Source organism: Osmerus mordax, chromosome 24 (assembly GCF_038355195.1).
Source record: "Osmerus mordax isolate fOsmMor3 chromosome 24, fOsmMor3.pri, whole genome shotgun sequence".
NCBI classification, from domain to species: domain Eukaryota; kingdom Metazoa; phylum Chordata; class Actinopteri; order Osmeriformes; family Osmeridae; genus Osmerus; species Osmerus mordax.
Genome location: NC_090073.1, coordinates 10392014 through 10460232, shown reverse-complemented (window position 1 = coordinate 10460232; position 68219 = coordinate 10392014). Strand labels below are relative to the sequence as shown.

Genomic DNA, 68219 nt, shown 5'->3' with positions numbered 1-68219 from the left:
ACCTGTGTGAGATCGGTAATGACTGCTGTAAGAAAATAGCTTTCACATCGACGCCTACCAACTTCTGGTAATACGAAGGCCTTTGTGTATTTTCTAGCTTCTTGTTCAGTTCCTTTAAAAGTCCTTTTATTCTAACAACACAAAGAGAACCGAACAAAATAAAACGAAAGAGCAGTGTGCTCGGGCGTGGGTCAAGATGTTGATGGAAAACGTAACCTTTGAAGACCGCATTTCACCATGTCTGGCCTGAAGAACTTTGTTAGATGTCATTCCTTTGTTGGCAGCATGTGAGCTGCAGTGTACACAGGCTGGATCGCAGCAGACAGGCCCTGGGAAGAGTCAACAAACAGCCGAACAGCCGAATGTACACAGGAGAGGACAAGCATGAATAGGGGATGTCGTTCAAACAGTTCCTGTTACAGGTTCACCATCATCCTCCTTTGGGTGTCCTGAACTTTACTCAGTGACACGCTGGGAAGGGTTTGTTAGGAAGCGGTCTCCTGCAGCAGCACTGGAACATTGAAATCAAATAAATAAAATTAACTGAAAAGAATGGAAAACTAAATTGGTCTACAAATAAAACTCTGGAAATCAAAATATCACACGGACACTAACTTGAAATGTAATATTGACTCAGAATTTGAAACACCTTCAGCTCAAATAGCTCCAGTAGCGTGACAGCGTGTTGTTAAATGACACTTCGTGTAAGAGGGTTTCGCTTGCTTGGTTGAGCTCCGTGAGGGCAGAGATGTTTCCCCAGAAGCTGGTACGATCATGTGACATGGGGGTCACACAAACAACAGGATATCTTACCAGGAAATCTGACCCAAACAAGTGAAGTTTAATTCAAGGTCTCGAACATTCAGACAAAATGTGAATCAACCAAAGGTACTGGTTCTTAACTGGCATGGTTGATAGACTGTTGCAATATGTCTTATCTTAGGTGTGTATTTTGTATTTCTCAACGGGAGATCGTCATATCTCCTGTCTGAACCTGGCTCTTCTTGGATTTGTTGCATCATTTGAAGTCAGCTTGTTTTCACAGTTTCCCTGCAATGTTATATTTTTGTTGGAATTTAGTCAGGAAGGCTAACTAGGCCTCACTCGTATTTGGAAGTTTGGTGCTTTGATGTGGTTTGATTGAGTTCCTGGACTTGTAAGAGAGTAAAGAAATTTTTGTATAATTTCCGCTGTAGTTAATTGTTTAACCTGTTGTATGGCTACTGTTGCACTTCTGATCCAAACAACAGGTTGGATTTAAGCAAGGAATAAACAAAATAATTCAGAACACATGAACCAAGTCAAACAAATGATATCCGTCAGTACATTATGCAGCTAAAAAGTGTTGCCTTTTGCTGATGTTCAACTAAGAACAGAGCTTTTACACCCACATGTTTTGGAGTCCTTGTGGGAAGTTGTTTGATAGTCTCTTCACTACTACCATTAAACTTTTCTGACAGTTTTTTGAATATTTTTCAGTGGAAACTGATCTTTAACAGTTCACTAGATTTCTCTTGCGTTTGACTGCGTGCGGCTGCTTGATTGAAAGCCAGTTGTGTCTTGTACAGTCTGTTTGTCATCAATGTCTCCATATTGTGACCCACAGTACAGTATTACATAAATCATACCACAAAAAAAAAAAAAATCCTTTCCCATTGTTTATCAGTGTTCCAGGAAGTTCTTGAGAGTGACACTGTTATTAACGTCATCAAGCCACCACAGCCTCTGACCTGCTTGGATCATTACAAAGCAAGTCTGCCTTCCCAGGTCAAACCCCTTGTCAGTAGTTGCGCAAGATCGTTTCCCCACCTCTCCCCTGGTCTGATTGGTGAATCCCTCGATGACTGCAGCGTTGTCATCGATGACAGTTTTTCCCCGGCTACATGAATGACTGAGGTGCACTTCTCTTCACTTTTGAGTCACTGAAAATCAACACGTTATCATGGACTATTATGTATTAAGTCTGGTGATTAGGTCAACAGACTTAATGTTGAACAAAGGAGTCTAGTGTGGGAGACCAACTGAAGACTTGCCTTTGCACTTCATACTGAACAAAATGTTGTAGTTCATGTGTGTGACCCTTATCACCTTGTTTTCATTTGGCAAAGCTCTCATCTTCATCTCTGTCACTACAAGCTGGTGGCTCTTGAGAGATGGGCGTCCACACAGGTTTATATTGGCTCGTAAACATGTCGGCCTAGACCCAACCAGCGCCCGTGTCACTGGGACAAGCCTCCCATATATCACCGCTAATTTTTTTAGTCATGCCCCCGTTGTGAGAGGAATGCACCCAGAGACGGACACCAGGGCGCAATGTCTACCAGGGCTCCTGTTTCCTGTTTTGAAAATATTTAACACATAGAGAGCGCATATTTGCAGCCTGGCTGGTTGACTGGTTGGCCTGTTTCGCGGCAGACGCCCCCCTGCGGAGGTTTTCCTCTCCTCATCAGTGAGCCACATCACATCTCCACCAGCCTCATTTGGCCAGCATTCCTCCAGCCTTTTAAAAGGAGACCAGGGCAGCACAGAGGCATGGCCGACTCACAGGGACAGGTTAATAAGACCCAGAGTTCTCCTGGAGATGGAGGGCTGCTGTGGGGTTAGCGACACCGGGGAACCTGCCCTCTGTGTCCTCCAGTCAAGGTCACACGCCGAAATACATGCAAGCCTTAAGACAACATACCTTTACATCTGGAAAAGTTCTTGATTCAAAGTAGTTAAGCTTAAAAATGTCACTTGAAATGAAGATGATATTGATACAAATGAATGCTCTACAAGTAAAACCCAATTACTTTGGAACATTTGGAAAATGCCACAATCGTCAGTGAACACTGAACCTTTTTTAGGAGGTCTTTTTTATAGTGAAATATCAGACTGATTCAATCCACCATCAATGGTTTAAAGTGACAGAGCTGGCTGTGGACCCTCTAAAGTCCTGTCCTCCTTCCACAGAAGAATGGTCAGAGGTATTCTCAAAGTTTACCGTAGACCAAATAAAAAAGGGGGAGAATTCAACCTCATAAAAGTAATGATTTTCGGAACAAAATAATAACACGCTACTGAGTTGTTACTCCAAATTGTGCTTTAGACATTCCTCTAAACTTCCTTTCACCTCCTCAGCGCAGACACAGACACAGCCCTGAGGGAACACATTAAAAAAGCACTTCACGTCATTAGGGGTTAATTTCAGTCCAAAATATTCCATTTATTAACCATAAAAAAATGGAAACGTTAACTGTAGAACAACATTTTAAATTAGGTTTGTGACTTAATTAGCGAAGTGGTGCAAGCCCTCAGGATAGTATCTCCCAGGAGTGACTCCTGGCCCAATCTGGAGTCTAGGGAAGCAGGAAGGTGATCGCAGTAGCGGTTCTTGGGTTCACTTTTAACTGAAGTTGCACTTCGGCACCCAGGACAACTTCACCACGCTGTGCCGCATATCTTAAAGCCTGGCTGGAACTGATCGTACATCTTTCTCTCAGTACGTCAGTTAAACTGACGTGGGTCGGCGTTTGCATTTACATTACATTTAGTCATTTAGCAGACGCTCTTATCCAGAGCGACTTACAGTAAGTACAGGGACATTCCCCCGAGGCAAGTAGGGTGAAGTGCCTTGCCCAAGGACACAACGTCAGTTGGCATGACCGGGAATCGAGCTGGCAACCTTCGGATTACTAGCCCGATTCCCTCACCGCTCAGCCACCTGACTCCCTGGTCAGGTTTGCACAGGCCAGAGCAGGGGGTCGTCTCTTTTCTGGAAGTGTGTCGGCAGAAACCCACTTCAGCCTGAGGAAGACTTGGTCTGTGTTTGCCTTCAGACAGACAGTGGACTGAGTTCACCTGGTTGTTTAGAAATCCCACCGCTAACAGACGAGACTCCGACACGTCACAGGCTGCTATGCAGCCGCCATCGGCTGAGGAATCCATGAGGCCACATCTTGAACACTAGCAGATAGCGTCTTGACCCACTGAGAGAGAGGGAGAGAGAGAGACACAGGGAGAGAGAGGGAGAGAGGCAGAGAGAGAGGGACAGAGAGAGAGGGACAGGGAGAGAGAGGGACAGGGAGAGAGGGACGGAAAGAGGGGAGAGAGAGAGATGTGCTGATCGCTGTTCAAACATCCTCCTCACGGTCCTGGGTCTTAGTTGTCTGTAGAGAAACACAGTGTTGACTCAGTGTGTGTGGCACGGCCATCCGTACGTCAGAGATTTCCTGCTTCTTTTTTTAGGTCGCAAATCCTGGTTTGTTTGAACGTTGTGTCACTGCCCACCATTGTCGAGGTTTCATTTCATGCTCGTAAGCCGAAGCTCTAATAGTGTTGTTGGTCTGTACGAAAGAGAGGGTCAACGTATCAATATTGCTCCTGAGCCATTGAAAATACTTCATTGTTGTTTTATACCAGTTTTTTGGCACCGGCTGTTGTTCAGGACCCTAATAATACAATAGATGTGAAATCGGAATACCGGGTTGAAGGTTTTCCTATAGACTTTTAAACTGTAAGCCTTTTTTAAGGTTTTAGTATTACTAGGAGTGCACTAATTGCATGTGTTTGTGATGATTGCAATCTATTCGTTTAATGTGTTCTTTGCATTTGAACTCTCCAATCAAAATGTGCTGATAAAATCCCATTAATTTTACATCAGTAAAACATAACAGGTGGTCAAGTGTGGATCTTGGGGGTCATTATTTATTCAGAATGCTGCAAAATGCAAAAGATGAGAACATTTGTTGCTACATTAGATAAACAGGGAAACACAAGTTAAAATCGGGGGTAATTTACATTTTTTTACATTTTAGTCATTTAATAACCACAGTGATCACCGCTGGGCAGCAACTTGTCATGTTATTTTAAAGATAGTTTTTCACCGGGAGACGTCATTGGGAAAACCTCTTACCGCTGCGCAGTTCATCCCAGGGAAATATCACCATGAGTGTATAATGACTGCCCTATTCCAAAATGTATCTTTTTCCATTAATCAGTAGTTTCCCTAGAAACTGCATGGAGTCCAGCAGAGAAGGACTGGAGCGAACAAAGAATGTACTTTCCGAGTGCTTAGCCAATTTTCACCAACAATTAGGTGACTGATAGCAAACTGTATGTGCTGAAATGCAACCTGAGAGATGCTGTGTGTGCAGGCATGTTTAAACACGCTTCAACGGCACCTTCGATGAAGACTAATACCTGCCTCCTCCCACTTGTAATTCATTTCTGCGATGATGATTGAAGTTAGCCTATAGACCGCGTTATCAGGACACACTGGTTCTGTCACGCGCAGCAGGAGTGAGATCACTCTCCCGTTACCACAAGGCCTTCTCCTACTCTACGGACCACGGCACGATTGAAATGACTCTTATTTACAGCTCCTTGCCTGCTTTAATGATGTCCTTGGGCTTGGGATGCCTGGTATCATGGCAGCCTTTGGCCTGTTAGGCGGGAAGGCATGCGTGGCTCGCTGCATAATGACTTCACGAATACGCGATTCATTGCTAAGTGTTCACTGAAAAATGCGTGATGAAAAAAAGTCGGTTCCCTCAGCCGTTTCTGGCAGGCCAGCACCGTACTGTCCTACTGTGCAACCAGCAGAGCCAGCAAGTCAGAGGGAAATCTGGTTTACTAAGCCGATAACCCCCAGAGACCCGCCAACAGTTACACTTCTCCTAGACGCTTCAACACTTTTCCGGGGATTACAAAAACAACCCGTCTCCTCAGAGGGGGAAGTTGGAGACAATGGGGGTCTAAATGGGATTTAGAGGGTGATTCAAGTCCTCGGTTGAGAAACACAGGGAGAATGGATGTGCGGCTGTGTGAATTTGAGTGTTCGTCAGTGCAAGGAAGCCCTCTCACTGTGAATGATAGCTATTCAGAAGATGGAAGGGGACCCAAGTGTGCATGTTAGTTTGGCAGGCGTATCGCCCTGGGTATGGAGGATTTTGTGGGGGTTTGTGTGTATTGGGGTTGAGGGGCTGGCGGGTGTCCCCCCCCCAGGTGCCCTGGTGAGGGGAGGCTTGGCCCGGGGCCTGGAAGGGGCATCGGGGCCAAAACCCCAGACTGCACCAGCTCGGTGTGTCCCAGCTGTGTGTTAGCGTTTGTGTTTGGAATGGGGAGTCAACTTGTGGTATCAACAAGCCCACCGCATTCCAATCTACACAGGCTGTGGCCACGGAAACGTCCACAGGAGCGTGGGGGGGGCCTTGGGGAGAAGTGGGGAGAGAAGAAGACAGGTTTCCAGGGAGACAGAGAAAGACGGTATGGAGAGTGACACAGAGGCTGAAGGATTGGTCCTACACCTTTTTATAATATATATATATTGGGCTTTATTTTAAACAAAGACAATTGGAAAGAGACATGACAGCAGTGAGAGAGAGGAAGACATGCAGGAAATGGCCCAAGGTGAATCTAACCCAAGCCCCAGCGCTACAGGCGTATACGTGCCCAGTGAGCCACTAGGACACCACAGTCCAACACCTTTCTCTTATCGGTTTCCTAACCACTTTGACTCAGTGCCATCGCTCTCCTGTTTGAGAGAACCAGCTGACAACGTAGGGTTCCTGACGAAGAACAGTTCTGTCCGGGTTCTGGGTGTATATATTCACATTTACTCATTTAGCAGAAGCTCTTATCCAGAGCGACTTACAGTAAGTACAGGGACATTCCCCCCGAGGCAAGTAGGGTGAAGTGCCTTGCCCAAGGACACAACGTCAATAGCACAGCCGGGAATCAAACCGGTAACCTTCAGATTACTAGCCCGACTCCCTAACCGCTCAGCCACCTGACTCCCTGTACATATATATGATACATCATTGGGTAATAGTTTGTTTCAGTAATGTCTCTTGGAAGTCGCTTTGGATAAAAGCGTCTGCTAAATGAAATGAATAAATGTAATGTTTAAGTAAAGTGTGTACTGTAAATGTACAGTGTAGCCTACATGTACTGGTGTGCACTGAGGTGAAATGTTTTCAAATTATTTTGTTAAAGAAACTAGAATTAATTTGTAACAGTCACAGAATGTGCCATTACAGTAGGTACAGAAGCAACACCAGAGTATGACGTGAATTCAGATAGGTCTAATCCTCCGGGTGTAAAACGTTCTGTAGTTGCAGTACAAGCTGTTTAATGCTGATGAAGGAAGTGGCAAAAAAAGATTGACACAGACTGCTTGGATTTAGGAGGAGAGTTGTAGTTCCACATGCTGACCGGCTGTGGGATGTCACTGACCTTTGAGGTATAGTATGACGTAGGTAGCTGTGAACGTGTCAGGAACGGTGTTAGTTGATATGATCGGTGTGGTCAAGCTTAGCCAATCACACAAAAAGCCTCCGGTTTAGGTGACACTGGAATTTTACGGATCAGTGTGGCTCCCGATGCATGTTAAGAACTTCTTGACACAGTAAAATTCCAAACTCATCATTGAAAACATATATTTATTTTTGGGGGGCCAAGACAGGCCAGTTTGAAGCCCGTGTAATATTGCTTTTGCAAGCGCCATCGCCTTAAGTTTGAGTCTATCTTGCCCGTGGTTATTTGAATCTGGTCAAATAACCAGATTCCTGGTTTTGTTCTATCTCAGCTTTTATTGCTGTTACACTTATCTGACCTCAAGAATCTCGTTTTTTTCTGTTGCTAAAGTGGTATTACATAGTATAGTGAGAAATACGTTGCAGTCTTGAACAATGAACGTTAAGCTTAAATAATTGAATTCCCTGACATTCTTTTGACACGTATAATCGGATAATGCTGTTATTCCAGGCCGGGTTTTAAAGAAAAGCTTTTCGTTTTTCTAACGACTTCGTTGACGAGCCAAATATAAATGATTCCATCGCTCGCTGCAAAGCAGGAGTGATTTCTAGGTTGTAAACTTTTAGATATAATTTGTCCGTCACTATGATAATAAAAGCTCCAGCGGCAGGAAATAACCAGTGGGGCCTGCCAATACAATCTCCGTCATAAACAAGAAACTTAAGGAGCTCCATAATCAATATGCACTTCACATCTCAATGGAGGACCGAATTCCTTCCTGGAAACGGGATCCTTTATATTAGCCACCGCCGCGTAAAACAACAGAGACCAGAGACATCAATCAAATCAGAGACAGTTTTTTAACACCTCACCCCAACCCCCAACCCACTTTCTATTCATCTGTCTGAGGGCCTCGAAATGTCAAGTTTTGACAGAAACAATAAGAGATGACCTGCCCATTCCTGAGGCAGGTTCACATGTCTGGAAAACAAAAATGTGAAACGAGGTTTGAGGTAGTAAACATCGACACAGGAATCCTGAGGGCTCAAGTGACAAGAGCTGCAGCGGTTCCAGCAACCACAACCCGCTGATGTTCAGGGGCGCGACTGACGGCCTTGTTTCAGAGCTTTCTAATGGAAGCAGATGTAAATGGTGGGTGCTTTTTCAGCATCGCAGGCGTGGGTGACCTACGGTATTACAGTACATCCATCCAGCCTCTCTCTCTCACTCTGGCTTTCCCTTCTTTTTTTTGTTCCAGAATACACTTTGCATGTCTAGATCCATCATAAAACCATTAAAGTGTAACGTTTTTCTTTTTGGAGTGAGAAATGCCGCCACGCTTCCTGAGAGCTCACCAGCTCACTCTGGGCTGGGTCTGTTCTCTTTCCCAGGTGCAGGTTGCACGGGCACTCAAACCACTTCCAGAGACTAGGGAGTCTCCCCTTTTAAGACGATGAATTTAAAGGGACACGCTTTGCGTGTGTAACAGAAAACATCTCCTTTTCATTACAGCACACTCCCATTTAACATTTTCTAATGTCCATCCTTTCATCGGCAACAGCGATTCCACAGATGTTGAGGGTGGGAATTTTTCTCCTCCTGTTATTAGCCGAATATAATGATTGAGGCTAAATGACAACCTATGGCATGGGTTTCTCTGAGTAGCAAAAACTAGGGTTGTAACTTTTGTTCTCTGCATGCTCATCACGAGCCTGTATACATTAAGGGGTAGGAGAAAGTAACAACCGTCAATGTAGGGCAGTCTGTATACACTGACCAAAACAAACCACATGTGAGCATAGATCATCAACAATAATAATGTATATGTTGATGTTTTATGGCTGGCATTATCTGGGTTCTTGATTGTGAGCTACACCAAGAAAGCCTTGTGTTATTGACAATTGTCCCTCCTTTCAATGCTCATAAAGAATACCTGTTTTTTGGGGTAAACTTGCTTCTTATATACAACATGTTTTCCAAATTCAAGTCTTGGTTTAGCCCTGAATGGACTAATAGTGACATCAGCGGAGGGCTTTTTTTGTCAACTACTGCCATCTTGTGAGCAGTCCGTCTTGTGAGCAGTCCGTCTTGTTTAAAGCTACATTGACCAGAACTGAATTTCTCAAAAAATTGTCATTGTAGAACTAAGGATGTTTCAACAGTTATATTTGTTTGTCATATTGAGCTTGCATGTATGCTCTTCAAAACTGAAGTTTCATGTACTATAGAGCTGCAAAACAACCTCTATATCAATATTACAATATTTTTTATTATGTTTTTGTAGGTTTGGGAAATATACTTATGTTTGACTTGCTTCATGGAATCGATGTTAGATGTTACCATGGCCTACTATGACATGTATATCAAACCAGATCGGAAAAGCAAGAGAAATCCACAAAGACGCACACTTAAATTAAGAGGCTTAGTAGCCTTTATTGTGCTATTCAATACAAAGTACACTTCAGCACTCTTCATAACATAACTATACCCACCAGCAACAGACACACAGCACCCACTCATACACACTTTGATAGATCAAAAACAACACAAACGTCACAGCACATGCAGGAAAGACTATTTGGGACATAACTGCATCTGGCTAGTTAAAAAAGAAATCAGTCGTTTACAAAACCTTTTTCTGCCAAATGTAAAAGTTGGCGGCAAACAACTAAAATCACTAGGCAAGCTCATGTTTTCTGGCACCGCGAGGGTGTTATATTCTCTTTACCGCATCATCGATCTCAGAGATCTGGTCCTTCAGCTGGCTCCACTGTTCTGGGTTCAAGGAAATACCTTAAAGAGGCAAGAGACAAGAGTTAACAAATGTAGCGTAATTTTCTGTGGACTGAACCTTCTAAGTGTAGTGTTTTCAATTGTTATTTCGCATCTGAAATGTTCCATTCATTTACTCTGAAAATCTATTTCTAAAGGAAACAAGGGGAAATGACAGTGGGAGTGTTTTCCAGCAGAGAGATTACCTTTCTTGCCTGGCTTCATCTCACCATCTTGGTTCATCCAGTATTCTCGGATGTCGATCAGCACTTTGCCTTTGAAGTCTCTCACACTGACGTATCTCATTTTACCAATCTGAAACGACAACCAAACATCAATCACAGGAAGATCTTATTTTTATTTTTTCAAGGCGCAATATATAATATGTTGGCCTATATACACATTTTATAGTCTCGGTTAAAATAAATAACTTTAACCTAAGAATATCAACCATGTTATGAATGAATGTAACAGTACATGTAAGATGTGAGGATGCTGTGTAGGAACATGAACCCTGACTTGACTCGCACCTGGAACATGTTGTCTTCCTGGTTGGAATCCCCCTTGGCGTTGGCAGAACCACCGGGCCGCGAGCTCTCTCCACTCTTCTGCTTCTTGGCCGGCTTCTCAGGTATGCTGGGCTTCTTCCTCTTGGCCTGCGAGGACAGGTGGGTGGAGGGACGGTTTCAAATGTGGGCGGGATAGATTTCTTAAATAACAGAGGATGCGAGGATATATTTTTCTTTGTAAAAGTGTGTTTTTTGTTGGGCAGATAAAAAAAAAAAGAGGGTGACCTACACCCCTGCTGAATTGGAAGGTGGTGTATCCCAGCCATGTAAAGGCACCATATGGGTAAAAACAACTGTCAGACCAGGGGGCTGAGTGTGGTGTTATTACAGTAAACAGAGGCGATGGGGAAACTAATGTTTATTTTTGAATGTTTGAATTTGAGTCATGTTAAGCTTGACTTCTGAGTTCCGTCTCATGCTTGGAATGATCATCTCTGAAAGATTATAACTAAAAAGGTAACCAAGAGCCTCCAATACATTTTTATTCCTGCAACGTTTATGTTTCAATTCAAGGTTTTTGAAGGACATGAGGGTATATGGGATGTGGCCAAAGAGGAACATACCTTGGTCTCCACCTCGCTGTCAGAGTCACTACCAGAAGTAGAAGACAACACTTCCTTTGACTTGGGCATTCTGCAGATGTGAACAGATACAGTTTACGCAGGGAAACACTGCCACCAACAGGCCACTCAGTACAGTGCAGATTCAACTCAAATGCTCATGCATTGCAATATTTCTAATTGATTATTTCTAAGATGGATGGTTAAAACATATTAGTCAAAATACAGGACCAAAAATCTAAACAAACGTAGACGTATCCATTCATACTCAATCTTGATTGTCATACTGAACCATTAGGAATCTATTTTAGATAAGCTTTCAAGAGCCATTACCAATATTAATATATATTTTGCTTGAATTTAAAAATTGGCTTAATTCATTGACAAGTTTGCAGTGAGACTTAAAGCATTGCTATGGTGATAGCTGACCAGCTACTATGTTGGCAAGGTGTATATTCCATTTGACACATGCATCTAAAAATAACAATCACCGTTGTTGACCTATTAAATTCCCAAATGGATTACCACCTGCCTTCGTTCTCCATCCTTGGTCCACATGTTAAGATGCCTGTTGGCACAGCCACTGAATAACAGTCAGAGGGACTGCCCTGCCCCCGATAGCTAACCGTAACATGCGAGTTTACCTCCCGCTGCCCAGACGAAGGCCACAAATCTTTGTGGGCGCCAAGGCCTAGAGTGTAAGGACCATTTTCTCTGCTGTGACTGAAGGTGCTCTTGCTACACGCATCCGTTATTGAAAACCCTTGTCCAGCTTGGTAAACACGGATGCTCGACAAAGATCGAAAACAATAACATGAAATCCAGTACCACTGCAGCGGTAGCGAGCTTGCAGGTACAAACTCATAACTTGATAAGAAGCAAGCAGTGTCACTAGATAGTATTGGTTAGAGGTATATTTAATTTATACTCCTTCATTAATTATAGACTAGCAGCTAGGCAAACGACAGGTAATAGCAAGCTAAAATGACATATTTCGTTGGAATACAGCAGCCAAACGTACTCTGAACTCCAACATGTAAAGTGTAAAGCTAACTAGCTAGCTAGCTCTAGCTAGTAAGCAATAAATAATAAACCAGGAAGATGGGATGCTATATTGCTATCGATACCGAGTAGAGCTAGAATGTTTAGCCACTCTCTGGCTGCCACCTGGTTTGCAGAGACTAGATGGGATGTCTACAAACTACAGCAATATGCCAGGTTTTGCGTTTCATTTAATGAAGAATTGATTCTAGTCAAACAAATGCGTACATAAATGTTTTTCATTAAAGTAGGCTTACATGGCTGATGACTGAAAAAAGATCCGGCGGTTGCAATGGGAAGAAAGCGTAGTTGAGATGCGTTTGGTGTTTGAAAAACTGCTGAAGGGCCGCACTATGGGCCGCACCAGCTTTTGTGTTCAGGGCAATATAGTTTGGGAAATGTAGTTTTTAGACTCTAGCGTTACGCTTCGCCTACACACATGGAAACACATTCATTATGAATAAGTATAATAGTCTACTTATTTCAGGGACCGTGGATCCGGTAGTAGTACCTGACCAATTTGAAACTTTTACTTAAAATTGTATGGTACACATATGTCAGGAATAAAGGAAGTTGAATGGCATAGGCATTTATTTTATTAATGTGCAATCGGTTGTCACCAGTAATTTTTTTGGAAGACTTAGAAATGAGCCAGTAGCTTGAACGTTCTTTAAATATTTGACGATAGGCTATCTAAAGCCTTTGGAAATAAATAAAATAATTTAGACGGAATAAGGTCTACCATCTTCTTATGATAAACTTGTTGATAACTGATACATGTGTTGAAGAAACTATCAGTTGACAAGTTAGTAGAAATTGTGAATACTGATTTAGTGTAAGTAAGTCATTATGTTAACCTGTTTATCTAAAATGTATCGTTTTAGTTCGACCTTGAATTGTATCACTCATGTTTGAACTACAATACCCATGTGTCTCTTAGAGACAGCCCTGTAAATGTAGTGTCACTTCCTGTTTCGACCTTCTCATATAAATACTCTGGTTTATGAGTCAGTGTTCGTCAGAAAAAAAAGGAACCCAATGATTCCCATATGCCCAGTGGTGTCTTTCACTTATGGTGAGTAATTGTTTAAAAGCATTTTAATATACTACGATGGATATTAAACACGTTTAGATTGTTATTCATAACATTTGTATGAGAGGATAGGTTTGGTAAACATGTCCCCGGAGTTCTCGTTAGCCTGTTTTTGTGCATCTTGGCTATGCGGGGGTCTTCATCGTAGCTAGCACCAGCGCTAGCATACCGTTTACCCTCGATGTGTCTGTCCCCTGCAGTGCCCAGCCGGCTTGGTGAAGATGCCAAAATGGCTACCGGCAACTATTTTGGTTTTACCCACGGTGCTGCGGCGCAGTACAGGTAAGATGATCCCCCAGATATTTACACAAATTTGGCATATTCTCTTCCATCATCACTCGTTCCTGTTTTGTTGGATAGTGTTACTAAACATTATTACATCTGTGGTTTGCCATTGTTCGAGGTTGGGGGAGGGGACGGTGAGAAGGTGATGTTGGAACACTATTCCGCAGAAGACAGTGGCTAGCTAATGATAAATAGAAGCGCCGAGTTACTAAGTCTAAGATCAGATCCGAGAGGCATTTCTGTCTACTTATTTACTTGTCCCTCCCACGGGGATGGCTTAATTCTCAGCATCAGCCTCGTTTGCCCCTCGCAGGACTAAAAATTTAAGATGTTTTCACGTTGACTGCATCACTGACAGCTGTCAATTTACAAGCAAGCAATCGTCAGTTACATGCTAACAAGCTATTTGGTGGTGATTAGAAAGAGATTAGTTTTACACATGCTCATGTCCCTGGTCTAGTCCTCACAGTTGACTTCAAACTTTCAAACGGTCAACTAACCAGTGCAGTCTCCTGCTACAACAAAGTGACAGCAAGTTGCTTTTCAAGAACTCCCAGAACGTCACCAGGCTTAAACAAATCATTCTCATAGAGATGACATCAACAGAGAAACGGATTATCAGTCTTACATTTGCTGCATTTCAAAATGTTTGTGTAATTATTATTACACAGGGGGACCTGGTCTTCAGATACAGCTACTTACCCGGCTGCTTATTCAGTAGAATTATTTTGTCGGCTATATTGACTCAAATTTTGGCATAACCTTCAACATTTCTAACTACAATATTTTGCAGTTGCATAAAAGCACACTGGGAAAATACATTAGGCCCTTTGTTGTAACTTAATTGTAGGGACAACATAATGCCCAGCCTAATATGTACTCAAAACAACCAGTATTTATGGCTAGTTTGTTTATAACATCCACCTGAACAAATGGAGTGACAAGGACTTCTAGTTGTTCTATGAAGACTGTTGGTTTTCAGTCGCCTGTTTGTCAGTTTATTTTAGAAAAACCTTTTTTTTTTTTTATTGTGATTCATGTGGAGCGCACTTCCCCCAGCTCGACGCTCATTCATGGAAAGCCAAGGCTATTCTTCATGGCTTTAACAGTCCCTGGTGCAGCTTTATCTGCACAGTCAGCTGGAAGGCCTCTGGACAAAACAGCTTCAGTCACCCCACCACCCCTCCCTAATCAACTCACATTCACCAGATACAGTGCAGTTGGAAAACCTTCACACTTCTATATGTTGTGTGGTACACTTTTTACTATAGTGGATGACATCCTGTCAATTGTGTTCAAAATATGTTACAAGTTTAAAGATTTTCAGTCATGCTTTGAAAGCCTGGAAGTGCTGTCTCAGACATCGTGCAGTCGATGTTGAAATGCTCTTCAGTTAAAATGTGATCGTGTCTGAGATTTGTTTAACTAGTTCACTTTTTGATGCAATTCTGTTTACAAAGACAGAGTAATCTATTGGTCAGTAAAATTATATTTTAAGATTGCTACATTAATCTTGATATAAAAATGTAATCCCACAATAAACAGTAGGAATCTGAAGAGTGAAAAGTTGATAAAAAGAAAAAGCTTGCTAAAAAAAGAGCTGTTAGGAAAAGGGACGGCTATCCTAATATCATGGCTTAGTGTTTTGCGGTTCATATCTGTACGGGCTGTACGTGTTCATGTTGTTCCCTCAGGTATAGTACATATCACTGCATGCCTTATACATCTTGACTAAACCTGACATACAACAGTATCCAAACAATATGGAGGCACTTGTTCTTTCACTGCACCGTCACCAGTTACTTTCTGAATATGCAGTAGACCTCATTTAGATGGGGTATCCAGTAGAACACATTTAGATGGGTTATCCAGTAAAACGCATTTAGATGGGGTAGTCTGTGCCAGTCCAACTCCAGTTGACTGACAGCTCCACTCGACTGCTGGATGGCAGGAACCATGGCAACAGCTTGTGTGGATTTGAAACATACTGAGATACTTAGAAAGCGCTGAATGAATAACTGGGTCATTAAGACAATGCCCAAGATGAACGACCTCCCTGTGGCCTTGCCTATATTTAGCTGCACACCTTAAAATGAAGCTCATCAAAGTAGAAGCAGGCCTATTAAACGGATGTAATTTAACTAAATCCCTTGTTGATCAGTTAGTGTAGCTCGTGTTTGCAATTTTCCAGAACACATGTAAACTGCACATTTCAGATACAGACATATAAGAATTATTCCATGGGATCCTTCCTCAATACATTATAGATTTTCTGTCATCCTAGCTGGTATTGTCTTTATAATATTGTGCCAATGGAATCTTTCCATTGTTTTCAGTTATAACTTAGCCTGTGCAGTTAGCCAAGTGTTTTGAAAACACGGACCTGATGTTTTTGACTTAAGACCTGCTCCTCAGTGATAAATCACGCCTTGGAATTCCTTTGACTCTGTTCTCTGGCCCCAGAGAGACTAAGGGACTTAAATCCAGAATCTATACATGAAAACAAAATATGGCACATGAAATATCGAGGGCATCTGAAATATTTAGATAAATAATCCAAATAGTTGTATTTTTTGTACCCCCCCCCCCTCAAATTTAGGTATTAAAAAGTAATAGAATTGATTGTCAATGATACAAATAATTGGTAGTACTAGTGCAATGCCTGTTCTGAACAAAATACTTGGCAAACAGAGTGGTTCTGCATCCTGGAGGAGAAACATCTCTTATTGCATGTCAGTATGGTTGAAAACATGTTTATACTCTCGCAAACAGCTTCTACAAACATCTGAACACTGCAGCTCCCTGAGGCCTGAGCCTGCTGCCTTACAGAGCCCTGTTCTGGGGAGAGTCCAGACGCACACACTGTTCTGCTGTCATGGTCGGATACAGTGTCTGAGGCAGTTTGGCCCCTTTCTGAGGGCATGACTGTCTTTCTTTGCTGCTGCTGGGACACAGCTGGGAGATGAAAACAGCCCTGAATCTCAAATAGTCCTCTCCTGCAACAAGCATGGTTATGGTTATTTAATTTCTTGTTTATTCAAATCTGTATTGATTTCACCCATCTGTGCCAGGATTGTTTCTGCTCGTGTTCTGCTAGCAGTGATGTGATGACATTTCTTAAGCTTTTCACATATTTTCATCAAATTACACTGTGGGAAGCGCGTTTGGGGAGTCCTAAGAATTACAACATTCCGTTGTTGCTCAATAACAACTATCTGCAGTCCTGTAGAGATATATCTCCAGGAAACACCGTGGGCACTTGTTGACCTCCAGGCGTGGCTTTTAAAGCACGTCATTGTCGCCTGTATTCGTCCTCCTCATCCCCTGACACATTTACATTTAGTCATATAGCAGACGCTCTTATCCAGAGCGACTTACAGTAAGTACAGGGACATTCCCCCCGAGGCAAGTAGGGTGAAGTGCCTTACCCAAGGACACAACATCAGTTGGCATGACCGGGAATCGAACTGGCAACCTTCGGATTACTAGCCCGATTCCCTCACCGCTCAGCCACCTGACTCCGACACCCAAGTGTCCCCATCTGACAAGATGACCTGTGCCTCCCCCTCCCAGCCAGCAGCCTGCGGCCGGGGTAGCCTACACTCACCCCACCACGGTGGCCAGCTACACGGTGCACCAGGCTCCGGTGGCAGCGCACACCGTGGCTGCGGCTTACGCCCCCACCGTTCCCACGGTCGCTGTCGCCAGGCCGGCGCCTGTCGCCGTGGCAGCCGCCGCCACGGCAGCAGCGTACGGGGGCTACCAGCCGGCCCACACGGCCGCCGACTACGGCTACGCCCAGCGCCAGCAGGAGGTCCCTCCTCCACCCCCCCCGGTCACCTCCCAGAACTACCAGGTAAGGAGCCTCGTAGGAGGAGCAGGGGGGTCATGTGGTGTTGTTTGCTTCTGAGTGTTAAAGGGGCATGATGCCGTTCTGGAAGGACAGTTAAGGGCACGTTTCAAGGCGTGTGACCGTCCAGATTTTTATGATATTATTTTTATACTGAAGTGTCACAGTTGATTTAAGATTTTTTTTTTTTTTTTTTTTTTTTTTTAATCAAATTGGATAAGTATGCTGGATCTCTCGACTGTTTTCCATTTCTTTTCCCTATGGGACCCAGATGTTAGTTTGTTTTATCACAATATCTGTTAGATTTCTAGCATGAACTGTTTCTCTCTGTTTCAAGACCACTGATGTGTAAGAATGAAATGCAAAGATGACGCCTAGAGTACATTCAAAACGTGTACAGTATATATAGCCTTGCAGTAAAAATGTTTTAAATTCATGTTTTCACTGATCAACCTGCGCACACACAAATACAAAAACTATTACAACTGAATATATCTCCATCCCACCTGATGTATTACCTTTTGCAACAGGTTACTTGTAATGGTCCCGTTTTCACTGGCAGAGACTTGCCAATATTCCAGGTACTGCCAGCCCCGTTCTTTACCCAACATGCTCTGGAAAGTATTTGGTGAATTTGGGTAATCTGGGACATTTTTTGCATGCATTTTGTCAACGAAGCTTCCTGATTAACTAGTGCCCTGACCCTTTCTGTTACACCACACCAATCACGTTTTGTGATTTCAGTCACATAACATCCATGCTAAAGCTAGAGTCATAGTTCTGTGGACTAGACATTGTCATAGCGGGGAAGAAAACGCTCTGGAGTTTAGGTGTCCCACATTACCCAATATCCCAGATTACCCAAATTCACCCTGCTTTCTGTAGGCGCTGTATACCATAAGGCATTACCTCAACACCACCAGGCTTGACCTCGAGGCGCCAGCTGTGTGGTCCTCTCTGAGGTTAGCTTGTTTTGTCTCCCTGCGCTGCACCTCCAGGACTCTTACTCCTACGTGAGGTCGACGGCGCCGGCCGTGGCGTACGACAGTAAGCAGTACTACCAGCAGCCTTCAGCCTCGGCTGCTGTGGCTGCCGCTCAGCCCCAGCCCTCAGTGGCTGAGTCCTACTACCAGACCGGCACGCTGGCCTCACCGTGGGACTCCACCTGGAAGAAAAGTCTCCAAGGTCCATACTTTGATATTGTTTTATTTGCTTGTTCCTCGTTCTGTGTACGGCATGTTTTGCTCAGGTGTTTCTTAATGGAAGGCCAACTTCTGTTTGGTTTGTCTTAAAAAAAAAAAAAAGTGTGGATCACCGCTTTTGTCATCCACAACTCCTTTTGTGTCACGTAACTAAAGTGAACTACATGTATGGATCATTTCCTTCTATATGGCCTGACTCCTCTGGCTACTTCAGTGTTATACAAAGGAGGCCTCAGCATCCGTCTCTAACCTCCTGTTCCCTCCCCCTCCTGCAGCCCCCAAGCCAGGCTACACCCAGGGAGTAACCCCCTACACCCAGACCCAGCAGACCAGACAGGTCACAGCCATCAAGCCAGCCACCCCCAGCCCCGCCACCTCCACCTTCTCCATCTACCCCGTGTCCTCCACGGTCCAGCCTGCCGCTGCCTCCGCCGTACCCTCCTACTCCCAGAGCCCCACCTACAGCACCAACGCCGTCACGTATTCCGGTACCTTCACCTTCTTCCCCTCCTGTTCGGTTCCGGTAATGTCGACAGAAAATGTCCATGCAGAGCGTTGGATGCAGTAACTTCCTGTTTTCAATTGCTGCTCCTATAATCCTCCTATTGTCCATTCTTGCTACAACTTTTAACATGGAAACCAGTCCATACGTACTTTTTAGACTGTTGAGATAAGTCTAAAAGAGGGGCGTGGGGAGCAGGGATACCTTGTAGAAAAGTTGTTTCTAGAGTCAAAAACTGTTGAGGCCACTCCGAACAGGAAGTTCCTAGGCTTCCCTCTCTCGCCTGAGCCTAACTGCCCCTCCCTCCCTCCCCGCCCCAGGCACCTCCTACTCCGGCTACGAAGCAGCCGTATACTCTGCTGCCTCCACCTACTACCAGCAGCAGCAGCAACAGCAGCAGCAACAGCAGCAGCAGAAGCAAGCTGTGGCTGCGGTGGCGGCCACGGCGGCGTGGACAGGAAACACCTTCACCAAGAAGCCGCCGTTCCAGAACAAGCAGCTGAAGCCCAAGCAGCCTCCCAAGCCTCCGCAGATCCACTACTGCGACGTCTGCAAGATCAGCTGCGCCGGCCCGCAGGTACTTACCTGCTTTTACTGACGTGTCGATTATAAGGGAAGTGTTGGAGAAATCTCTTTAACATCTCCTTCCTTTCCCATCTCCCAATCCTCCCTCTCCCCGTCCGCACTCCCAGACGTATAAGGAGCACCTGGAGGGCCAGAAGCACAAGAAGAAGGAGGCGGCCCTGAAGGTGTCCCAGAGCAGCAGCGGGGGGGCCGGGGGTGGGGGCGGGGGGGGCTCGGCCCGGGGGACCCAGAACCAGCTACGCTGTGAGCTCTGTGACGTCTCCTGTACCGGCGCTGACGCCTACGCCGCCCACATCCGGGGAGCCAAGCACCAGAAGGTAGGAGGCTGTCCTCGGCTCTACTGTCCTGGCTTCTGAACCTACATTTACATTTAGTCATTTAGCAGACGCTCTTATCCAGAGCGACTTACAGTAAGTACAGGGACATTCTCCCCGAGGCAAGTAGGGTGAAATGCCTTGCCCAAGGACACATCATTTGGCACGGCCGGGAATCGAACTGGCAACCTTCTGATTACTAGCCCGCTTCCCTAACCGCTCAGCCAACCTCTTGTCAGAGTGCAAATGCAGCAACGCCTCAGTGTTGTGTGAGGAAGGGGTTAAGTCAGTCAGATCTCTACAGGCATGGCATGCTGTGTGATTGATTGGTGGCCTGTCATCTGGACAGTATATCAGCAGTGTCGTTCCATGATGACATACAGCTGTCCCCTAATCCCAACGCCAGGAGTCTCTAGCAGCATCTATCAGCTAGGATTTAAAATTGCTGGGTATTTATGTATTTACATTACATTTAGTCATTTAGCAGATGCTCTTATCCAGAGAGACTTACAGTAAGTACAGGGACATTCCCCCGAGGCAAGTAGGGTGAAGTGCCTTGCCTAAGGACACAACGTCAGTTGGCATGACCGGGAATCGAACTGGCAACCTTCGGATTACGGATTATTTATAAATTGTGACTCCTTGGAAGGGAATATTCATTCACATTTGTTTTACTAAAGCCATTTCTAATATACTAATTAGTAACCAAATGATTCTGAACATTTCTATGTCCAGACTGGGTCATATTCCGTCCAACCTGATCAAAGTATCCCAGTAACTGACAGGAAGAGTTTTAGTGAGACTTGCACACATTGACGTGATGACATCCTTGTGTGTAAGCGGGCAGCACCTCCCTCTCTGACCCCTTCAGGTGGTGAAGCTGCACACCAAGCTGGGGAAGCCCATCCCCTCCACTGAGCCCAGTGTCATCACCCAGACTGCATCCTCCACCTCAGCTGCCCCCAGCAAGACCTCCAACACCACGTCCTCCTCCGCCCCCTCCGCCTCCGCCTCCTCCTCGGCAGTGTCTAACTCCCCTTACCTCAAGCCGGTAAACATCGTCACCAGCGGCGGCTCGGCTGGGTTAGGCAAGAGCACGGCTGCAAACAGCGTCTTCTCCAGCAACACCACCCCAGCCGTCAAGAAGATCAACACTCCCAAGATCAACTTTGTGGGTGAGTACTAGGGGTGGGAATCTTTTGGTACGTCACAATTCGAATCGATTCTTGGGGTCACGAATCAATTAAAAATCGATTCACGATTTCCCCCCCCCCACCCCTAGTGAGTACCAACGCTGTTTTTGTAATGTATTTTTGCTTTTTTATGTTCAGACCGTTTGGTCATTTTGTAGTCTTGCGATGTCTGGAAGCTCCACTACGGCTTTGATGCTGAAGATCTTATTTGGATGGAGGAAAAATATAAATGTTAAAGCTTAGCCCTGGCCAGTGTTGCACACCAGGAGCCTGGGGCAGACTGCCTGCCAAGGAGGAGCTGAAACGCAGCCTGCCTCAGATTAGAGGCAGACTGCCTGCCAAGGAGGAGCTGAAACGCAGCCTGCCTCAGATTAGAGGCAGACAGAGGAGGAAGGCTGGTCTTGCGCTAACAGGAGACACGCTAGTTCTAAAACTCCGGCTAACAAATGTTTGTCTGTTTGTGGCCACACTGGTGTGTCAGAGCCCTCTAAGCATTGTTTCAACAGCCTTCTCAAATGGCACCAATCTGCTCTGAACTTCTGTTAGCATTTATGTTTTGGCAACAAGACTGTGTTTACGTTTTCTTGGCAGGTCACTTAAGCTATCAGTTTCCCCTGTCCATGAATACCTGAGATTCAGTCCTTGTTTTAGGGCTGTCTTGCGTCAGTTTGTTTAGTCTGCAGATCATCTTGCTGCAAGAATCCCCTCAAGTTCTCGCTCGACCCTCAAAATAGTTTGTGGAAGAATTTAGGAGATCAGAAACAACCTATATGCGATCTATTATGTTTTGACAAAGCACATGGGACATCTGTTAGACGTAAGCTGTGATTCCAAGAAGACATCAGTTCCTCATCACTCCTGAATTCTTCCATTTTGAAGGGGGGAACAAGCTGCAGACTACTGGGAAACCAGAGGAAGCCAAAGTGGAGACGTCCAAGCCTGGGCCGCCCCCGTTGGTCCCTCAGGTCCAGGAGTCCAAGACGGAGACTTCTGATTCGTTGTCCGCCCTAGCAGCGCTGCAAAGCGACGTCCAACCGGTTGGGCACGACTACGTGGAAGAGGTTTGTGAGAGATTTGTACTCAGGTTGGACCCGCTCAACAATACCAGAATCAGCTAAATGTGTTCTAAATGTTCCCTGCTGTTCTAAATGTCTGCCGTTTGGTTCTCCAGGTACGCAACGATGAGGGGAAGGTGATCCGCTTCCACTGCAAGCTGTGTGAATGTAGCTTCAATGATCCAAACGCCAAGGAAATGCACTTGAAAGGGAGGAGGCATCGCCTGCAGTATAAGGTTAGTGGATAACTAGTTGGCAGTCTTCGCTTTTTTGGGATGGCTCCCACAGCGTTTTTCAAAGGACACTGTCTCTACCCTCCTCCTACACTGAGGAACAAATAATTTCGACAATTTACTCTCAAATGATTTCTTGGTAGTTAGTCCTAGTGGGAGCTATTGGATTAATAGTGGTTCTTGTATAATGCTTAATAAAATGATACCTTTGTTTTGGGTGCTGTAGAAAAAGGTGAACCCTGAGCTGCAGGTGGAGGTGAAGCCCAGCATCCGAGCCAGGAAGATCCAGGAGGAGAAGATGCGGAAACAGATGCAGAAGGAGGAGTTCTGGAGGAGGAGGGAGGAGGAGGAGCGCTGGAGGATGGAGATGAGGTAGTGATTCCCTGACTGCACACACAGAATTACTTGTATGCTGTCTGAGTCTTGGGACCATTTTGACTGATGGCTATCTGAGTGTTGCTGTTAGCTATCTGAGTGTTGCGTGTTGCTGTTAGCCATCTGAGTGTAGCGTGTTGCTGTTAGCTATCTATCTAAGTGTTGCTGTTAGCTATCTGAGTGTTGCGTGTCGCTGTTAGCCATCTGAGTGTAGCGTGTTGCTGTTAGCTATCTGAGTGTAGCGTGTTGCTGTTAGCCATCTGAGTGTAGCGTGTTGCTGTTAGCTATCTGAGTGTTGCTGTGCGTGTCCAGGCGCTACGAGGAGGACATGTACTGGAGGCGGATGGAGGAGGAGCACCACTGGGACGACCGACGGCGGCTCCCTGACGGAGGCTACCCCCAGGGCCCTCCGGGGCCCCCAGGCCTGCTGGGGGTCCGTCCAGGCATGCCCCTCTCCCAGCCCCAGGGACCTGTGGTAGGCTCCCCCTCTCATTCTCACTCATCCGCTGAAGGCTAAACTTACTTGGCAATTAGAACTTAATTTGAAATTAAGTTGTCTAGACTTTTTCACGTTCCAGGCAGGGGCGTATGTTTCATTAAACACGGGTTGGACGTGTCCCAATTGCTTTTTGTAAACTGCAAATCTGTCCCCCTCCGACTGTAATGAAGAAAATGTATATTTCACAGCTGCGTTCTCAGTTATTAACACAGTCTGTGTTGCAGCCTCCCCGTCGCCCTGACTCCTCTGACGACCGTTACGTGATGACGAAGCACGCTGCCATCTACCCCTCGGAGGACGAACTGCAGGACATCCAGAAGATCGTGTCGATCACAGAGCGAGCCCTCAAACTGGTGTCTGACATCATCACGGACCAGGACAAAGACAAAGAGGAGGACAAGGACAAGGAGAAGGAGAAAGAAAAAAAAGAGTTCCCCAAAGACAGGTGAGGCATGGGAATGTTCTGATCAAACGATTGATTGTTAAACAATTTCATGCTTGAAGTGAAATGGTTCCCCTGCCAAAATATCCACCAGTGCTTAGAAAACGAACATACTCCAACATGTTTGCACAGTAGATCAGAGGATTGTGCAAAGCCGGGTCCTGTTCTTCCAGACTTGTATTTCACCCACATTCCTGGGTGTGTGTGAACTGTGTTGTGCAGGGCGCTGAAGGGCGTGATGAGGGTGGGGGTGCTGGCCAAGGGGCTGCTCCTCCGCGGAGACAAGAACGTCAGCCTGGTGCTGCTGTGCTCAGAGAAACCCACCAAGACCCTGCTGTCCTGCATCGTGGAGCACCTGCCCAAGCAGCTCACGGTACACACACACACACACACACGCGTACGCACCCAGAGTCTAGACAGCTACGCAAGGACTTTGCTCTGAAGCGTTTTGAGTGATTTTAGTTTTTAAATGGCGGTGTTCCCCTCAGCTTGTGACGCCAGAGAAGTACGAAGTGAAGGGGTCTGTCGAAGAGGCCGCCATCATCCTGACATCCTGCGCCGAGTCCAAGATGCAAGTGACCATCACGCTGACTTCGCCCGTCATCCGCGAGGAGAACGGCCGGGACGGAGGTTGGGAACGCCATCGCAAACCTGCTCCCTGTCCGGCCCCCCCTGTTTCCTTCCTCTTCTCTCTCTCTTCCTATGATATCAATTTAAGATGTTGATTCATGTCCTAAAGAGCCCTACTCCGCTGGCACTTAGAACGCAGGTTGAGGAGTGGAGAAAAGGAGCAGACAGAGAGATATTTGGTACTGTGTCTCCTGACTCCCTGTGGGTAGTTCCCCAGCTCCACGCATCGCAGGTCCAGTCTCCAACTAAGGAAGTGCTCGAGCTGTGTGCTGAGAAGCCGGTTATCGTAAACCCGTCGTCACTCTTAAGCCTTAACAAATTGGAAATTAAAATAATCTTTAGGATATGAATTCCAGTTGAGGTCCAGCTCCTTACATTATTGCATTGGTTGCATTTTGAGGCAACGTATGGGCCAAATGTGCATTTAATTCAAACGTACAATCAAAGGGCTTTCAGACCGAACTGGAAGTAGGGTGATCCTCCTTGTCTTGATGCAGGACTGTTTAACGCACCCCTCTCCTTAATACGTTTTGGGGGCGGGCCTTAACAATTGGTGAGCTCAGCACTTCCTGTTGAAGAGTGGAAGGGGGCGGGGTTTAGAAGTGCCAGCAGTGTTGCTCTTCGGTCCTCTGGAACTCTCCTTCAGTGCTGCTCAATACTGGCCTTCCTGGAAAACCAAATGCATGATCAGTGTTTGCATTGTGTTGACTAGTTAGACCCCCGATAAGATTTTTGTTTCCTGTGTTCTAGGGGATTCTGTTTACAAAGCACAATGCAGAATATTTTACCACTGGGTCATTTATTATTTTTAGAAAGAAAAAAAAATATTTTTGAATTTACTTGCCAACAGTAAAGAACAGAAATGACAAGATGATTGGAAAGGGTGTGTGGGGAGGTGGAATCTTAACTTGAGGAGCGTGTGCACAACTCGAAGTTTGGCATGAATCATGCAATCATGTAAATGGAAGATTTGTGCAGAGGTTCGAATTGCGCATGTGTGTTTCAAGTAAGGATTTTGCCTGGGATGAATTACGGGAGGAAAAATGTTGTAGGTCACAGGCAGGAACAGGATGTTGGGTCACATCCTCACAGGAAACAAACTGTACTTTAGTCTGGTGATGGAAGCTCACCATTCTGAGGTCTGCTGTTCACAAGTCCCTCCCCTGACTGAGTTGGTGTCCTCCTCCATACCAAAACATAATCTCAAAACATCGTCCGCAGTAACGTTCTGTGCAGAAAGGACGGTGCTGGTTAACACGCCTCCATAGTGCTACACATTCATCTGCATTGGAGAGTGAAAAAAGACAAAAGTCAATTAAGCCAACTCCAGTGGGCTGTTTATTGAGGAAGTGCACAACTTCAAACCCACTGCTCGTCCTTAGGGGAGAGTCGGCTAGCTTCAGGGAGCAAGGCTATGACAGAGGAATCTTGTGGTTCGACCTGGGTACAGCCATCGGCATACAATGACTGTTGGGCGTTCAGTTCAAATCTGGTGATGCCAGGTGTGCATGCAGTAATGTCCTAACCCCCCCTTCATCTGCTGGGAGTGGTCATGTGGTCACTAGCACGCAGAGCTGCCTTCATGTGTCCGTAGCGTGTCTGACAAGCCCAAGTGCTCTTCTTTGTCTTTTTTTTTTTTTTTGGGGAAAAGGGAATATACCTACCACCTGTCTCCATTAGAGGCTTGGTACGACCCACACAGCTCCATTAGAGACTTGGTACGACCCACACAGCTCCGGAAGGATTTTTGACCAGGGTGTCCCTCAACCACCCCCCACAAACACTTTGCCACACCTACCATCGCCGTGCCACGATGCCAAGCTTTTCTAATCCCACCAAGCAGTCATTAGCACCAGAGCCCCCAAACGGTTCTGAAGGGATTTTATTTTAATCTTCTTACTGATTTACTAGTTCCATGTTTACACACTACTAACCATTCAACCACGGGAATACTCTTCTGTCCCATCCCTTATATTTGATCACTTACTCAGAAATGCCAAGTGTAATTGAATGGCCAGACCGTGTACTATGCATATAAGACATCTTGTTTATGCATTCAAGAGCTTTCATTTGAGTGTTTCTTTAGTTTTTGCACACATTGAATATTCTGGATGTAAAAGCTGAAACTGTCACATGAAGTCTCCAGATTGCTGTGACCCTCCATAGGTGTAGCCAGCAATATGCATTCAACTCACATTTAGTTCATTTTACTGAATTCAACATAATTTATAGCATTAACATTGCATACAACTGTTCATCCATGGAACCACATTCAAAGCGCTTAGATAGTTCTCAGCTCCTTGAACGAATACAATCATCACTAGTTTTCTCATAGTCACTTATCAACAAAAATCAATCTTGGGACAACAAGTTTCTTCAAGCAAACAACTCCTGGTATGTGTGGCAATGTGTTTGAGTCTTCACCAGTCTTGCTGACCTGGTCAAACACCCGCTCCTCACCTCCATTTTGACAATTCGAATCCATTTTTAGATGTAACCTCGGGTATGGTGAAAGACCCAGCGGACGTCTTGGAAAGGCAAAAATGCCTTGACGCTCTGGCTGCGCTGCGCCACGCTAAGTGGTTCCAGGTTCGGAACATCATTTTACTTTTCTTATTGTAGCCTTATGAGATGTATTTGTTTTAATTTTTCGGTTAGAAATTTCATTTAGATTTCATTTGTATAAAAAGAAAAAAAAAACATTAAAAAAAAAGAAATCTGGACACAATTTGAACATTTTAGAATTCTTTTTTTTAAAGAACTGAAAAATATTCAAGGATGCCACCTGTAATGTTAATGTTGACCAGGAAGACACTTCTACTGTTTTGATGTAGCTCTTGTTTAGAAGAAATGGTAGTATTCCTGTCTTTTTAAATTTGTTTTAAATAACAGGCATCCTTGTATTACCTTCTTTAACTCAGAAAACTGTCTTATAGTTATAACAAAATACACACAAAAAAAACTCTTCCATAAGGCTGCAGAGTATCTTTGCATACAAGTGTGTCATCAATAAGAGCTTTCATGTTGAGCGTTTGTTCTTGGTGATTTATTTTGATTGTAGAATAGGGATTGAGAGAAAAGGAACATCTGATTAGTTTACTGTGTCACTGCTGGTTGTTCACAGGCAAAGTAAAGCAGATTTCCTAAGCTCTTTCAGTCCCTATGCTATCCTTTCAAATGGAGCTCTTGTACTATTAAGTACCTTGTTTGTGGAATACGTGATAAACCTGAGGTCAGGGTTTATAAGATGACAAGGAAGTCCCCCTTTTCTTGTGCATCTTGCAAACTTTGAACTCATTTTACTAACGATGAGGTAAAATACTGCTGGGAATGGCAGCTGATTTCAACCAATTGCGGCCAGGAGACACACATTTTATTTTTCAAAGCAATCATAAGCTTCCATTGTGTACAGTAGTGTTTGGACCTCTTTACAGAAACCTTCCTGTTCTATGGCCGCTGTTGCTTTCTGTGGCTCCTGTCGCCCTGCTAACGTTGACTTTATTGCATCAAAGGCTAGAGCCAATGGGCTGCAGTCCTGCGTGATTATAATTCGTATCCTGCGGGATCTGTGCCAGAGGGTTCCTACCTGGTCGATGTTCCCCAGCTGGGTGAGTACCTGAGAAGAACATGCTGGGCTGCACTGTTAGAACCACAGACATACAGCACCCTCCTTAAGTACAGGGACATTTATGTAAAAAAAAAAAAAAAAAAGAAAAGGAATTAAATTCTATTTCCCAGTTTTAGTTTGAGCCAAGAAATTGAGTTGTTTTAGTTTTGAACCTGAGACATTCGTGTTCTAGACACTATATATACAGAATGTCTGGACGGTCTGTAGTCCTCCAGCTTCCCTCTCCTCCACTGGAGTGTTTGTGGTTGTATTGTGACCCCTGCCTGCCCCCTGCCCCCAGGCCATGGAGCTGCTGGTTGAGAAGGCCATCAGCAGCGCCTCCGGACCCCTCAGCCCTGGAGATGCACTCAGACGAGTCTTTGAATGTATTTCCTCCGGCATCCTGCTTCCTGGTACGGCTTTTGTCTTTTTTGTTCCCTGAAACATCTGTTCTTGTAAGATTGTGTGTGTGGCTCATCGTCATCAAATGAAAAGGGAAGTATATTTTGTAGGGTTATGATAACATTCAACTGAAAGGTGTGTGTGTGTGTGTGTGTGTGTGTGTGTGTGTGTGTGTGTGGTCGTCCAGGTGGCCCAGGGTTGGTGGATCCGTGTGAGAAGAATCCCACAGACACCCTGACAGCCATGGAGGAGCAGCAGAGGGAAGACATCACCTCAAGTGCCCAGGTACCTCCTCACTGACAGGGCCAGGTACCTGAGGTGTGAAACCATGAAACTCACAAACTTCAGACTTAATGGAGTCTGACGTGATGCCCTTTGACTACATGGTTAAAGCCGTACTTGAAATTCATCTGGCAGTTTAAAACCATTACGTCCTCAGGAATGAAAGAGTAATGTCTGAGATGACCAGCGCTGCCCGGGGGCCTGACAGACTGTCAGGATACATGTCGCCATGTCTGCCATGTCTGCCCTGTGACTGATGATCAAAGCACTCGCTTGCCAGCTCAGAACTTCACAAATCCTAGTCTCACATTCAACTACTGTCTAGCACACATATGTTGCCTGCCAATGTTGCATTCCAACATTACAAGTATTCGTTCATCATTGAGACTGACCCCTCCTCTCTCCTGCTCCAGTTTGAGACTGACCTCTCCCCTCTCCTGCTCCAGTTTGAGACTGACCCCTCTCTCCTGCTCCAGTTTGAGACTGACCCCTCCTCTCTCCTGATCCAGTTTGAGACTGACCTCTCCCCTCTCCTGCTCCAGTTTGAGACTGACCCCTCTCTCCTGCTCCAGTTTGAGACTGACCCCTCCTCTCTCCTGATCCAGTTTGAGACTGACCTCTCCCCTCTCCTGCTCCAGTTTGAGACTGACCCCTCCTCTCTCCTGATCCAGTTTGAGACTGACCCCTCCTCTCTCCTGATCCAGTTTGAGACTGACCCCTCCTCTCTCCTGCTCCAGTTTGAGACTGACCCCTCCTCTCTCCTGCTTCAGTTTGAGACTGACCCCTCCTCTCTCCTGCTCCAGTTTGAGACTGACCTCTCCCCTCCTGATCCAGTTTGAGACTGACCCCTCCTCTCTCCTGATCCAGTTTGAGACTGACCCCTCCTCTCTCCTGATCCAGTTTGCGACTGACCCCCTCCTCTCCTGCTCCAGTTTGCTCTTAGGCTGTTGGCGTTCCGTCAGATCCACAAGGTCCTGGGCATGGACCCGCTGCCCCAGATGAATCCGCGCTTCAACGTCCGCAACAACCGCAAGCGGCGCCGCGACAACAGCGACGGCAACGACAGCTTCGAGGGCGAAGGGAAGAAGGACAAGAAGGACTACGACAGCTTCTAGGACCGGCCCAGCGCCTCCTCTCCCCCTCCCACCCCCCCTCCATAACTAGTCTATATATATATACACATACCTCTCTGTTGTCACTGCTATTAACAGCTGGGCGCCTCTTGTTGTGACTGGAGTCCAGTGTTACATCCAGCTTGGTCTTGTTGAGCGATGAGTTCACCTGTCGACCTACAGCTGTACAGAACGCTGCAGAGCCCAGGTGTGTCTGTGGTGTGTGTGGCTTTAGCTGTAGACTGGGCCGGCCTGGGGACCTACACCTCTGCTAGCTGAAGCCCTCTGATCCTTTACGCTTCTCAAATAGAAGTAACCTTGACAACTGCTACCCAAGTTCTGCAACCACTCCTTTTTGGATTTTTTATTTTTACTTTATTAACATTTTTTGGGTTACAATTTTCATTGGATCAGGTAACAGATTGAATATGAATCCAGATGTTAAGGTCTTTTTCTCGTTTCATTCAGAGGGTTGGCCGTTAGTTTATACCCGTAGTGAAGCACATAATTTGGTCTGTAATATTTTATGTTCCCAAGATGTCATGTACGAATATGGTTTATTTTTAAGTGTCTAATGCAAGTGGTATAATGCTATGGTCTTGTCAAAAAGCTGGACTGCAATGTTAACGAGCTGCTGTGGATATGTAGAACATTTCTGAAGAAAACACTGATTCCTGAGATATTTGTGTTGGTAGTGTAGTTATCCCTAAACGTATCTCTAATATATATGAAAATATTCCTATAGTCTTGCAATAGATCAGTCTTTCAGTTTGTTGAAGAAAGCATGGCAGTGGTGAGATTTGTTCTTGTATTATTGGCTTTTTAACTTTTTTTGTTTTGTTTTTGTTTTAAAAGATTAATGAGGAAATTAATGGATTGGTCTTTGAATTCGTTTAACGTTGGATGGATTAATCAAATAATCTATACAATAAGATTGGGTTGGGGGAAAAAAAGTGTAATGTTGATGTTGTAATCGCGGTTCAATGTAGATCCATTCTTTGATTGTCTGCCTCTGTATCTCTGCTTTACAACAGGCAGAATAAAGACATTTCCTGAATGAAGGTTTGGTTTTCTCACTTGAATTGAGTTTTACACTAAACACACCAGGTCGGTGGAGGGGGAGGGGGGTCTGAAAGGGTAGTCTAGTCAACATCGACATGCCGTGTAAACGTTGGATTAACCCAAATCTTTTTTGCAGATTGTCATCCCAAGAACATAGGTAAACCATTATGATTTAAAACGGCAGCTAATCCACTTGTAAGGGGGCACAACCAAAATGTATTTATATTCATAACCGCGTTTTCGTTTTTTAGGCAGCTGGTCGTATACAAAGGCTTTAGGACTGGAGAGTCGTTGAAGGCAAGAAATCTTTGCATGTCAATGTTAGATGTGACCTGATTCAGTTATTTAGGCCTAATGCCGTTTCGTGTAGTAAAATGTATAAACAAGCTCCGTCTCTCCCCCCTCCCCCCCCCCCCCTTCCTTCCTCCCTCCCTCCCATTGGCTGTAGATACTGTCAACTGGTAGAAAATAGATTGACAGCATCCGCATCCAATAGAACAGTGAGGTCTTATAGCTTCATCCAAAACCGACCAATAGGAGCAGTTTATGGGCGCGGTCAGTTAAATAGCAGGTTCATTAGGGTAGTAGTGTTTCGAATAGCCAACTGTTTGGAGCAGCACCTTTTATTATCGGGAAAGTTGGCAATATGTTGAGTTTGGGTAGCGGGGTTGTGAAGTCTGCCAAACCGTCGTTCGTTTCTTATGTCACTCCCGAGGTAAGTCGTTTCGCTCATAAATACTGAGATGAAAATGCAATGAATTAGCGAGTTTATTGAACCTACGACAAAGCCTCAGATGCCTAGTGAAATCTACTGCTTCAAACGGGACAGGTCCTAGCAATGCTACTAGTAGCTAACTGAACTAGCTAGCGGCTGCGTTAGTTTGAGTGTATTGACGTCTAGCTATTTAGTAAACATGAATTGGTAAGGGTGGGGTTTCGTTTTTGCCAGTACCGGTTACTCTAGCTGGAAATAACATCAGTTTCCTCTGTGTACGGGCTGTTTTGAATGCAGTTTTTTTTTCCGGGTCCTCTTCTCATTCGGACTGGAAGTGGGGTCCTGTGACAGTGCGGTACTCTCAAATCAGTGACACTTGATAGCGCAAATTATGAGACGGACAAGAGACAAGAGAGCGCGGTCAGATTAATTTACAGTGACTTGCCTGATGTTGAATTACTTCGAATTATTTTAGGGACAATTTAACTACATGTGACATAAATTAATTTGACAGGATTCCACATCACGTCCTGTTCCACAAGTTTTAGTGACTGTACTATATCTGAACGATGTGATCTTTGACTGCTCGGTTAGATCAAATCTTATCTTAAAAAATGTGCTGAAACGAAAGCTTGTGCAATTTTATAGCAAAATAGCCACCGTCCTTTTGCCTGTTACAGGTAGGGTAGCCAACATGACCATTTGAAAGGGGGACCTCCTTCCCTCCTCTTGACAGGCCCAGTGGGTGTAGATTTACAAGCTCTGAGTCAAAGATTCACCTTTAGTACTGATGTGTACCGAACCAGCTACAACTTTCAAGTTTACTCTAAGGCTATTTGAGTACTTCTCTCAAATAGTGTAGCTGCTGTGCCAAGGTGAACGTTTCAGACACTCTTAAAGAACCTTATTTGTGTCCAAAGTCTTCCAGAGCATAGGTGAGGGTTGTTTTAAAACCAAACTGCCTATTTCTCATGGCCATAATATGCTACACAAAACACTTAAGTTGAGAAATGTTGTTCAGGGAAGTTTCCACCGATTGAGTCGTAACTTCAACAAAGCGATGGTGTTGCAGTTGGTTCTGCTGATGTCAGAAAGCTTAACCCTTATCTTGAGCTCCCACTGTCATCAGACCCCATGTTGTGTAACGTCAGGGGTGACTTTGTAGCATAGGCTGATGTATCTCTTAAGTCTTGTGTAGTTAGTGTTCCTGTCAGAAGTGTGATTGAGGTGAGGCTCCTGCTCTCCTGTCTGAGGGTGTTGACCAGTAACCCAGGCTGAACTCAGACTGTTCTCTGCCTTGCTTTAATGTAGGAGATCAAGTCAGAGAAGGAACCGTCCAGAAAAGAGAATCTTCCCGTGTTGTTACCAGGTGAGTCTTGACAAACACGCTACAATTATTACAGAAAGCTGTCCCAGCCACATGTGAAAACAAACTGGCTGTGACAGGCATGTGTCTGCGGTGTGGGTCGTCCCTCAGGTGAGGTGGTGTTCTGCAGTGCCAGCACGGTGCTCAGGTACACGCAGGATGACCTCTCTCAGCGGGGCGTGTTCGGCACGCTCGTGTGCACCAACTTCCGCGTGTCGTTTGTCAGTGACGAGCCGTCGGTGGAGAAGGTGAGTTAGCCACGTTTGCACGCACACACAGAAAGCCAACTAAGATGCAACATTTAAAGTATCTAGGCCTTGCTGTAACTCAGAAGCCTCGTATCTTAACCAGGCCTAGCCTGAGCCTAGAATGAGGTGGGGACCGAGAGAGACAGCCCTCCCTCTCCCTGGCCTCCCCCTTACAGATGTCATCTCAGGAACTGAGTTCCCTACTCTCGGATGGAGGGTTTGAACCTGGGCCTTATGTATTTGGCAGTAGTGCAGAAAGTACCAACTGAAAGTACTTCCTTACATTAAACATTCACTTGTGGGCTGTCGTTTTCTTATTTTTGGGACACTGCGGTTGAGTCAGGCTACTCTTATCTACTAGAGGGGGAAGTTCGCAACTTCCTCTTCTAGAGTTACGTTGTTTCTTGTCAAGTCTTTATGAAGCTTAACTCACCCATCGTTTCGATTTCTTCCGATGTTCAGGCCCAGCTCTTCAAGAACAAGCTGTATGGAGAAAATGATATTCCTCTATCATGTGTGGACAGCATCTACGGAGGTAGGACTTCAAACCAGTTCTCCCTCCAGCACCAAAGTGTTTTTAGAGGTAGACATGCGATCATGAAGAGGGCGCTGGGCCGACAGAGATGTGGTGTTGTTATATTTAGCCACACAGAGCGTGGTCTGTACTCTTCAGATCGTCTCTGTGTGTGTGAGGATCCATTCTACTGTGTCTAGATGACTTGTGCGCTGAGTTGTGTGTGCTTCCAGAGTCTTTGAGGGTCAATTTAGGACAAAGCTCCTCATGTCATTTGACCCATAATGTAACCAGTCACAGACAAGCTGTCATATTTTGTTATTCACCTCTGAATTCAACTGTAATTTTTTTGTGTTCATTTGAAAATGGCAATAAACAGAAAAGAAAAGAAAGAGCAGGGTTGTCACGGCGCCCGTGTCCTCCCCGGCAGGTTACGAGGACAAGAAGAAGCTGATGACCGGCAGCCTGGTGAAGAACAAGTACCCCTCCAAGATGATCATCCACTGCAAAGACCTGCGAGTCTTTCACTTCACACTCACCTTCTGTAAAGAGGATGACTCCAAACGGGTACTGCTCTCTCTGCCCCAGAAAACACAAGATCAACTCCATATCTTTACTCTCTTTTTGTTTTGGCAGAAGCAGATTAATGTTTTTTTGTTTGGTGTGGTGAGTGATGAGTCTTGTTTCCTGGCAGATCTTCCAAGGCATCATCCATCACTGTCTGGAGCCCAAGTCACTCAAGTGTGTCTTTGCCTTTTCCTACTGTGAGAAGACTTCGTGTCCAGGTGAGTCATTACACTGAACAAAGATCACAAGGTTATGCAAAATTTGCCCTTCATTTCGAGAAAATTATATTTCAACCTTTTTTTGACATCCTCTAAGGCTCTCCTTTCACTGAGAAACCCCCTTGATAGAATCACACGGCCAAGTTCGAGTAAGAATGAAACATCAGTTCTCAGAGTTCTCACTTTCCCACTCTGCATACGAGGCTAATTGTTCTTGTCCATAAAATCAAAAGTAACAAGCAGCACCGCCACAGAGGGAAATTCAATAAGTCTGGGAGACCTCAGTAAAACATGGCCTCCATTCAAAACACAATTAGCGCAGAGCTCGTTAAAACCTTCCAGCGCTGCAGAACCAGGCCCACATCCCTGAAAGAGCAACTACAGACCTCCGGCTGGAGAGAGAGAGACCTTTTGGATGCACTTTTCCTTTTTAGAAAAATATTTTTTGTGGGGGGGGCATTTTCCATGCTTTATTGGACAGTTGTAAGTGAAGCGTGACAGGAAAGGCAGGGAGCCTTTAAGACATGCAGCAAAGGGCCCAGACTGATGTCAGCCCCAGGCCGCTGTGGTAAGCCCTCAGCCTACACGGTACACACACTTCTCCAGTGAGCTACCGGGGTGCCTCCTCTTCTCCAGTGTTGTGGTGAGTTCACCCCAGGCTGGTCCTCTGGGCATGATGGAGGGGGCTCCCTCTGCCCTGCTGTGCGGGCCCCGCAGCAGGCTGGTCCTCTGGGCATGATGGAGGGGGCTCCCTCTGCCCTGCTGTGTGGGCCCCGCAGCAGGCTGGTGCTGCATTCCTGAGAGGCTCTCCTCAGCCGGGTGGTCATGCTGACTTCAGTGTGAAAGAGGCTGCCATGAACCCCTGGCATGTTAGGAATGGACAGTAGAGAGGGTGTGACAGGGTGATGTGGGATAACAAAATACAACACAAATCTGTAAACACTATAGCAGTGTAAAGCCTGTGCTTGAGATGCCTGTAAACGGATGTGGATGGTTGTGGCGATGTCCACAGGGCACAGCTGAAGCGCAGCTTGCTTGTTTCTCCAGAGAAGCAGAGGAAGGAGAGGACGCTGCTGTTCGACAGCGTGGAGGACTGGGCGCAGGACATGAGGAGAGTGAAGGGAAGCTGCAGGCTGGTCACGGAGAACGCCAGCTTTGAGCTCAGTCCAGAGTAGGTCCATGTCAGTACATCTGTCAGGAACACGCCAGCTTTGAGCTCAGTCCAGAGTAGGTCCATGTCAGTACATCTGTCAGGAACACGCCAGCTTTGAGCTCAGTCCAGAGTAGGTCCATGTCAGTACATCTGTCAGGAACACGCCAGCATTTTAAACCCATGAATGTGATTGGAAGACTCAACAATACCACTTTCAGCCAGGGTTCTTTATTTAAGATCAGGGCAACAACAAAAATAACTGAAAAAATACTATCTAGAACAAAATACCTTTTTAGTAAATATTCTTTATTTAATTTTTTATGAAATCACTACTTCAGATTGCAATCGTGTCCTTGGCTGAAATAACTAAGAAAATGCCTGATGCTTGTCTGTCAGACCTGGACACGACATGATCAGAGTTGTTAGAGTAAAACATATTTCACCATCACAGCGTTGACATGGAGTTTAAAAACACGCTAAACTGGCCCAGTGGTTACCAGGGTTACCAGTGTGTTGTGTTCTCCTTCAGGTTACCTCAGGTGTTCATCGTCCCATCAGATGTTGCTGACGAGGACCTGACTGCATTCCAGGGACGAGGACTACCAGTAAGTGTCCCCTCGCTGTCCTGTCTGAGGACGTGTCCCCTCGCTGTCCTGTCTGAGGACGTGTCCCCTCGCTGTCCTGTCTGAGGACGTGTCCCCTCGCTGTCCTGTCTGAGGACGTGTCCCCTCGCTGTCCTGTCTGAGGACGTGTCCCCTCGCTGTCCTGTCTGAGGACGTGTCCCCTCGCTGTCCTGTCTGAGGACGTGTCCCCTCGCTGTCCTGTCTGAGGACGTGTCCCCTCGCTGTCCTGTCTGAGGACGTGTCCCCTCGCTGTCCTGTCTGAGGACGTGTCCCCTCGCTGTCCTGTCTGAGGACGTGTCTGGCTGCTATTCTCCTCCTTGAAGCTGATTGGATGAGTTTTTACTGGGCTTGTACATAGCGGGGTCTGTAACCTGTAACCTGTCTGCATGTTGACCCCTGACCTGTGTTCTGGGTGGTGTGTCTCAGATGTGGTGCTGGTCTCACCACAGTGGATGTGCTCTGTTTAAAACGTCCTCCCTGCCTGTGCTGCCCGAGGACACCCTCTCCCAGGCCTACATGGAAAGGTGAGGGACAAATCTCAAAATCACTTCATTTAAATGTGAAATTTCTGACATCTAAAATGTGGCGTAGTAGCAGTAGAAAACGGGTTTATAAATAATAAGTGTCTTATTAGCAGAAGCCAGAAGCACTTCCTGTTGTCTCACAGTAAGTGTGTGTGTGTGTGTCAGGATGTTGACAGCCGTGGCAGCTAACTACCTGTACTCTGTGAAGACTGAAGACCTGTCTGACACGCTGCCCTCCCTGCAGGACGTCCAGCAGTCATACAACAAGTTCAAGCACTTCTTCCTCATCGGTCAGTGGACCATGTTTTAGGACTGGTGCTTTTTGATGCTTTATTCTATGGTTTGTAAATGAAGTGTGACATGAAAAAAACGTGCAAAGAAAAAAAAAAATCTAGCCAAGCTCACATTACTTGTTGAAGTCCCTATCTACACTCACATCTAACCGATACTAGGATAAAGGTTTGGGCTGAGCCCCAAATGTTTTCAACTACCTCCAAAAATATAATCACATTCTGTGGGAAACACTGGGAGGGAGAGGGAGAGGCAGAGGGAGAGGGAGAGGCAGAGGGAGAGGCAGAGGGAGAGGCAGAGGGAGAGGCAGAGGGAGAGGCAGAGGGAGAGGCAGAGGGAGAGGCAGAGGGAGAGGCAGAGGGAGAGGCAGAGGGAGAGGGAGAGGCAGAGGGAGAGGGAGAGGGAGAGGTGAAGGCAAGGCTGGAATCCAGGCACGTGAAACGTTTTCACTTCCTGACAGATGCCCTACATGTTTGCTCGCAAATGAAACCTTCCATAGATGGTGTTACTTTATTGTTTGGTTGTCCTCTCTTTAGACAATACAACAGAGTTTTGGGTGTCGGATGTGAAATGGTTCTCCTCTCTGGAGAACTGTGGCTGGTTGGATATCATCAGGTTAGTTTGGTTTACAAATGTTATGTTTAAGAAATAAGTACATTATATATATTATTATTTTTTTTTTGTTTGTTTTTTGTTCCTGTTGTTATTACTAATACCATTCTATAACTTGCAGGCAATGTCTCCAGAAAGCTGTTGAAGTGGTTGAGTGCCTGGAAAAGGAAAATTCAAATGTTCTTATAATGGGTAGGTAATCAAAAAATGAATAATTGTAGTACATCAGAGGCGTGCGTTTGTTTTCCGATGTGGGTGAGACAGCTTTATTTAATAACCTGAGGATGCAGACATTAAATATAATTTCCTCAATATAAAGTTGATGTGAGGGGGGATAGATGTGCTGTTGTGTCCCAGCCGTGTGTAATGAAACCTGCGCTCCTGTGTTCCCGGGGGGTGTGTGTCTGCTGTCTCCAGAGGAGGGGGGGTCAGACCTGTGCTGCGTGGTGTCCAGCCTGGTGCAGCTGATGCTGGATCCCTTCTACAGGACTCTGACAGGCTTCCAGAGCCTGGTGCAGAAGGAGTGGGTGGCGGGCGGACACAAGTTCCTGGATCGCTGCAACCTGCTCCAGCTCAAAGACAAGGAGGTGAGGGGGCAATCATCCTGCTCAGGTACCACTGTTCATCTGTTCTCTCACTTAAGTAATGACAAAATATATGTTACAGATTTTTTTCTGTCCCCTCTCCTCCCCCCCTCCCTTTCTCCCACCCTTCCCTTCTCCTCTCCCCTTCTCCCACCCTCCTCCCCTCCTCCTATCCTCTCCTCCCCTTATCCCACCCTCCTCCCCTCCTCTCCTCCCTCCAGAACCAGGCTCCAGTGTTCCTGCTCTTCCTGGAGTGTGTGTGGCAGCTGCTGCACCAGTACAGCCAGGCGTTCCAGTTCTCTGAGACCTACCTGACCGTGCTGTCAGACAGCACGCACGTGCCGCTGTTCAGCACCTTCCTGTTTAACTCCCACCATCACAGGGCCACCTTCCTCAGGGTAACTCTCACACGCACGCAGACACACTCACTCTTTCACACACGCTCACATACAGACGCTGTCACAAATATAATGATACCGCTGCACTACTGAACTACCATATGAAGTCGGGGGGGAATTGTCACGCTCAACATCTAAAGCACAGCTGTAGTAGACATAGACACTAGTAATGGCATCTCACTCAACTAAAACAACTTTTATGTGAACTATGTCTGTGTGAGATCTTCCTTAAAGCCTGCATGCCTGGCTGGCTCTGAGCCCTGACGCTTGGCTTGAACAATCCTCCTCTGTCCTGCCTCCCTCCCTGCCTCCCTCTCCGCCTCCCTCTCTCCCTCCCTCTGTAGCACACTGTCCTTTACGTAACACAGACTGCAGTGTACCCACGCCGGGCACAGCTGGGAGGTGGACCGTGGTCTGCATGCGCTAGTGCTACAGTGTTCCCCCACCCCAGTCTCACCCAGCCCTCCTCTCTGCTAGTGCTACAGTGTTCCCCCACCCCAGTCTCACCCAGCCCTCCTCTCTGCTAGTGCTACAGTGTTCCCCCACCCCAGTCTCACCCAGCCCTCCTCTCTGCTAGTGCTACAGTGTTCCCCCACCCCAGTCTCACCCAGCCCTCCTCTCTGCTAGTGCTACAGTGTTTCCCCACCCCAGTCTCACCCAGCCCTCCTCTCTGCTAGTGCTACAGTGTTTCCCCACCCCAGTCTCACCCAGCCCTCCTCTCTGCTAGTGCTACAGTGTTTCCCCACCCCAGTCTCACCCAGCCCTCCTCTCTGCTAGTGTTGGCAGGCGGAGTTGCCTCAAGCACAAAGAGGCCCTTTGAACTGTCCTCCATTGTGGGACTGGTCGGTGCAGTTTGACTGCAAGGCCCAAGATCTCTTCATTAACCCTCTGTACACCGACAAGTCCAGACAGGACCGAGCTGCCAGAAAGACACACAGGCCTAAGGTAAATGTTTATTCATTTATCGGACATTTGTCACTTTTTATTCAAATTGTAGTCGCCAAATGACGTTGTGTCCTTGGGCAAGGCACTTCACCCTACTTGCCTCGGGGGAATGTCCCTGTACTTACTGTAAGTCGCTCTGGATAAGAGCGTCTGCTAAATGACTAAATGTAAATGTAGTAGGACACGCTTGTGTTATATTGTACCGGTTGTGGTCAAATACTAAATTAGTACAAATGCACACTCGAAAGACCCAACTACATACTTAGTTGTCTCAAGGTGTGATTTGAACAAAACACCCAAATGAAATAAATCCCCCCTGCTGCCGGCTGTGCCCCGCAGCACCAGAGGCAGCTGTCCTTGCCCGGCTGTGCCTTCAAAACCCCTCCCAAGAAGGGCTTCTTCAGGGACGAGACGGACAGCCTGAAGAAGATCCTGCGCGTGCGGCGCGTCAGCCGCTGGATGCTGTCCCCTGACTCCCCCCAGCCTCCCTCCTCCCTCAGGGAGTTCTACGCCTGCTGGCTGCGGAGGCCCCTGGACCCCCACGGCCTGCTGCTGCCCTGCCTGACGGGGCCCTCTGTGCGGGTCTGGATGCAGCGCTACCTCCGCTGGATCCACGAGGTCCAGATCTTCGGGGGCGGCCCGGTCACCGTGCTGAGTAAGGTCGCTGATCTGCTTAGCGAGGTGCAGGACCTGCAGAGGGAACTCCAGCACCGCTCCTGCAGTACAGCCTCCGACCACCGCAACAACAGCACCGCCTCCGACCACCGCAACAACAGCACCGCCTCCGACCACCGCAACAACAGCATCGCCTCCGACCACCGCAACAACAGCACCGACCACGGTGGGGCGAGGGGCAGGGTGTTGGGCGAGGCTGGGTCGATGGCCGCCAAGAACGCGGTGCGGCTGTCATCGTCCTACCCCTTCGTGACGCACAGGAACTGGTCCTTCAAGCCAGCCATCCCCAGCAGCCTGCTGCAGGGGCTGCTGGTGCCTGGGCCACTGGCCGAGCAGGACGACGAGCCCGAGACTCTGGTCTGAGCGCCAGAGCCACGCCCCCCTGGGGGGCAGGGCCACGCCCCCTGAGGGGCAGGGCCACGCCCCCCTGGGGGGCAGGGCGATGCAGTGGGGGTAGGATTGATTTTGTAACTTGATAAATTGTGTTGGGTTTTTTTCACCTTTTGGATATTGTGGCAGTTCAATACCAGTTTGATCAGGTGGGGGTTCTGCCTCAGGAATTCAAAGGTCAGAAAGGTGTTTTTCCCCTACGGTATGAAGATGTCCCATACGTATGGGACATCTTCATACCGTAGGGGAAAAACCTTTGAAGGCCCTCTGAGGCGTTCTGGTTTGAACCAGAATGCTCAAAATGTTGGCAGGGTTATCCAGAACAAGAAGTTTCATGTAGCATGTCAAAGTTACCTAAAATTACCATTTTGCCTAAGTAGGGTACACACACACACACACACACACACACACTCAAAACACACACACAAAATCTTTCAGACTTTTTTGGATGGAGCACTGTGGACAGATGTCAAAACTTCAATATTGCCCACTTGTTTTTTTATAAGAAAGCCTAGAAACGACATGCAAGCACATCTAACCATTACTGCTTAGATGTGCTGAATTATTCTTTGAGCCAGGGGAACCAGAAGCAACAAGCCAAAAAGTATGTTGGAGCAATGAGACCAATGTGGTTCTGGACTGCACTAGAAAAGGGACTTCTGTCACCTAAGAATTTTCTTTTACATTCTGGAATATGTATTTGCCTACAACGATGTTTATGTGGCCTTGATTGTTTCAGGACATTTTTCCAGAGACTTCCAAAGAAGTCAAATGTTGTTGAGGTCAGAGTACTGTTCTGATATGTTACTTGGATGGTATCCGATTGAAAACAGTGTTTTTATGGTATCAAAAACGTTCTTATAAGATTTGTCTTTGAAGTTGTTGAAATTGAATTACTGAAGAGCAATACAGCTTAGTGCCTATAGTCATTGATTTAATTAAATGTGGTGGTGGTGGTAAGGGTAAAAAGATCAATATTGAACAGCCTCTTGATAATAGACTGAAAATTATTGTGCTCAGATTTAAAATGTTTATTTGACGTTGGCAGTTGGTCAGAGCCATCTGCTGGCTGCAAAAATAACTGCCTTTTACAGGAATAATGATTTCACAGAGCTTTATAAATAGAGTAGTTTGAGGACCTGGAGCCTGGTCCATAAAGCGAGTTACTGAATAAGACAGGCGTTTGTCAGGGAAAGAACCTTTATACTCTTGTTTTCTTGTCACTAAGGTGCATTATCCCTGTCAAGAGGTTTTAAAGCTGTGGAACTGGTTTATGTGAGGGTGTCACTGTGTAATGGGGGGGGGGATTAGGAAGCATTGTTAAGAATGTTTTAAGGTGAAGCCATAGGTTTAGTACCTGTTACAGATTTGTAATTCATGATTACCTTGCAGAGTGAGTACCTTGACAGATTCATCCCTGTCTCATATATACCATAAATGTCACAATATTATCAGGATTTTTACATATATTAGGTATTTACCTTTTTTGTTCTAAATGTATATGTATCCATTTTATTGATACAGACATTGAAGTATAAGTCAGTTTGTCTTTTTTCTTTTTTCAAGCAGGTGAGACTAATGGAAATATTGTTTTCACTGATCATTTTTGACACATTTACCATGTTCTTGTAAATACCTACAGATATTGACATTTCAATATGTAGACTTTTTCTCGTGGACCAAAACTGTTATATTCTTTAACCTGTCCTTGATGCATTTGCCTTTAGCTTCAGCTAGCACTGAAATCCAGAAAAGGAAAGTACATCATTTCTGTTATTTCACAGAAAGTGTATCTTTATATTTCCTATATAACTTCCTGCACTACTGATGTCATATACTGAAATTCACATTTAAATTGCACTTTTTCGCACTAATACTGTAAATGGATCCAAATTACCAGATGGGCATGACTACAATGTTAATGATAGCTCCCTTGGATTGCTGACGCTAATTCTATGATTAAAGATTTTTGCGTTTCACATCTGAATGTGAGTATTTTAATACAGTTATACAGCAACAAGTTACGGTCACTCTTAGTTTCCACGGCTAGATTTGGCCTTTTACTTGCTTCTTATCTCTTAATCACTTGAAGTAACCCCACTATTAACCAATCATTTGTGCTCAAATGCGAAATGTAGAAATGTAAATGTGTTTTGATGAGGAAGTGGTGCATTTTGAGATGAAGATTTCCCGGATTTTTGACGTTTACGAACAAAGTATGATCTATCGCACAATGACAACTCTGCTGTTGAATTGCAATGAATGGGATGTTAGAGGATAATCTGATCTGGATTAGACCAAGCTTTATGTGAGTCTTAGATTAGCAGAATACAATCCTGAAGGAGCCATGCAAGATGTCACAATAACCTCACACCGACAGTTTTTCAAATGTTGGTGATGTAATGTACCAGAAGGAATGCAGTTGCCAGTTCGGTTGCTTTTTAGATAACGACTCTCCATATTTGACCAATTTAATCTACAATAGGCCTAAATATAATACAGCAGAAAACGCATTATTTGATCAAAGATTAATATTGACATTTCATAGCTGTTTCCGACAATCAGTTTTAAGACTCCCACAAACTTTCACCATCTATTGTCACCTGTTCTCAGTAGTTAAAATGCTCACACCCATCCTCTCTTGATTACCTGAGCCTCCAACAGTGCCACATCCACCGCTATCGTCATCACTGGCCGCCATATTGGACAAACTGGACTCGCTAGCTGGAGTGAACGAGGCAAGAAGTGGGAGGCAGGTAGCTGGAGAACACAAGTGCTTCGCCGTGGCTTTTAATGTAACGGCATTGGTGGCTGTGTTGTTGTCAGTATAGACGAAACACTCGACTGCACTTCTATGTGTCGGCATAACTGAAGAAGTGTAGGATCTCGGCCACAGAGTCCGAGGGGTATCGTTTTTCGTTGTTGTTTGGACTTGGTATTGGTAGACATGACTTCCTTGACACAGCGGAGCTCCGGCCTAGTGCAGAGGCGGACCGAGGCCTCTCGTAGCGCTGCCACCGACAAGGACAGAGGATCCGGGGATGAGGATTTTGAGCCACGGCGCGGTGACGAACAGGACGACGAAGAGAAGGGAGACTCAAAAGAAACTCGACTCACTCTCATGGAAGAAGTACTGCTCCTGGGACTGAAAGACCGCGAGGTATAAACGCTAAATGTCATTTCATACATCTTGATAATATAACGCTGGCTCGATTGCAAGCTAGCACGACAGCAAACGATAGCTAGCGAACACTATATTTTTGTCAACATTTACGTTTTCGTCGTCTACTAGCATGGCTATCGCTTGTAGCTATTCTACCGAGCTAGTCTAGCGTCTAGTTAGTCTTGTAGATGGCCATCAAATCAGATGTTATGGGACGTAGCTAGCCCATCATGCTAGCTAGAAAGTTAACTACAGCTGGATATCTAGTTCAATATGAAGTTTGACCTGTCTAGTTTGGTTTAGCCTACACGTTCCTAGTTTTGAAATTGTGCATGCTAGCCTAGCTAGCTAAGCTACATAACTATTGTGATGTGTGCAAAATGTTCTCTTAGGCTAGTTAGTTGGGTTGGTACCTAACTTAATCAAGTTAAAGTTAGGTAGCCAACACATTTCACTCGGGAATCAAATGTATTTGCACAGACTAGCATAGCTAGCTAACGTGAAGAACGACATTCTATCATAGCTATGTTGAAAATGTATGTTCACCACTCCAGGCTCGACTTAACATATCGTTAAGAATAAACTATTTGTTGTTCTAGGTACATTTGGTAGCAATGTCATATTGCCAGATCTCAGAATACAAGCAAGTAAAATCTTAAATGGTATAATTCATAAACCGTTGTTGGATAAAGGTGTGGCATTTCTATTTATGAAGGAGATAAGATTCCTTCCTCCATAAACGCTTTAAAAGTACCACAGTACTGTTACCTCCCCTCCCCTTGTTATTCTGTATTGACAATCAGTACAATGTTCTCAAATTCACCAACTTGAAAGGTTAGACTCACATAGATGGTACAAAGGTTGTTTTCAACCCTGCTTTAATCTCGGATAGGGTCTCTGTAGGTAATGAACCGGTCAGTGTTTTCAAAAAAGATAGTCATAACAACAGCTCATGTTGTTGTAGTTAGCTAATTTGTGAACCTCTTCCTCAGATAAGGGACAACCATTGGATTTGAGGAATGCGCTGTCAATTACTGATAACAGTAGTTTAAACACGTGTTCTCGTGCCTTGGAAGTACTTCCAGGGGTGTGCAAGCTGAAGATGCTAAATGCTTAGGTGTTCATGTCAGGGCGGTTGGTGTAGATCAGGGGTGCCTGATAACGACCATTCATTTGAATCAGGTGTGTTGGAGCAGGGAAACATCTAAAACATACAGGACAGCGGCCACTGAGTACCAGGATTCGACACCCCTGGTGTAGATGGTTCTGTCATTAGCAATCCTGCTTCCTTGAACTCACGCCCCCATACACGTATCACATGGCATTCAAATAGACACAAGACTTTGTAAAACCAGTTGTTCTTGAAGCTGTGTTTCATCTTTAGACTCTACGTCATGCTCTTTATTTGACTGCTAAAGAGAGGGTGCGAATGTGGAGTTGTGTGTGATCGGGTGAAAGTTGAGACCAGTAAGGATGTTGATTCAGTCAGTTTGGGGCTGGTGTTGGGATCTGTCTGAACTAAGGATGAGGTCCAGAGGTAGCCCTGAGTGAGAAGTGTCATGAATATTTGAGAGTCCTCATTCCCCAGGCTCCAAGACTTACAGTATTCAGCAAGTAGAATTATGCTTCAGCAGCATATTTCATACTGTCCATGTAGACACAGTGTGCAGATTTTCATGGTGTTTCGTCTCTACTGCTGTGACTCCATACTGTCTGGCGTACTCAGAAACTTAGAGCAGGTCTTATATCACAACCAGGACTACAGAGTAAAGTGATATTCCTGACAGTTGATGAGAACGGCTGTATTAAACATTACATGTTGACTTAATATCCAGGAAGTAACACTGCTGAAAAGATGTGCCAACAACACTGATGCTAAGTCAATTCCATCACTGTAGGTCACAATTTGCGATTTCAAGTCTGGGGGCTATTAAAGCCACCGTTGTTGGTTTAGAAAGCATCAGAATCCTTCACTTCTACAAGTATCGTTTCATTTGGAGGTTTAAGCATGGTCTGCTCACCAAGTTGTCCCTCCACAACTCAATCCCCCAATTGGCTTCAGTGCTGCTCCTCCTGCTCGCTAATTTGACTCGACGGACACCCTACCTCGTGGGAGGGAGATTCAGCCCAGGGCCCCGGCTGGATCCGAACCCAAGCCACTGCAGTGAACTACGGGGGTGCCCCCGGCTTTTGACATGTTGAACAGGTTGTATGTCTGGTTCTCAGGAAACAGGAGGCTACCTTCACGGTAATCCTGCCCATCACACATCTCTTCACAGTGGTTAGTCTCCACACAGCCTCGGCCTCAGTGCACACAGTCATGTCTGCTTCCCTGGCATGGAAACAGCTTCCGTGGAAGTGTTAGCTCTCTGGTGGCCAGAGGGCGGGCGGGGTGTTAACACAACTGAGAGTGTGTAGATGCTGTTATTGCTGTCTGTTCCGTCTCACGGCAGACCAGCAGGCTGAAGTCAGCGACCAGGCCCACAACACGGCAACTAAGCAAGACTGAAAGAGCGCAGTGTTAGTGGGCTGTGATGGCATGAAATATATCTGTAATGCTCTGCCACTGAGCTATACCCATCCCTGTTATGTAAACAGAGTGATTAGGACGAGATATCCATCACCAGTCGAGCCTATATACTCCCTCTTGAGTAGTTAAGAGCTATGTCTACAGGACAGATGGTCAAAACAAACAAACTCATGTTTAGCCCTGCCTGCTGGATAAAGATGTTGGAACTAGAAATGAGAGCTCAAGTTCTCCTAATGGGAGGCATATGTATCTTTCTGAGATCTCATTCTACAAGCTACCCTGACTTGGCCTGTACCTATTTCAAGGTACATTTACCATGGTTACAGGCATGTCTGTGTCCATGGGGATTGTAGATAGATCTGTACCTAGATAGACCTTGTTGGTAGCCAGTATTCCTCAGAGGGGTTATTGACATGACATGACTCTACTCAGAGCAGGGCTTTTTGGGAGAATCATTGACAGCGACTGGCGTCTCTCTAGCAGTCAAACCTAAACGTCCAGATCTCTAGCTCTGCTCCTGTTGAACTGGGAATCATGGCTGCATCGATACCTCAACCCTACAGGCTACTGCAAAATATATCTGTAACTAAATGCCAGTTTGTGTAATCACCAACATGTCTCCCTGGAAGCCTGGAGCCTGGACTAGATCAGAATGATCATAGATCCACACACAGGCTTTTTATCCTGTGTTTTTCTCTTGGTCATGTTACATAAACATTTTGAATTAGTTTGCAAGGAAGCTGTTGAGATATTGACTGAGATATCTCTCAGCCTGAGTCTCCCAGCCTCCTGTGATTCATATTCAGAGACACTCGCTGAAAACCATGAGGTATGAATTGTGGAGAACGGTGAATTGCCGGCATTTATGACCATGTTGAAGAGAGTCATCACAATTCCACACAGTCACAAGATCTCACGTAGCTTCCCTGCCCTCGTGAGCCCCAGGTAAGTGGAACATCAGGCACAGAGGAAAAAGGACTTAGAATCATTTCACACTTACTGTTGTTTCCTTACAATCCTCTCTTTGTGTTGTGTAGTTCATAGCTGCAAGATTGGTTTCAAAGACGCTGAAAACAGATACATACACACACACACACACACACACCAAGACACACACACACATAAAATGGGTAGAGATGACTCCCAGCTGTCTCCCCTGCATGGTGAGGTTTTCGTCCTAATGACAGAGCAGTTGTAGATGTTGACGCATTATGTTGCCTGTCCTGTTCCGGCCCCTGCCTCCCCTCAAGCACTTCCTGCTCCTACCAGATCTGGAACTGCACCCACGTGACTGTAGAGCGACTCAGACGCGTAGGAAGGAGGGCGGGAAACAGAGGAAACCGTAAGAGACAAGATGGCAGCCATCTTGTTGTGTTTGGGATCAACGTTTTGCTAGGTACAGACTTCAGATTAGTTTTGTTTTCGTTCGCCTACGTGTTTGTTGGGAAAGAGTAGCTGGACATGTCCCTAGTCTTGTCAACACTGCCTTTGGTAGAGAAGCTCTCCAGCTATCTCTCACCACACACAATGGTGGTTGGAGGCGCTGGACTTTGCTGCTGTTGATGTCGTACTGTTCAAACTGCTTTTCAGGCAAATCTTCTTTTCAGAAATCTTCCTAGTTTGTTTTTAGGTTGGGGCGATGCAGCGACGTGTTAGTTTGACCTCAACGTGCCTGTGAACTCTCCCTGCTCTATCATAGGCGGTCAGATGGCTGAGCAGTCAGGGAGTCGGGCTATTAATCAGAAGGTTGCCGGTTCGATTCCTGGCTGTGCAAAATGACCTGTCCTTGGGCAAGGCACTTCACCCTACTTGCCTCGGGGAGAATGTCCCTGTACTTACTAAAAGTCGCTCTGGATAAGAGCGTCAGCTAAATGTACAGTTAGGTCCATAAGTATTTGGACAAGGGGGGGGGCCACATATAAAATGTGTTGTAATTCCTACACCGTTCACCTGATTTGGATGTAAATACCCTGAAATTAAAGCTGAAAGTCTGCACTTAAAGCACATCTTGATTTGTTTCATTTCAAATCCATTGTGGTGGTATACAGAGCCAAAATGATGAAAATTGTGTCAATGTCCAAATACTTATGGACCTAACTGTAAATGTCTATCAAATCAGAGGTATATTCGTGTCTCCTTTTTACAAGCAGTGTCACAGAGGGCTTCACACATACGCCCACAGAACTGCCCCAAAACCACCCTGACTCAACGAAGGGAAACACTCCCTGGAAAACTCAGAGAACAAACTAACTAAACAGACCCCCCAGAGTGGCCCTGCATGGTGTTTGTTCCGCGGGGGGTTTCTAACCCGTCTCCTCTTGCCCCCAGGGCTACACCTCCTTCTGGAACGACTGCATCTCATCGGGGCTGCGTGGCTGCATGCTCATAGAGCTGGCCCTGCGGGGACGCCTGCAGCTGGAAGCATGCGGCATGCGACGGAAGAGCCTGCTTGCCAGGAAGGTGAGCGGGAACGTGGTTGTGTACAACTGCGTGTGTGTACGACTGCGTGTGTGTGTGTTTGATTGTCAGTGTGTACATTGGGCTCATCACCGTGTGTGAATGTGTGCATCTGTGTTAAGATCACACATCTAACTGCGTCATAACCCTGTCAAGAGCTCCGCTTCCCACAAGGACATGTATCCTTTAGGTGTGTGTGGCTCCTGCCAGGGTTAGCATGGCCAGTGAGGCTAAGCAGAGTCACAGCAGGAGTGTGTTTTAACACTCCCACCCACAGCAAACACGGCCAGACCAGACTGAGCAGGGCAGGGTTAGGTCACCATGCAGCCCAGACTTGTCAGACTTCCTCATGACTTGGTAGTGAAGTTTTTGCCATTAGAGGGAGCTGTTGCACATAGTAAATCCATTGCTTAAATCAAACATGTAAAACTTTTTAAGAGCATTGTTTGTTCTCTTTTAAAAGGCACACAGCAGATCACACTTGAGAAAGTCATCAGTATAAACTGTGGCGTTTTTTCCAGTATTAGTTATATCATCAGAAACCTGTTGTAGCGGTCTGACCTCAGCCTACGTGGTACTGGCTCTGCCCTGGTGATCTCCGGGCCGCCCAGCGTGGTGTGTTCTGATTGGTGGTTTGTTCTCCAGGTGATCTGCAAGTCGGATGCCCCGACGGGGGATGTGCTGCTGGACGAAGCCCTGAAACACATCAAGGAGACCCAACCTCCTGAGACCGTGCAGAGCTGGATAGAGCTGCTCAGCGGTGAGACGCCCACCTGCTCCTCACCACACACACCTGCTCTCCTCACCTCACACACCTCCTCACCACACACACCTGTACACCTCAACTCACACACCTGTGTAGTGAGGTGTGTGTGGTAAATAAATTAAACATTTATTTCCACGATATTCACTTCAGAAATCTCTCCCGGTTCTCCTCTGTGTGCTGTGGTTCCTGCAGGTGAGACGTGGAACCCTCTGAAGCTGCACTACCAGCTGAGGAACGTCCGGGAGCGTCTGGCCAAGAACCTCGTGGAGAAGGGTGTTCTCACCACGGAGAAGCAGAACTTCCTGCTGTTTGACATGACCACCCACCCGCTCACCAACAACAACATCAAGCAGCGGCTCATCAAGAAGGTCCAGGAGTCCGTGCTGGAGAGATGGGTGAACGACCCTCAGCGCATGGACAAGCGCCTCCTCTCCCTCATCTTCCTGGCTCACTCGTCGGACGTGCTGGAGAACGCCTTCGCCCCCCTGCTGGACGAGCAGTACGACCTGGCCATGAAGAGGGTGAGGCAGCTTCTGGACCTGGAGCCGGAGGGGGAGGGCGCCAAGCCCAACGCCAACGAGCTGCTCTGGGCCGTGGTGGCCGCCTTCACCAAATGAGGCCGCCGGCTTCCTGGCAACGACGTCTTGGGTTTGTGATGGGGAGGAGGGGGTGGGTGACAGGAAATGGAGATGTTGGGGTGGGGGCAGAGAGAGTGCTGGCCCGCTAGGTAGGAACCAGACTGACTCGCCTCCTACTTGGGCTTCAGGAACGGGCCGCCCCACCCTTCTCACCCTCCCCTCCTTTTTGTTCCTCTTCTTTCTTTACCTGTAGATAACTTTCCTCCCACCCTTCTCCTTCATGCTCCTCTTTCTGCAAGATGTGTCATTTAATCGCTCACTTTTTCAAAAGAAAATGAACCGGAGAAAAACTAAAATAAAACTCTGAACTTTGAGTTTGAGTACTGGGTAATGTTACGGACAGCTGACTTGGCTGAATCAGAGGCCTCCATTCATGTTCTCCGTGTTCCCTGAACACACATTTATATATATATATAAATATATAAATCCTAAAGTATATTAATCCAACAATTCTGTTCTTCTGTGTACATGCACATTTCATGTACAAACATAGCTGCAGTATATGAATGGAAAATACTCCTGACAAGTCTTGAAGTTGATTTACTCTGTCAGACATGACACGATCGGAAGTCTTTGTCGTTTTCACCTTTCGTTTCTAAAAGCTGCTCGTCAGACCAGGGTCACAGGTGTGTTCCTCCCTCCCTGTCCAGGCGGAGCCTTCTGACAGGTGTGTTCATCCATGTCCAGGCGGAGGAACCTTCCACGGTCAGGCCCTCTACAGCGAGGGTGCACCCCTGGCTTGGTCTCAAGAAAAACAATATACATGTGGGTTTAGAGAGGGTATTTCTAGCAGGGATTCAACTGTTTTAAAGGAAAATCTATATTAGAGTGATCTTTAACCCCTCTGCAGTTTTGACATCTCCATGTGCCCCTGTTAATTTGGTAATATAAAGGCACCATCTGCAGTTTTCCATTTATAAATGTGATTTTTCACTGTGTGCAAGAATTGTGTCTTGCGCTTTGCTTTCTCATAATGCTTTCAAAAATCTATAATCGGTTTATTTTTTTAACTTTAAAATAATCAAGATATTTGAAAATAATTCAATAAAATCCAGCGAATGTGGTAGTTTGTGTGCATACCAAGGTCTGAATAAAACAATCAAAGAATGGGGGTTCACATTCCAGTTCTTTCTATATAAAGACTCGCACAACCCTTCTCTGACTGGTTTGGTTAGCTTGGACTCTTGAGCGCAATATGTCTGCATTTATATATTTTCTCTGGAGCGGGTGTTGATCTGGACATTTGGGGGTTGGTCTACCGGTGCAAGCCAGTCGTTATATCTCCCCCCCTCACGTCTCTCCTGGAATTTGTGAGTGTGTGCAAATGACAAGAAAGCCTTTTGACCAATCACCATATCTTGCTCTTATTTTTACGTTGCATGATTTTGAAACGTTCTTTTTTGGTTTACTTTTCTCAGATGCTTATTTGTATTCATTTAAAATGCAATAACTTTTTGTTACTACATTCTTTTTGCTTTTTGTTGTTTTCAAATCCATGTATCTTGGTAATGGCATTGCTTTATAGAAGCTACCTTCATGTAATTATGTAGCGAAGACGGCGTCGGATCAGCAGTGTTTCTGGGCAGTGATGCAGAAGTTAAACGCACGTCAGACTGCTGCTCAGTAACGAGGAGCGACTTAGAAAATGGGCTGAATCTGTAGATTTCATGATAAAGGGACCTCTAATCTGTATACTTTATTTGACCATAAAATAAACTAAGATCTTGGAAGTGCCTGAATAACATTTCACAGTTCATTATTATTTCTTGTTTTATTTGACGTGTGCGCATTCTTGCATGGGTGATATTTTTGTCGTCTCATATAAATTGTTGGTTTTATGCTTTTGATTCAAAAGTAGATTTAACATTGTGGCGACTGCTATATGAAGTAATTTCTCTGCCAAACATTTAATTGAACCAGACACCCCTCTCAATCTGGTGTTTATTTCCATCAGGAACATTAGAGAAAGTGGATTCACCGCTAGGTGGCGGAACAACACTATGATTCCTGACTCACCTGCCGTCCCCGCAACTGTGAGTTATGATTAGGATCTAGGAGCAACACCTGCAGTCTGGAGATTAGTTACATTCTGAGTGCTGAATTCTACGGTCCGATTATCCAAAAATCACGCAATGTAAACCCTTCGTTATATTGATAATCTCCTACCCAACATTATGTTGGAGCAAATGCTGTTTCTGTATTCATTTTACCGTCAGCTCAACACGTTTTCAAAGTAGAGAGGATGTTTGAATTGTGAGGGTAAAATCACTCCTCCCAAACTCGGCCATGCTCCCACACATGGTAGCCATCACCGCCTGCCAGGTCCGTATGAGGTTCTGCAGTCCTGCCGGGGTTTGGCCACAAACGCCCGGTTTATTGTTATTGAATTTGAGACGTTAGACGAAATGCTGCGGTAAAAAAGGGTAACAATTAGACTAGTAAACAGTCACAAAAGCGTGTTTAATATCTTTCCCTGACCTTGAAATGGAGCCTAACTTTGACACAACCGTTTTCCTGTAACCAATGTTGGACTGTTGGCTTATTGAAAAACGGTGACCTGTGTTGAGTTCGGTTTCTCTGAATAGAAGTGTTCAGTTTCTGTGACACATTATTTCAAATTCACGGTGGTGAAGAGTTTTGTCCATCTCTTCTGAAACAGTGTGACTAACTGGGTTTAGCAATCTGCAGATTGGAGAAAGTTTAACAAACAGCTCAACATAAAAATGCCCAGTTCAGACAGCAGTACTAACAAAGTCTCTGAGGCATGATGGTCAGAGGGCTGTTGATAGTGAATAGAGAACAAGAATAGCATAGGCCTACATCCTATAGGTATTTATTATTGGAAGAATAGCACATCATAGACATGTGACTGTTATCCGAACACAGGCTACAGTAGGAACACATTAATAATAAAACAGATGAACAGATTAGGTAGCAGATCTACTGATTGTGATTAACATAAGCACACAAAAAATCAAATTTCTTCCACAACGGTAAATTTATTATGGTCCTGAAGCAGGCGCAAATCAAGAGTTACACCACAGCGTTTTAAATCCATTTCATCTAAGTGACATACAAAACATTGGCACTTCCAAATTTACATTTAGTCATTTAGCAGACGCTCTTATCCAGAGCGACTTACAGTAAGTACAGGGACATTCCCCCGAGGCAAGTAGGGTGAAGTGCCTTGCCCAAGGACACAACGTCAGTTGGCATGACCGGGAATCGAACCGGCAACCTTCTGATTACTAGCCCGATTCCCTAACCGCTCAGCCACCTGACACCTTATTATCTAACGGCATCGATCTATCGAACTGGCAGTTGACACACACCAGCTAGCTAATAGCCCAGTGTCAGACAGGCAACAGCAGTGAGACACAGAGCAGACGACAGACCTAGCAGTCTCTCTGCAGAGCTGGAGAGGCGCAGCACGGCGTAGTTCGAGTCTGCAGCACCCGGGGACGCAACCTCGATGATCAAGGTGACGTCACTGCCTGTAGGCGTGTCGGCGGGAGCTGTGAACTGGGCAGTTCCTTTAGCACTCGTCCCGGTCTCCAGAAGTAGGCTGGTCGGAAAGGAGGAAGTGAACCCCTGGTCATTGGTGGCTTGGATGGTGACGTGTCCTCCCATCCCATTGGTTGACACGGTGAAGAAGACCGAGAGGGGCTCTTCTGGCCTCGGGTCACTATTGCAGGTCACTACAGCCTGACCAATCAAAATGCAAAATAGACAGTCTTGGTAACTGACACCACACAATGGCAAATCACACACAATTGTGACAAGTCAGATGATTCACAAATACCGTAACCTCAGATATGTGTTTCTGGATGGAGAGCTGGTGGAGGAGCTGTGGATAAGTGATATCTGACGGGCCGGAAGGCTCACCATGACCGTGAAATCGGAGGTTCGGACCCGAGTGGAGGACTGTCTCCGGAAGATGATCGGTGCAGCCCGGATGCTGCTGCTGCTGTCCACTCCACTCAAACTCACCCAGTAGTCACCCGCAGGGACTCTGCCCATCCTGGAAGCTCCCACTCCCAGGGTCTCCACGCTGCCGTTGACGACCTGTGCCCCCGAGGACTCCACCAACACCACCTCAGTCACCTCCAGAGAGTCGCTTCCCGTTACCGTGATCATCATGGTGGTATTGCTGGCTGGGAGGACGTGAACAGGGAGGGTAAGACCTCAATCTGTGCTACCCTCTTAAGAAGTGAACTACAGTCGTGACATTGAAAATTCTCACTTGGTCTGAAAAGGTTGATGAAACTGCCCCCTAGTGATACAATTTTAAACATGAAGGAAATGCAAATCAAATTTTAGGATTTATTTCTTTGATTAAAAAAAGTTGAGAGGAGAGAGAGAGAAGTAACATGAGATACACATAATGAGCAGATTTAAGACATATATGGAGGAATTTATGTAACGTGTTTCAACCTAGCCTGCCCTCTCCACGCCGCTGCATATAATAAGTTTGGATCCTTACTCAGTTGACTCCAGATTTGGAGTATCATGTCAGGTCATGCACAGCTGTCGTGTGACTTGAACGGCGTAGTAATTCCATGCAAATATTTTAGTGCCCTCAGACTACAGTTCAGTTCAGAGACAGGATACAGATTGTGGCTCCCAGAACAGCGAGCTAACAAAGTTAATATACTTTTTTCTCTCTCCATAAATTAAGTGAACTGCTTCAAACGACAGACACCTTCATTTCACTTCTCTCTCTCTATCCCTTGAAGTTGTGAGTGCGTGTGTTCATGTGTGCATGTGAGAAAAAGGGAGTGAGCATTTTCTTTTTTTCTTTTCTTTTTTTTACTGTATAGCCAACAGTGAATAATATACATAAGTTAATGAAATAAAAAGTACTTCTGATATACATCTGATATTCACATAACAAGGTTTTGGTGCAGACATAGAGAGAGGCGTTAGTATGGACAAACCCTGTGATCGTCCAAGTTTACGGCGCAAATACCAGAGGTTGTTTTAATCGGTCTGAAACAAGTTCCAGGTTTACCTTGCAACGAGTGGACTTGTCCTCCGCAGGTTGATGTGACTGTTAGGACGAGCCTGATGTGATGTCACACCTGCTGGCCAGATGAGAGGGGCAGACGTGTTTCTGTCTCCGTACAGGAGACACGGAGTCAGTGGGAGGAGAGAAGCACATTGGCCCATACAGCTGATTCCTGTTAGCATACCTGCCCTGCATTCACGAAGAGACAAGCCGTCTTGGCCCCTGTAGAAATATCGAGTAGACTGCGTCATGCTTAGAATAAATTTTCGAAGGAGATTGTGTATTGTCACTAGCTGGTCATGACTTGACTAGGTAAATGTAGATTTTATCATTTCATTTCGGACAAAGTTCTCATTTGAGTCCTTAAAGTTTGTGGATATAAATGACAATTTTAGGTGTTTACCAGATTTCAAATACATCATCAACCCATTCTCAATTCCTTCCATATTGTAATACGATAAATATGGTTTCTTGGGATAGTCTTTAGCCAGTAAATTCAGGAAACAAAACAACCTTATCTAATCTTGTTTCTGAAAGAGAGATACTGCTCCATGTCATGTTACACTCTGTATATCTTGGCTAATATGGAGAGTTTGTAACTTGTGACAAATTATTTGTGAATGTGAAGCTTTCTTTGGCCATACAGACTGGTCCAGCCACCTAAGTCACACACACAAACACACGCACACACACACACACACATACACACACACACACAAACACGGTACAAACTCTTAGGGGCCCACAAAGCCTTGTTATTTTACTACGCTACACACAGAGGAAGTTGGACATCTGTTTAAATATAGCAGCAAAGCCACTGTAGTTAAAAGGTATTTATTTGTTAGACGTTTGGGGTCAGACGCATGTTAGGGGACTTTAAGTTTGTAGACTGAAGACAAAAGATGATGTATACATCATGATGTTTTTACATATAATAAAGGTTGAAAAAAAGAAGTTTAGAAAGGTTGAAAAAATAATAGAAAAAAAAAGAAAAACAGTTTTGAACTAAAAGTTGAAAGGTTAAAAAGATTATTTCAAACAAAGTTTGGATTTTTTTTTTTTAAGGTACTCTGACTAGGAAAGTGCCACATTCATGAAACTTACTCTGGTTACTCATACTAGTCCCCTCAATGTACAGTAAGAATACTGGTAATTTGATGCTGGGATATACAGAACATATAGGCACTCAATCAAATTCACTCATAGGAAAAAGTACATCTCATTTTATATTTCTCTCTCTCATTCTACCTGTTCTACCTCTCTCGCTCTCAAACACACATGGTGGTGGACCATGGAAGGGGAGTCATGTTGACAGAGCAACAATAACAAACTACCAACGTCTTGTGTGTCCATGTAGACAAGAGCGAATTCAAATGTCTTGCCTAATCAAAAACACAATTTGAAATCTGACCGACGACAAAACTGCTTTTTAAATGGCAACCCATTTTTCTGTGGTCTTCCCACCAAATGTATTTAGTCTCAAACGATTTGATCTGCAGTTCACTTTGCTGTGCATTTGTTTGAAAACGGACGCTTGTTTGGTATCTGCACCTTGTCATCTAAGGATAGACTCGAATTGGAAGTGAAAGAAGTAACATTTGGTATGCATTATCTAATGATGAAGGCGGCCTATGTTGTCATTGTGGCCTTACGACTACCCCATAAAAGGTGGAATTGAGGAAGTCTGAAACCTTCTCCATTGAGTTAAGTTTGTTAGTAACTAAGGGAACACAAGTAGCCTAGTATTTTCTATGAATGCTGGCAGGAGTATATTAGAGTCATGTGTTGAAGTGCATTTCACGAGTCTCAAAGTTTGAAGCTGGATATACGAGGCTGATTCACCAAATCTATTGTAATTATTGAAGACACGGATGGGAATTGTGTGACTTTTTTTTCTTTTTCTACATGGAAAACTGTTTTTGGTAGTGATCTACACAAGCTTCAACATCTCCCCAAGATACGTGGTGGAGTTTATAAACCTAATCACTTCCACAACATTTTAATGCTCGTCCGGATGTGATTGGATCCAGGACAGTGCAGACTCTCGCAGGCAGCGGTCAACCTCTATCTGATTGGCCAAATAAGTGATAAATCTGTGCGGATGACTCCGCCCATGGTCCTGTTTATACATGAAGCAGCGCATGGAAATTATGCCTCAAGAAACGCTTTAAGTGATGAACACAACCGCGCAACGCTAGACTATTTTACTCGCACTAAACGGAATAGGCTACGTATACACTTCGGTATATTTATCCCATGGTCTTGCACGATTAAATGACTTTTTCTGTTTTATTTTGATTGCATTTCCCGGGTAATTCTACCCCGTAACTTTTGTTTCGGATGTTATTTTCTTCGTATGCAAGAACATTAAACAGACGTTTGGAAACAAAGACATGGAATATGTAGCCTACAACGTGGAGAAACCATTGGTAAGTTTTTGCAGATATATACCTTTTTCTAGATTACTATTCTTTAGAGTGGTTGGTTTAGTTCCATCATGTCTAGCGTATCGTAGCGAAAAGGCAATGAATGGAAGTTCACTCTAACGTCGATGCAAACAGGCCTATATATTATTGTAAGTTTGCACGAAATTGACTGATCGGTTATCCTGCAAATTGGGTTAGATTTTCAAAATTGATGGTTTGCGTTTGTTGTTGAACCCTCAACCCTTCAAAGGTGACGCCACATTTTCATGGCTAAAAAGCATACCATGGAGGCAATGACTAACAGCGGATTTAAATAAGTCCAACACCATCAAGTCCTCCTGCATTTACTTCACTTTAAAGTTATCAATTATAGTTGTGCTCAGAGAATCTGATTTAATGAGAACTGATTCTGAATGTTTGCAATTCACTGAATGTGCATTAGTTACACTCTTCATGTGGACTACAAAATGTGTTCTCTCTACGTGTCAGTAAATCCTTGAGGGCATGTCTGTTTGTGTTTACCAGATTCGTGTTGCTGTTCACACACCTCCCCAGATACTTTACTCGTTTGATCATAGCTGCTGTTGATCTAGGTATGAGTGGTTGGCTACTGTATCAATAGACTTCCCTGTTTTATTATCATCTGTTAATGGTTTACATTTGTTGGTGAATTATTCCCAAGAAAAATTTATGGTAATGTGTTCCCCATAAATGACTGGCTCTACTAAGAAGCATTGCTTTACTAAATCATAATTAAATCATAAATTGTTGTCCTCAATGTTGTTCTCTGAGAAAATGTTCTCTCAGAATAATATCTAACCTGATTACCTTTATGGTATTTCTAAAGGTAGCTTTCTGAGAATGGTTTGTCATGTGTGATGTCATTGTTTGTGTGGCTTCAATTAAGCGATACAGCACCATATTTGGAGACTCACAAGTTACCAGGATCTCAGAGAGAAGACCGTATCTTTTAGATTTCACTTCAGAAAATACTTTTCACTAAACTCCACAGTCCCGGTTTGCCCCAAGTCCACACAACCTTGTTTTTCGAAGCAAAACATCATTGTTTTACCATTACCTTGCTGTCATACACAAACAGCTCAGGTCAAAATACTCAGTGGCTAGCAAGCATCCAGGGAAAACCTGATTCCTCTTAGTTTGCTCCGGAAAGACTGAAGGAGACATGTATGCCACAACAAGCCTTAGGAAAACAGATGTCAGAATGTGTGTAGGTGGAAGGATAGAAGGCTAGTTTCTCATTCCCCTGTTGCTGTGCTGAGACAGAGGAGGAGAGCAGACTAGAAGCTTCTTTTGGGCTGGTTGCTTTGACTCGAGGCCCTGTGTCCGTTTAGAAATTCACCACCTCTTCTCAGACCGCTAACCGGAGGGCTCCTCCCTGCTCGCTGGCAGAGGTCTGACTGAGGAGGGGACGGGGTTCAGAGCACAGCTGGATGGAAGAACTGTTAGCAAATTTGACTGGAACTCAAGTTTGTTTGGATGCCTGACCTTTCTGCTGGGGAAACATACAGCAGGTCTGTTTATTCCCTGTAAATGTGCGGTCTCTGTGGGTGTGAGCTCTCTGTGGGTGTGAGCTCTCTGTGGGTGTGAGCTCTCTCTGACACAGAGTGCATCCACTATGAGGGGACAGTTTTGGGACGTTGGGGTGTTTCAAGTTCAGGTTGTGGAGGGGTTTATTGAGGGTGTAGATAGTACTGTACATCGTTTCAATATGGCCTGACTGAGCAGAACTGAGACAGTGTGAACTCTGGCTTGCCCTCACTTCACCCCTGTCAGCGTTATAAAAACCTAAATTAGGAATGTTTTTTATTAGCTTAGTGTGCCGTTTGAAACATGCAAGTTAGTCTGATGACAGTAATATGCTGCGTTGCTTGACCTGTCTCACCCGTCAGATGCTTTTCCCAGTTAAACGACTCTAAACCAATAAAACGTTCCTAATTTAAGCTTTAATTTGGTTGAAATAATGTCATTATTGTTTCAAAGGTTTAAAAAGGTCAAACAAGGAGACATGTTTCAGCTGGCTTTATTTCCTTTCGTTATTCCCCAAGTCTAATAAAGCTTCTCGTACTGTAAATGGCACATTGTCTAGGCAACTTCCTATACCTGACCTAGATATACAACACAATAGATATTGCATCTGGGTATATTCTGGTCTCAAGCATATTTGTGATATTTTGGCGGTTGAGGTTTGCGATCGGTGAGACTGAGGATGTTGGTTAACATATTGGTAGATGGCGTCATAACTGATGGGAATAATCAACGATACGGTCCATTTTCTATCATAAAATGCAGAGCAGTTTCTTCTCTTGTCAGCGTATTGAGGGAGCCTCTGTTCTGCCAAGTATTTTCTGCTATTTTTCGGTGATCTCACAGACTGCAAAGCTGAAGAATGTAGAACGGGTCTTATTGTAACGGTTTTCATAAGTATTATTTCCACATCCACACGTCCCATTGGGATCCTCTCAGTGTCCTAATGCAGAAAATAGAGTGTGGAAATTGAGCGTCTTTGAATTACCAATATGGCTACGTTCCCCTTTCCTTTTAAAGAGCAGAGTGTTGGATGACCACTCAGCAGGAGTCTTGAGTAATAGGATAAGGGTGCACTTTAAGTCTTCATTAGGGGATGGTGGGGGTATTAAATGTGGATCGGCTGTTAGCTACAGAAGGCTAGTCATTGCATAATCACTCTTAAAACTGTTTCCTCCAGTCAATAATCTGAGTGAGTTCTTTAAGAGTAGTGTGTCCAGATCCTCACTGATGGCTGCAGGTATCTGTGAAGTCACGGCATAGTGAAGTTGATGAAGTTAATTAGTTAACTTCATCATCAAGCCTGTGGTTCTTTTGTTTTGAATTGTTTGGGTTGACGTTTAGTTTCTTTACAAAAGCTGCCAACTGAAAATGTGTGTCGTGCAGCTCAGATGCAAGTGCTGATTGACAATCTTTTGCAGTTTATTTTTGTTATCCTTCTGGATTCAAATAAAGGTAAAGCAAAATGTGTGCCACTCGGCGCCACTCGACAGTCATTCAGAAAAGGATTTTGAGCTCTCTTGGCGTGAGCAGCAGTCAGGGTACAAGATGCTGGCCTGTGAAGGTCTTTCCCAGAGCTGGACCAGAGTCACACGAGGGTCAAACTGTTCACCACTGGACACACAGGATTAGGTAGTCATACCAAACGTCCTAGATCACACTAGGAACACACACATACACGCATGCACCTACTGGTACCTAATGAAACAGATGATTCAGGCAGTTGGAATGTGCTGGGCTTGACCGGGCCTCTCCAAGTGAGATGAGGTATGTCTGCAGGGATTCCATGCATGCTGGCCTGGGCTTCTGTTACCTGGGGTCCACATCTCCAGACTTCCAGCCAGGCTCAGGAGATATGCACGCCAAATCTTCCAATGATGTCCTGTTAGAACTCTGCGGACACTTTTATGCATCATGTTGCTGGAAATTAGACGCAATAATGACCTTCAATACAGGATCTTTCTACCTAGTCAGCATAAGAAAAAAGCACAGATAGAGATCTACAGTAAATATCAGTAATAAGGAACAACTAGCATGTGAAAGATGACAGTTTGTATGTGAACTGAATCATCATTGGGGACCTTACATTTACATTTAGTCATTTTAGCAGATGCTCTTATCCAGAGCGACTTACAGTAAGTACAGGGACATTCCCCCGAGGCAAGTAGGGTGAAGTGTCTTGCCCAAGGACACAGCATCAGTTGGCATGACCGGGAATCGAACTGGCAACCTTCGGATTACTAGCCCGATTCCCTCACCGCTCAGCCACCTGACTCACCTTAACCCACATCTCTTCCATAGATGCTCTGTCGGACTATTCGGCACACACGATTTGTACGTTGCTTTGGATTAAAGGGGCTTCTTGATGTATAAATGAAAGGAATGTAAATGCGGTGGAAACGGGAATGAATTAACAGCTGGATACCCTGCTTCCTGTAGGGCTCAATACAACCCTGATGTCACAAAGGTGTCGGAGGAAGCCAGGTATTGTGTTGGCTGGCCGGCTGAGATCTGCGTTAGCATGTGAAGGCCCCCGCTCTCTCGCTCTCGCTCTCTGTGTGTGCGTGTGGAGAATTGTCTTTTCACTATGGGAGAACTGTCACAGTCCTGTCACACCAGTGTGTCTCCAACACTGTTGTCCCACAAGCCTCCCAACAGAGCATAAAACGCTTCCCACAGTCCTTTTCACAGTTAGCAGCTAGCGACGGCTGTGGATGCACATTAGCTGTGGCCTCATGTGTTTATACTTAGGAAAGCCTTTAAACCAAGTCTTGGACTTTGGTTTTCTTTGTTGAATGTCAGAATGGGTTGCAAGGGGGTATAAATCTCGCATTGGCATTTCTTTTAACGACAGGCAGTTTTTTCTTCTTTTCTTTCAACCCCAACCCTACCAGTGGCCAGTTTAAGACTGGCCACTGTCCAACGCTTCTCTGGGTTGCACAAACATCCTTGTCTCCTTCAGCCTAACTTCCTACAGGAAGACTTCCTCTGTGATGAGCAGGCATGGAGTGCTGTGTGGAGTGGTCGCCCTTAAGCTATTGGAAGAATTTCTCCTCCTAATATAGCTTCTGTTCTGGAGAGAGTCTGAGCTCTCGGACAAAGCCAACAGCCAACAGCTCTCGGACAAAGAACGCCATTGGCCATCAGCGATCCTTGCCATGTTATGTGTTTTTAAAGGGTTTTGTTCAAAAATATCTACTAATCTTTTGATGATGTAAAGATTAGGATTAAATGTCAGGAAGCACGTGTTGTGTTTTGACAGTAAGTGCAGCGAGGGCTGCATGAGGAGGACGGTTCCTGATGACGGCAGCGTCGACACGTTGGCGCTTGTCTCTTCTTCTCCAGATAAGTGGCATTTGGGACACTGAAACAGAAGCGCTGTGACCATATGGCCCCTGAACAGGAGCAGGGGGAGGGGGGGTCAGGGGGGTTTGAGTGGGGCGTGGACACTGTAGACACTCCCCAAAATAGAAAACAAAAGGCTGCCGAACAAATCTCTACAGCTTCAACATCAAGGTTGAAGCCCCCCCCACCGCACCACGTCTTAAGACCACATGGGTCTAGATGGGTTTCATCCAACATCTCCATGGTTAACTATGAACAAGCAGAGTTTAATTTCCTGGTCAGACACCTCTCTCTCAGTATCCTGGGCCAGCCCTGTTCCTACATCTGGCTTGCATCAACCGAATTGAAAGCCAATTGTGCTTTGTTTGGACTTTTTCCCTACCTTTGGGATTGCTCGGGCTGAAGTATGCTTTAGGTTTAAAGGCTCCTGGTCTTATGCATTGAACAGAACCAGAAGCTGCCTCGGTGATGTCAGGATGTTTCCCTTGTTGAGGTGACTGGCATGCAGGGCTGGTGGAGGGCTGGTGGAGGGCTGGTGGAGGGCTGGTGCAGGGCTGGTGGAGGGCTGGTGGAGGGCTGGTGGAGGGCTGGTGGAGGGCTGGTGGAGGGCTGGTGGAGGGCTGGTGGAGGGCTGGTGGAGGGCTGGTGGAGGGCTGGTGCAGGGCTGGTGCAGGGCTGGTGCAGGGCTGGTGGACCAGAGCGAGGGGTCAGGATGTCAGTACTTGCTAGTGTTTTGAACAGAAGAATGAAGGCTTATATCATTATTTTAACCTTTATTTCACAGGTTGATTTTAAGAGTATGTTCTACTATATAGTACCAGCCACAAAGACACAATGCAGCATCTAGCAAACTGCAAACACCAAAAACAAACGGCCCATAGAAGTGGCCCATCCGGGGTGTGACTTGGAGTGAGGAATGCCTTAAAGCTCTCAAGACTCTGCTGCCCACGATAGTAGCCATAGTAACCAGTGTCTGGTGTCTTTTTGGAAGTTTGACATCATTGTTTTGTCTCCACTAACCTACATTCTCTAATCCATCCAGATTAGACCGGACGGATTGCACTCGAAAAGTTAGTTGGACCCTGGAGCTTTTAATTCAGAGGGAATCGTTGACTGGGGTTCTGTTGAGTGGGAGATAATCTGCTGACATAACCAGAATCCCCTTCCTCCTCAGACAGCAGGGATGAGGGGATGTTGGTTGTGTCACTGTCACACTTTTCCACCCTTTGTTTTCTTTCTACTGTGGACTGTCGTTATCCAGATGTCACCCAGCTGACCCCTCCTAATACAATCTGACCCAGTTCTGCCTCTCGACTAGTTAAGTACTCTTATTTCAAAGGGCTCTCAGTCGAAGGTTAAGAAAAGCTTTTGATCTGTTTTGATTAAACAGATATTGTGGGTAAACATTAGATCTTCACAGTATATTATACGGTGGCCTCTTATTCACTAATTCATTTAGTGTACTGGCATCACAACAAACAGAAAGAGCAGGCTTGTGCCCACAAACATGGCCACATGCTTGTCAAGGTGATATGTAACACAAAGCCTTCATGACCCAGATTTGAGAAGGGAACTGATTACAAGGTGGGAAATGTGTTCTTTCAAGCTGTTGATGTGAGCTGTGGGGATTGTTAAGTGGACGTGATGGTGTCAGTAGGTGAATGTTGAACGTTAACAGGGGAAGTCTGTCAACGGAATGATTGGCTGTGCTTACAGAAAGGTAAAGTGAATGGTGTCTGTAAAACTTTGAAGATCTGTGCTTCGAAATGTACAGCACTGTCAGTTATCACAGAGAGCTTGTAAGTACTGTAGCATGAATTTGAATCATCTTTAAATTTGGATACACAGTTAAGAAAAAAGAAGCAGTTGCAAGAAGCAGTGTAAGCAGTTAGAGCTGCTGAATGCTTCTGTCCATGAAGCTACTGGAGGGCTGAGACAAGTAGAGGGCCTTTTCTTTCTTATGGCTAGTGCACACACACACACACACACACACACTGTACACACACATTGTACACACACACTGCACACGCACTGTACACACACTCACTGTACACACTCCAAACACACAGGCAGGTACCCTCTCTCTGCAGTCATGAGGCCTAGAGGCCCCAGTTTACTGACACACAGAATAAGATTAACGGCCCCTGTCCCCTGAACAGCTTGTCTTCCTCTCCCTGGCCATCTGTAGCAGTAGGCTTTCGTGTGCACACACACACACACACACACACACACTCACACACACACACACACACTCACAAGAAGAGGGGCTTTCCCAGCAGGGAAGCTCTGCCCTCTGATATTGACACAAATATCACACAGGAGATTTGTAGATGGAATTATGATCACATGACCTGTCTGTATTTCATCAGCTATGGCTGTGTTCCAGATACTGTAGTTGATGTACACTAAGCCCTGTCCTGCAGCAGATCTGATGTCCTGGATGGATTCAGAGGATGGGATCAAATATGGACCAAATATATTCAGCATGTCAACTTTTTTTCTCCCCATCTGTAGAAACGTTTTGCATCTGTAAAGTTTTGGTAAAAATATTTTCATGTACAAAACGTTTTCACTTTTCTACAGATGCTACATATTTTGATCCTGTATCAGAGAGCCTGTGGTTGAGGGTGGAGTCACCAACCTTATTTTGGGAAATGTGCCAAAACTCTCATTTGTCAATCTGTCAAGCAGGGTTTGTTCCAGCCCATTCATTGTCACTTTTAGCATCCTCGTGGGAACCAGGTCAAATGAACTTCCTAACTGTGTGAAGACACAGTGCTGATTCAACATAATTGTGAAATTCAGATTTAGAAAAAGCAATGATACTATGCAATTTAGCATGACAAAGAGTAGGCTCTAGAGTGGGAACAGATGGATGAATAAAAACATTCTACACAGGGGTGACTTGCAGCCTAAAGATCAGCTATATCGAAACAAATCTAATGTATACCTTGTGTAAGGGCAGAGATAAGATGCTTGGCAGCTCAGCTCTTTAACAGATGGAGCTTGACAGTTCAAACTGAACCCTAGTTTTTGATCCACCCATGTAATAAGCATGTCTGTTAGTGGTGAACAGGCAGTCCGTAGGAGAGGCTGTGTGGGCGGGGAGACGGGCCTCTCGGTTCTCCTCTATATGGATCTGGTTCTCCTCTAGATGGTTCTACATGGTTCTCCTCTAGATGGTTCTACGTGGTTCTCCTCTAGATGGTTCTACGTGGTTCTCCTCTAGATGGTTCTACGTGGTTCTCCTCTAGATGGTTCTACGTGGTTCTCCTCTAGATGGTTCTACGTGGTTCTCCTCTAGATGGTTCTACATGGTTCTCCTCTAGATGGTTCTACGTGGTTCTCCTCTAGATGGTTCTACGTGGTTCTCCTCTAGATGGTTCTACGTGGTTCTCCTCTAGATGGTTCTACGTGGTTCTCCTCTAGATGGTTCTACGTGGTTCTCCTCCTGGTCAAAATATGTACAAAGTATAGTACAGCCATAAAGAGTATGTGTGGGGGACAGGCTTCCTAAACGCTTCAGTGGACCGTCTAAGAATGATGACAGGCTGTTTGGAAGTACTTCACTGCCGATCGATATTCTCTTTTTGCAAGTCTGTAGCTTATGTTTTCCAGCCGGCGTCTTTCCCAGTGCTTAGTGTGCAGACCTTGTGAACAGACTTAGGGGCAGACTGATGGAAGAGTATTTTTGGTAAGGAAATTCAATAAAGATGTGGCTCAATGTTACCTTTTGTTCTAATCAGGGATGTGGGGAGCCAGGTATTAAGACTTGACAGGCTGGACTCTTAGTCATGTGAAAGATTTGGTTGTTCACTTTTTAAATAGGTTAGAATCCATTCAGACCTATACCGTTTAATTTGATTTACCAGAGAGGAAGTGCTTGGTAGAAAGAGGCATTGTCAAAGCTTGATTTCTCTCACGATGAAACACTTGACAAGCATACCAAGCTTTCATGTAGTCTACATTAATACCGTCTCTCAAATCCTTCATGGATGCATTTGACATACTTGATATCGTAGTTTTCTGTGAAATGGTCTTGCTGATACAGTTGGAGCCATCGCTTCAGTTATATGAGTGAAATCTGCCAATGTCTTGAAGCTGCAGTGAGTACGTTCAGGGTGGTGCAAGGCGTAATGCAGGGTTGTAACCTGAGGCGCTGCAGCATTCCTCCATGTTTTCACCCCCCAGGCAATCCTGCTGCGCCCACATCGTGTCTGAACCGAGGGACAGATGGATTCACAGCCAAACAATGGAAACGACTCTGTTGTTTTAGAACCAAAGGATAGATGGATTCACAGCTAACAATGGACCCTGTTGTTTCTACAAACATTTTCCCACCCCTAACCCTCTGAACATTATGCATGCCTTATACAAGCCTCTCTCTAGAGAACTGGCTGTAATCGGGCCGGAAGTTAATGTGAACTAACGGACTGGGGAGGCAGGCGGAGGGGCAGACTGGGGAGGCAGGAGGAGGGGCAGACTGGGGAGGCAGGAGGAGGGGCAGACTGGGGAGGCAGGTGGAGGGGCAGACTGGGGAGGCAGGAGGAGGGGCAGACTGGGGAGGCAGGAGGAGGGGCAGACTGGGGAGGCAGGAGGAGGGGCAGACTGGGGAGGCAGGAGGAGGGGCAGACTGGGGAGGCAGGAGGAGGGGCAGACTGGGGAGGCAGGAGGAGGGGCAGACTGGGGAGGCAGGAGGAGGGGCAGACTGGGGAGGCAGGAGGAGGGGCAGACTGGGGAGGCAGGCGGAGGGGCAGACTGGGGAGGCAGGCGGAGGGGCAGACTGGGGAGGCAGGAGGAGGGGCAGACTGGGGAGGCAGGAGGAGGGGCAGACTGGGGAGGCAGGTGGAGGGGCAGACTGGGGAGGCAGGAGGAGGGGCAGACTGGGGAGGCAGGAGGAGGGGCAGACTGGGGAGGCAGGCGGAGGGGCAGACTGGGGAGGCAGGAGGAGGGGCAGACTGGGGAGGCAGGAGGAGGGGCAGACTGGGGAGGCAGGAGGAGGGGCAGACTGGGGAGGCAGGAGGAGGGGCAGACTGGGGAAGCAGGAGGAGGGGCAGACTGGGGAGGCAGGAGGAGGGGCAGACTGGGGAGGCAGGTGGAGGGGCAGACTGGGGAGGCAGGAGGAGGGGCAGACTGGGGAGGCAGGAGGAGGGGCAGACTGGGGAGGCAGGCGGAGGGGCAGACTGGGGAGGCAGGAGGAGGGGCAGACTGGGGAGGCAGGAGGAGGGGCAGACTGGGGAGGCAGGAGGAGGGGCAGACTGGGGAGGCAGGAGGAGGGGCAGACTGGGGAAGCAGGAGGAGGGGCAGACTGGGGAGGAAGGAGGAGGGGCAGACTGGGGCACTAATCCCAGTTATAGGACTTCCTCCCTCTGGGCTCAGTGACAACTGCAGCCAGCACTATCAGTGTTGAGGGGGATGTTATCGTTGGCACCAGCTCTCTGCATTGACACACACACACACACACACACACACACAGACACGCACAGACACAGTGCAAGTCCCAGTCTGCTGTCTTTCTGCACTTTTGATACGTTGCTTTGGGTAAAAGCTTCTGATAAACAAATACATGCAAGTGTGACCATGAACCTTCCACCCTGCCATCGTTTTTAGAACTGGA

General features: G+C 45.8%; 4 protein-coding genes across 7 annotated transcripts; 3 read left to right on the top strand and 1 right to left on the bottom strand.

Annotated features, from left to right (window-relative positions):
* Positions 1–9644: 9644 nt before the first annotated feature.
* On the bottom strand, positions 9645–12537 carry sub1b (SUB1 regulator of transcription b). The gene is made up of 5 exons (XM_067227994.1): positions 12436–12537; positions 11141–11210; positions 10539–10664; positions 10215–10323; positions 9645–10029 (listed from the first exon to the last, which is right to left on the bottom strand). The coding sequence occupies exons 2-5, from the start codon at positions 11207–11209 to the stop codon at positions 9950–9952; spliced, it is 384 nt and encodes a 127-aa protein (XP_067084095.1). The 5' UTR covers position 11210; positions 12436–12537; the 3' UTR covers positions 9645–9949.
* Positions 12538–13204: 667 nt separating this feature from the next.
* zfr (zinc finger RNA binding protein) lies at positions 13205–30900 on the top strand. Of its 3 annotated transcripts, XM_067227809.1 has the most exons (21): positions 13205–13253; positions 13472–13553; positions 17130–17412; positions 17937–17987; positions 18405–18591; positions 18884–19096; positions 19431–19687; positions 19803–20012; positions 20881–21184; positions 22082–22263; positions 22374–22493; positions 22717–22862; positions 23178–23340; positions 23589–23809; positions 24029–24179; positions 24295–24436; positions 26928–27025; positions 27949–28044; positions 28345–28456; positions 28633–28730; positions 29660–30900. In XM_067227809.1, exons 1-21 carry the CDS (start codon positions 13217–13219, stop codon positions 29840–29842), a joined length of 3336 nt encoding a protein of 1111 aa, XP_067083910.1. In that variant the 5' UTR covers positions 13205–13216; the 3' UTR covers positions 29843–30900. The 3 variants fall into 3 exon arrangements, 2 of the variants coding, with proteins under 2 accessions (XP_067083910.1, XP_067083911.1); XM_067227810.1 differs by lacking the exon at positions 17937–17987; XR_010874756.1 differs by lacking the exons at positions 26928–27025; positions 28633–28730; positions 29660–30900 and having other exon boundaries at positions 28345–28387.
* A 619-nt stretch (positions 30901–31519) lies between these two features.
* mtmr12 (myotubularin related protein 12) lies at positions 31520–42703 on the top strand. 2 transcript variants are annotated; one of them, XM_067228314.1, is made up of 16 exons: positions 31520–31616; positions 32928–32985; positions 33094–33230; positions 33693–33765; positions 34175–34311; positions 34439–34529; positions 35577–35700; positions 36212–36287; positions 36732–36829; positions 36995–37119; positions 37657–37735; positions 37854–37924; positions 38150–38319; positions 38538–38714; positions 39492–39659; positions 39999–42703. In XM_067228314.1, the coding sequence occupies exons 1-16, from the start codon at positions 31548–31550 to the stop codon at positions 40695–40697; spliced, it is 2352 nt and encodes a 783-aa protein (XP_067084415.1). In that variant the 5' UTR covers positions 31520–31547; the 3' UTR covers positions 40698–42703. The 2 variants fall into 2 exon arrangements, with proteins under 2 accessions (XP_067084415.1, XP_067084414.1); XM_067228313.1 differs by having other exon boundaries at positions 34124–34311.
* Positions 42704–43454: 751 nt separating this feature from the next.
* Positions 43455–50585, top strand: golph3a (golgi phosphoprotein 3a). Its single transcript, XM_067228357.1, has 4 exons — positions 43455–43884; positions 48746–48877; positions 49520–49634; positions 49833–50585. The coding sequence occupies exons 1-4, from the start codon at positions 43672–43674 to the stop codon at positions 50255–50257; spliced, it is 885 nt and encodes a 294-aa protein (XP_067084458.1). The 5' UTR covers positions 43455–43671; the 3' UTR covers positions 50258–50585.
* The last annotated feature ends 17634 nt before the right edge of the window (positions 50586–68219 follow it).

Excerpts from the sequence above, each read along its gene's own strand:
- sub1b (XM_067227994.1), bottom strand. The coding sequence starts at position 11,209 with ATGCCCAAGTCAAAGGAAGTGTTGTCTTCTACTTCTGGTAGTGACTCT. Across the intron at positions 10,665-11,140 it reads ACAGCGAGGTGGAGACCAAG|GCCAAGAGGAAGAAGCCCAG; the intron begins GTATGTTCCTCT and ends CTGTCCTCGCAG. Across the intron at positions 10,030-10,214 it reads GATGAAGCCAGGCAAGAAAG|GTATTTCCTTGAACCCAGAA; the intron begins GTAATCTCTCTG and ends TGCCTCTTTAAG.
- zfr (XM_067227809.1), top strand. The coding sequence starts at position 13,217 with ATGATTCCCATATGCCCAGTGGTGTCTTTCACTTATG. Across the intron at positions 19,688-19,802 it reads TCAGCTGCGCCGGCCCGCAG|ACGTATAAGGAGCACCTGGA; the intron begins GTACTTACCTGC and ends CCGCACTCCCAG. Across the intron at positions 22,264-22,373 it reads GGCACGACTACGTGGAAGAG|GTACGCAACGATGAGGGGAA; the intron begins GTTTGTGAGAGA and ends TTGGTTCTCCAG.
- mtmr12 (XM_067228313.1), top strand. The coding sequence starts at position 31,548 with ATGTTGAGTTTGGGTAGCGGGGTTGTGAAGTCTGCCAAACCGTCGTTC. Across the intron at positions 36,288-36,731 it reads TCCAGGGACGAGGACTACCA|ATGTGGTGCTGGTCTCACCA; the intron begins GTAAGTGTCCCC and ends GGTGTGTCTCAG. Across the intron at positions 37,736-37,853 it reads GGCTGGTTGGATATCATCAG|GCAATGTCTCCAGAAAGCTG; the intron begins GTTAGTTTGGTT and ends TATAACTTGCAG.
- golph3a (XM_067228357.1), top strand. The coding sequence starts at position 43,672 with ATGACTTCCTTGACACAGCGGAGCTCCGGCCTAGTGCAGAGGCGGACC. Across the intron at positions 43,885-48,745 it reads TGGGACTGAAAGACCGCGAG|GGCTACACCTCCTTCTGGAA; the intron begins GTATAAACGCTA and ends TCTTGCCCCCAG. Across the intron at positions 48,878-49,519 it reads AGAGCCTGCTTGCCAGGAAG|GTGATCTGCAAGTCGGATGC; the intron begins GTGAGCGGGAAC and ends TTTGTTCTCCAG.